The sequence below is a fragment of the Odontesthes bonariensis genome, chromosome 2 (assembly GCF_027942865.1).
Source record: "Odontesthes bonariensis isolate fOdoBon6 chromosome 2, fOdoBon6.hap1, whole genome shotgun sequence".
Lineage (NCBI taxonomy): Eukaryota > Metazoa > Chordata > Actinopteri > Atheriniformes > Atherinopsidae > Odontesthes > Odontesthes bonariensis.
The window spans coordinates 8,805,697-8,877,785 of record NC_134507.1 but is presented as its reverse complement, the minus strand read 5'-3'; the positions used below and the strand labels follow the sequence as shown (position 1 = coordinate 8,877,785).

The following is a 72,089-nucleotide window of genomic DNA, read 5'->3' as shown; positions in this document are numbered from 1 at the left end:
CCTTCGAATGGATTGAAGAGGAAACTAAAGCATAAATAAAGTCTTCTTAATAGATTGGATTTATATTGATGGTTGCTTACATTGTTGGATCAATAATAAAGCTTACTTACTTTTTTTCCCCTCCACCTCATGCACAGAACAGGAAACTTAAATAGATGTTTTTCTTTCTGCACTTCAAGATGTAGTAGGCATTATCTTTCCGCGGGAAAGCACTTAATAAAAGTGCAGTTTCAGGATGATGGAACCCTACTTGTATTTGGTACTTTGTATCAACAACAACTCAGTTAGAAAATATGTTCTATTCATCATATTCTTTCAAATGGCATTTTCAAATAGAATAAATCAATGGATAAAACAGGGACAAAAACTAAATCAGTTGGTTCATATTTCTGAAGGCTACAGTTTTTTCCAAAGCGACATGTTTACCAATCCAGTTATTTTAATTTAATCACGCTGTTGAGGTCTAATCAGGAAAAAGCTTGCAGTGAGTCACCAAAATGATGATAATAGAAATTGTTAGATTTTTTTTCATCAAACATCCACAGACCACAGAAATTACTGGACTCCACTAAGCATATTAATAGTTTCACTTAAGTACGTTTGCAGCAATGACAAGTCACAATTAATGCTGCTAACATAAGACACATCAGTATCAAGACAGTGAGCAAATAATATGTGCTAAGAGATGCTTTTTATAAAAGAACATGCTCCTGATAATATGTCAGCATTTTTACAGTGAGAGGATTCATTCTTTTGTAAAGGTGCGCTTTAAGCAACTAAAAAACGTGAAATGGTCACAAATCAGAAACGGTTCTGACTGACTTGTGTTTGGATCTCACAACTCCACCCATTTCAATAAGTTAAGGTTCGGGAGTTAAAAAACTTGGATGTGGGTGGAGTCGGATGGTCCAAAGCCACCATCCCGCAGGTTGCAGCAAGAGGCTACTCAGCCATCTAGTAAAAGGATATTTTGATGCAATACAGTATTAAAGTGTGTATTTTAATACAATGGTCATGATGTTTTCCTAATTTCAGCCAAGTAGTTAATACCTTACCTCACTGTATTGTAATACTTCTTCTTAGCCAAACACTTTGTAATGTGTAAAATAGCAATGAAGCAGCTAATGAATCCTGAAAAAAAATTTCAATATAGTTTCTTGAAAACATCAGTGGTTGGTCTGAGATTCAGAGTCTGCAGTAGTAGCTCCCTCTGTCTTCCCCATCAGCATTCTTCCTCCATGTGAGCATTTTGTTGCCTCTTAAATCTGCTGCAACAGTCAGTTCATGACTATGTCACGGAATGTGGTGACACTATGAAAATCATGTCTAATCAATAGATGAAGTTTTCATGCCTTTTTGACCTATTGCTGTCAGACTGTGGATTGGTTTTATGTGATGTGAGCCCCGTGAGCTCAAACTTTAAAAAAAAAAAAACACACAAAGAATTGCACGGCAATTCATCATTATCTAATCATTGTCTGACTACAAAAAGGTTAAGCAGGCTGCACAAGATTGAGAAGAGGGAGCCCCTGTTGCCCAAGTGCTGCAGTGTAGTCAAGGAGACACAGATAATGACTGAAGTGTCGTCATGTATAAAGTGAAGGCTTAACTTTCCCCTCGTTCTCCCCGCAGCTCCTCACCACATTAATGTCTCTCTTCTGTTTACCCCTTCGTCCCTCCCCTTCTTGTCTTTCCTCCTCTTCCTCTGGCACAGACCTGCGCATCTCTTTCTCTCTGAGGTAGTCGTACATATTCCCACTGGCATTAGAATACTAATGTGTCAGTGTGAATAGAGCAAAGCTGTCGGGTGGTGGTGGGAGTCGACCCACCTCTCAATATGTGCGCTGTCTCTTTTGGGCAATCTAAATCATCTTGCTTCTCTCCCAGCTGCTTTTTCTGCCTCTCCCTTTTTTTTTGGCTTTTTTAAACTCTACAGCAGAAGCTTGCCTCACAGTGTCACCTGTACTCTCAGTTTTTTTTTTCTACTTGATATGGGAAATATATTTTTGTAAAAGTTTACAGCAGGTAGAGGTGAGAGCCCGAACCAACACAACGCCTCCTTTTAAACTTCAATCCCTCCTTTCTTGGCCCATGAAAGCCAGCGCAGCCAATATTTGCAGAGCTCTAAATCTTCGCCTGGTGAATGCTGCTGTTGTTTCAGAGGGGAGTGCTTGGCATCGTCACGGCAACTTGCTGGGTCTGGGGTTGAGCTGGCCCCTTGGAGGAGAACAGAAAATAGTCCATGTAGTTAAGATTATAAAAACCCAGAAATAGATGGCCTATGCAAGCTACACAACACTGGAGCAGCTGGAGAAGTTTTAGCAGCAGAGTTGAATCATTTCTTCTTCTTTTTTTTTTTTTTTCACTTTGCACTCATAATAAAACTGTTGATAGTGTTACTTTTGGTAGAGGTAGACAATACATCTCACACTCAACTACTTTTGTAAAAATTTCAACGATTTGCTTAAAAGTAAGATATCTTCTGTTTGCACAAGATACACATCTCCCCAAGCCTCCACTTACATATCTTACTCTCATTTCATCTTGTGCTCTGATTGCATTTGGCCTTCAAATTTCACCTATAAAGAGAGCAATCTTTACCCCAATAGACTCTAACATCTTAATCAGTCTTTCTTCCACCATTAACGATTATTTTCATGATTAGTCCTTACAAAATACATCTTCCGTTGTCAGCCTTGCTGAACAAGGAAGTTTTCTTCCTCCATATGCCAAACAAATCATAAATATTTGGATTTAAGCACTCGCAGCATGGTTGACCTATATATACTAATGTGTTCATAAAACTTTATTTAGCAGAACAACCTAACAAATCTATCAAATATACAAATCACCACTACATTAGTAGTGGGACAAAGTGTTATATATCAATACGACATCATGTCCCCCATTTTCCTCCCCATCACTTCTGGTTGGACAATCCTCTACACATGAGCAGCCATTCCTGATTAGCCACACACTCAAGAAATGTCAGAAATGTTTCACGGGCCTTGTCTCAGCTCAGCTGGTGCAGTCAGGCTTCTGAACAGGACTGATACAGGCGTTAAGCTGGGCTACAGTTTGGTCTGCAGGAGAAAGCCTGTGCCAGCTTCTTATATGCTGGATGCATCATATGTGGAGGGGGCAGATGATGTCTTTCTTAGAGTTGAAATCAGTCCATCACTCAGAGCCAGACCACCTGAACTGCGGTTACCCGATAGCCCATGAGACTGTTGACGTTTGCAGAAACACTTAACTGAGCAAATATTTTTATTCCTGGCAAAGAGTGGGCACAGACCGTCAAACTGCCTGGCATGGTACGTGTGTTGAAGAAGGGTGCGGCTGCTGGTGGAGCTGCCATGTGGGGATGGTCGAGAGAAAAGAAATGGGAGCGCAATGATTTTCTCAAACTGGATCTGGAAAAGCCTTCAGCTGGGAAGCAGCATTTTTCATGGACTGCTGAAACAATTTGCTGATCATTCTTGTCATATATAAGGTGAGGGAGATAAAACCGGCTTTATTAAAGTCATAAATTCCTTTACCAATGTTAAAAGGCTTTTGAACACAGCCACAGCAATGATGAGCAGAGGCTCGTTGTGGCTCTGGGCTCATTAAAAGCATTTGAATGTCTCTTCCTTTTTTATTTTTAAGAAAATTAAAGTAAGTGAAGAATCTATTAATTAAGTAAAGATATTATTATATTTCCCTTAAAGCAGATGTGACTTCTCATTCCCTCTGCTCAGACCCTTTTCCATTAGATTGCAGGAGCTCCCAGTTATTTGCAATGAATGCTGAGCCTTTAGCAGAGCTCACCAACACCAACACAAGCTTTAATATTAAGGGGAAGGATTGGAATATTTCACTTTACGCAGATGATTTACTATTGTATTAAGTTGTGATTGATACCACCATCTTCAGTCTGTTTTAGAGTTTATGGGAGTTTGGGTACACACGTCTTAAAGCAAACTCATCAAACCCGCATATCTTGGAATGAAGATTGCACCTTTACTTAGAAAGTTGGTTCTGCCTAACCTTGCACCAGTTGCAATATGTATTAAGGAAGATTAGCAAAGATGGGAAACCTATCTTTCTTAGGGCAGAATGAGCATAATTAAAATGAATACATTACATAGGATGTTATTTACCTGCTACCTAACTCAATTTCAAACAGGTTCCTTTTTCTGCTTCAAATAAAATGCTCACACAAGGGGGAAAAAGGTAAGAATGAGAACAGGTAGGTTACAAACAGGTGAAAGAGAAGAAAGACTTGGTGTGCCAACTGTGAGACTGTACTCTTGGGCAGCGCTAATTCGGTATATATGAGTTGCTGAATCCTGATGAGGCTGAAACATAAACAAAATTATGGGCTGCTGAGACAAGGAGGTGGCTCTATTTTGTTTGATAAAAAGATGAAATTTGAAGTTTAAAACAACTTCTAGTCTTATGAGTACGTTGAATTTTAGAATAAGATTGCGATCTTATTATTAAGAATTCTTAAGATTTTTTTTACAGTTAACTCTGACATGGACAAGGTTTTCCTCTCTTTTGTCTGGACTTGGAGATTAGTCTTAGGTAAGCAGGTAAAGGACCCGCTTGCTAAATTCTTCAGTGGAGGAATGATGGAGTCATTTGTGGGCTTAAAAAGTTATTATCTTTTGCAACAGTCTTATTTCTTTTGCTAAATACATATATAAAATTACATACCAAGAATACGGTACATGCTCCAAATATGTCTTTTTTTCCGATCCACACAAAAGAGACCTGACTCATATGGCTGTGAAAGGGCAGGCTTTGTCTATACTCTCTCAAATGTAATAAAAAGTTAGGAATAGGATAAGATAGCTACCGTGATTGGATATGATTTGGAGCTCTCACCTCCCCAGTGCATCTTGGCAGCTAAATTTAACAGTGCAAGGACTGAGCATACTAAGATCTCCAAAAAAAACCAAACACCTATGCAGAATGAATGGTACAGAGAGGTACTGACGTGCACCTTCTGGAAAAACTGACCTACCTGGCAGCCAATGTTTAAAAAGTGGACCTTTTTGGACTGTACTTAGGTTAATCTTGTTATAAACAATGGAATGTCTACAGCCGTAGTGACTCAGTGACAATTAAGTTTTATTATGTCGGCCTGTTTAGTTAAGAACTGGTATGGAAAAGAAAAATTGGTTCTGAACATCATCTTAAATGTGAATGTTTGTAATGGTTGCTAGAATCCCAATGAAAAGACTTTGAAAGTCAAATCGAGAGAACAGCGTCAATTTATAAGTATTTGTTTAACATTTCCTGCCCTATGAGTTCAAGTGCCAGGCAGTTCATCAATGTGGACCACAATGGTGTTAAATACTTTAGTTAATGTAGTTTGCTTGGACAGCGTACCCAGAGAGGTAATTCATGTCTGGGTTTTGACTTTGTACACGGCGCCCATAAATCGAAACAAACAAGGACTGTGGCCAGAAATCAAAAAGACGGGGCTTCTGAGCCACATGGAGATAGAAGGAGAGATTCACTGATCCCAGAAATCCCCAGTGGCATGCAGCCTGGCCCCGTCTCATTCAGCCACTGTGGCCGCTGGATCAGGGCCCATCGGCGGCTAGCAGAACTGATCAACACAAACTGTTCCACGCTACTGGAGTTGTTGAATGTGCGTGAGAGCGCAGGCTTAAAGTCTTCTCTGCAGGTTTATGGCTGACTTTGCTGCTGCATGATTGGAGAATAACAGACTAGTCCCTCATACCAGCACTCATCCAAGAGAAAATACAGAAATATTTCGCCTCTACCAAGGTAAACACCCATATTCAGGTCTAGGACACCACTAAACAAAGACAGCATGGACCAAAGTCTCTTTTAAAGGTGCTTGCTCGGGTCAAAATATGAGACCACAGAGAAGAGTTATTGGAAGGGGATTTCTTAGAAAATATCCCCTCCACTGGTTAGCAAGCCACAAATCCCTGCTTTGGCCAGATGACTTTGCTGAATGTGCAAAGAAATGGGGGTAGCAGATGAGAAAAAGGGAAGAAAAAAGAGTGAGCTATTCAAATTAAATACAGATTTTGTGTATGTGATTTTTATGTCACAAATGAAAAAAAGAAAAAGATGAAAAATGGGGAGAAATAAACATCATCGGGCTGGCTGGGCCTCTTGTTTCGCTTGGCAAAATGAGACTCAGCACCATCACAGCCCAGTCATTATCCAGGAATCTAGAGTTAGGAAAAACAAAACCCACCCTCTCCTTCCTATTTGTCTTTCTCTCCTCATCATTTTCACCCCGTTTGTCTCAACTTTTGCATCCTGTATTTTGGGATTTTTCTGTCCGTCATCATCTTCTTTACCCGTCCTCATCCCTTCTCATCTGTCCTGCTCCGTGTCATCCAAAGAGACAGTCCTAACTCACTTATAATCCACTAAAAAGCCATCAAACTGCCTCATGGAAGGTGTTTTTCAGGCTGTTTGGGGTTTATATAAATTCCACTGTTGGCAAGAGCATGAATAGATTCTAAGTGCAGCACTTTGTAATGCACTAGTTAATTTTGGGTTTATGTTCATGTGGAACTCTGATGGCCAGTACTGTAATATGAGGAATGATATAACAAAAACTTGAGCTGCAAGGCTGCGGGAAAGGAAGTGTTTTGGTCTCTGGTCACGTTATTAGTATTATTCTTCATGAAATGGATTAATTTGTGGTGGGAATGTGGAGCCTCGGAGGGAGCCCACATCGGTCTGCGGCCTCTGATTTTACTGTTCAGTAAACAGAGAAGGGAAGAAGATGGTCTATGCCACACATGTTGACAACCCGAGAAAATGAAGCATTTAAATCAAAAAAGTCTGTGCAGACTGGCTCTCAGAGACTGGTGCCAGCTTCTCAACACACTGTTCAGCTGTTAGAAGTAAGGAAAGAAGTCAGGAGCATTAGCCTGGGTGTAGGGGTGGAGGGAAAAGTTGGGATATAGACGTGTCTCTTGAACACAAAAAGAGCAACAGAATCCGTAATATCTTAAAGATTTAGATTTTCTAGTTTTTTTTTTGGTTCTAAAAAAACAACAACAAACAATCGCTGTCACAGTTTTGACGAAACCAGATGGCGTGAAAAACAGAGACAAAGACACAAATAAGATTGAGACAGTTGTGCGTGACCTGCTTTATCCGCGGTCACCACACTGGAACCAGGTTGTCATAGCTGTGGAAATTACCATTGCAAACTAGGCACTGAAACTCTCCCCCTTTCACAGGGAGAGACATATTCATTATCCTTTCAAGATAATACCCCATGTGTCTCTTCCAAAATGCATTTTTCTTATCATGGTTTTTCCAGTGCATTAAAGCTGCAGTCTGCAACTCTTTTTCAAGCATAATGCCGGGAACTGTCCGGGGATTCTGAAAGTAGTACATTAAATACCCCAATACAAAAAAAAAATAGTTCTCTAGGTCCCCTATTTGTCCCGCTAGGTCCCTCCAAAGCCAGCAGGTTTGTTTACAAAATTGCAGACCGGACCGGTAAAAGGTAACCAATCAGGTTACGAGCTGGGCTCTGCTGCCTGTCAATCACCAATTGTGCACGCGCGATACAAGGTAGGCTCGTCCCCACGCTTATTTATCTGGACTATTGAACTTCATTACGGGCTAGTCTACTTACTGTGTCTTCCATGATCGCAAATGACAGGTGAGTTGATGAATGAGGAGTCGTGTAAGCGCATCTGGCGTGCACGTCTACGTGCACGAGTTCTCATGTGTTTTGATGGGGCGGGACAGGAAGTTGAATAACTTTTTATTTTTCGGTTAAAAAATAAGCATTTCTTGCATTTTGCGACTACGGAGGTCACCGTTTTCAACTTCAAGCGTTCTGATAGATCATGTAAACTCTTAAAATGCCAAAAAGTAGGACTTTACGTATGACAACAACAAATCCTGCAGACTGCAGCTTTAACCTGTGAGTGCGTTTGTGTGTCTCTGAAAGAGTAGGTTCAAATGATCTCATCTTCTGACAGAGAGACTCCTCACTCCCCCCCACGACTTTCCTCTTAATTCTACTTCGGTTCTTTGAAGCAGTTGGCTTTTCGACAGGGCGAGCTGAATTCCTGGCCCACAAAGGTGACTTTCCATTAGAGTGACGTGTGCCTCCAGACAGAACTGGCCTCCACCGGCTGGGGTAGTCACCCCTAGTCCTCAGTCCAGGGGTCAGACAGGGGGCTGTCGTTGGTGCATGGGCAGATGGAAAGGGAGAGAAAATATTTGTGGTTATTTTGGGAACAAGTTCAAATTGAAATATTAACACCTAAACAGCTCTTAACAGTAGAGAGAGCTCACTTTTCTCTCTGCCTGGAAATGAAAACAAAGCACTCTGATCATAAAGTAAGAACATAACAACACGACACACGTAGCTGGTAGATTAAAATGACAGTTTTAAATAATTTTCGACTCAACAGAAAAACTGACGTAACTTAATTTTTTCACATTTTGACAACTTTTTATCCACTCAAATCCATCGGTTTCTGAAGCTGTCATTGTTTTTCCTCCACTACATTGAATCTCACCTTCTATAAGTAATCAGATACAAGCTGCGTGACTGGATGATGTATTAGACTGGGACTAGAAGACTACTGCAAGTCATTGAAGAGCAGATACTAAATTTTAAAGGGTGGCTGACTTTTAGTTACTTGTTACTGTCTAGCTCCGAAAGTCCTAATATACCAAAATCTTAAGCACTATATTAGACACACTATTCCTGCTTAATGGCTAAGTCTCGTAATCTTTCTCCACCCTGGGTGCCTTTGTACGGGGAGCAGGCAATATCAGTTTTAAAACTGGCTCAGTGTTTGCCAGTTGTGAGGTTGTTCTGTGAGTAGGCTGAAGAGTAAAACTGTGTCCAACATGGATTTGTTGGACTTCATCTTTTGAACCAAATGTGACAGAGTTGTTGTTCAGAATTTTCACATCAGGCGCTGTATTGTCGATAGACTGTTGTGTTTTCTCTCAGTTACCTTTTAATTAATCCTTGAATGTATCCATACTAAAATTAATATATAAAATGGAAAAATGTTTCTTTGCATTTTTTCCCCCCCCCATTTCATTTGGACAATAAGAAGAAGAAATCGCCCCTTTCAGACATGAACGCTTTTCATTAATCTAGTGGCAACTGAGCGTGTTCTGTATCATGTGTGAATCATCCCTGGTGCTTCTCCATAGCTGGGCTGTTTTCTATTCAGTGTGGGAGCCAAGTGAACGAGAGAGGTGTTCGAATTATAGCTGAAGCTTCTGCTCTCTGGCTGACCATATGTGAATGTTTTCAACTGCTGCCATTTACCACCATTTTGTTTGATACAATGCTCAGTGTCTGTTTGTGTGATATGAATTCTTATGGCAAAATGAATACTGTAATTCAGAAGGACTTGCATGGGTCTTTTTGGCGCCGTTCCTTTTTCAGACAAAAGCTGTCACGGTGTGAAAGTGGTGTTCTCAGGTTAAGTAAACATCACATTCTTCTCAAGTTGATTCCAATCACGTTGTTTCAGTTGTGCAAGTAAACCCTGATGAGAATAAGACTGACTGTTCAGGGAGCTTAAACATGTAGAAAGGTGATATTTACAGCGGCTACATGTGTTTCACTCAACCAAGATGAGTTGTGAAGGCAACATGACGGGTGAGAAAAACTGTGGCTCTAAAAGTATGACTTCACACAGTCTTGCTTGAATTGAGGTTCTTTTTTTTTATCACTTTTCGTCACTTTTATGGACATGTTTGAATGTGGGGTGAGGAGCATTAGGAGAGCAATGTGTGAATGACTGAATGTCATTATTTAAACTGCTGTTACAAATCATACATGTGAAAAAGGTATTTGTGATATTGATATTTTTGTGAGCAGATCTCCCTTCATGGGAAAAGTATCAAAATTGAACAAAGTCATGCCCTCACTTTTAAAATATTACACCAAAATCAAGTAGAAGAGATGGCTATGCATGGTTTGCGTTTATAAATGTTTTATAAGACACAGTACAGTCACATAAAAAATGTGTGCCATCAAATGGCAGAGCAGGGTTAATATGACACCACATGGAATGTTTTCTCAACTAACTTATAAAAGTATTACTTATAATGGATGTTCAAAAATTGTAAGTAAAGTTCTTAGAATTACTCAGTTGAATTAGCCTGGCTGACGCGTCCACATCTCGATGAGATGGTGGTCTGGGAACTAGGTGTGCATTTTCTCGTATTTGAGGCGTGGTTTACGAATGCCTAGAGCCGTTTATTGGGCGCCACGAATGTCTATCAAATGGCGTCTGGTTCTTCCCATGCTGCTTTGCGCGCGATTCATAGCCAATTGTATCACTTATACCAGATGACGTATGTAGAGCGACGGAAATTCGATGAGGAAGAAGAAGACGCTTTACTGTGTATGAGAAGACGATGGCGTTTAACGATTATTTTTAAAAGTGAACTTGCGTTCTAAGCTACTTAAAACACTTTCTAAGGCTGCATCGAACGGTAACGTTGTGTCACCTGCCATGTTGGATTAACACTCTCTACAAGCTTCGGTGTAGCCCCCCCCGTTCTGTGATTGGTTCCCTAACTCAGGCAAAAATAAGGGCGGTGGTTTCCAGGCTGCCTTTGCAGTGTGAATGAAATCGCGCGCAAAGCAGCATGGCAATTCCCAGGCTACAGTTGAATGCCAATGTCCAGTCATTTTCAGAGTGCAATTCAGATGTTTCTTCTACCTATAGTTTCTACAGCTGATTTGTTTTGTAGTATACTTAACACTTAGACTTCTCCATTTGAGAATGGATCTTTGCCTCAGGTAGGGGATTCTAAGTATCCCTATTCTAAGTGTCCCTTCTGGACCTGTTGCTTTGTAGACCCGATCTTGGACAAGGTCCCGTAGAGCCAGAAGAGAAGTCAGAGAGAGAAGCCGTTCAGAAGTGGTTGAAATAGATTGTGGGGCATCATGCCCATACTCTCTCCCTCCCTCTTCCAGCACTGGTGGACTGACAAGGGGCGAAGATGTGTGGATGAAGCTTTTATCCATCATATTAGCGAGTGGCAGGACAGACAAAATGAGGTTCAACAAATTTGTTTTTTTTTCTTCTGGAGGGGCGTAGGATGTCATTGGAGTGGGTGTGACAGTGAAGGTGGTGGGGGGTTGTGGGGCTTGTCATTCAAAAGGGGCTGACAGACAGGCGGGCTATGGGAACGGGTGACAGAGGCCATCCGGGGCCTTCATGGACTAACGTGGGGGCCTTTTGTTGGTTTATCAAACAGCTGACCCCCCATCACTGAGTGCACAGGAAATGATGTGGCAGATGAATACAGAGATCATGTCACTGAAAGGGATGAGGCTTCAGACAAATGTCAGGGAAGGGGTGACGAAGGGGGGAGATGAGCAAGGGAGACATGGGTGAACTTGATGGCTTCGTCTGGACGTTCCGTTAGTTTTTGTTCAATGGTGACTCAGAACAGTAAATAGAGAGTTAAAGTTTACCCTGCAGACTGGAGAATGTTAATGACCAATTCTTAGCATATTTCCCACATGAGACCAATAAAATATGCAACAGTGTTGAAATATTCCTTCTTCTGAGACCATCGCATCACCTTATTGTTGCATTCAGATGATGGGCTTGAGGTTAGCTGTATAAGTTGGCTCCAATTTTTTCAATAAAATGTCCTTTCTCTCCCCCTCCCTACCTGGCAGCAAAGCACGCTATTGGTAAACAGATCATGTAGCATTGCAGCAGTGAAGAGAGCACACACAGTCAGATCAGACTTATGAGCGAAGGAAGAATAAAGTTCGCTGGAGGGAGGGGGAGGTTTGATGAGAGAAGAGGATAAAGAATAAGAATGTTGTTTTAGGTGTCAGAGAACAATGTAATGCTTTACTGTATGATTTAGGGGAAATAAATATGTTACGAATGAAGTGCGTGACTTATCTTCATCCGATGAGAATTTTTGTAATGCCAGGCAAAGATCTTAATCCCATATTTGTCTTTATATTTCATCCCTTCAAAGATGTATTACTGTAAATCCACTATTTATAAAACTCTCCGTTTTATCAGTCTTTCAAGTGGGAGCTGCAAAAAAAAAAAAAGAAAAAGCATCTCACCCTTAGACTTGTATGTGAAGGAATAACATTGGACTTCCCTGTGGAGTGAAACATCTATCCCTGTTTCAAAGTACACAGAGCTGAAAGCGCTTATATGAAGGTGACGTGTGACCTCTATACTGAGAAAGAGGGCAGGAAAAGCAAGCTGGCCCAGCTTTCTGTTTGTCTGTCTGTGGTTGGTTTGGTCTAAGCCTGGCTGTCTGAATTTAAGGCCCCTGCACTCTGTGTCTGGTTGTCTGGGATTAGGCGTCCTCCTCTATCCAAGCCGTCTTATTTATGATCTGAGTCTGGCCCGGTCCAGCAGCCAGAAACAGGGACAAGGGGAGGTATGGCGCGCCGCATAACCCTGGCGCATTCCAACGCATGTAAGCTCTCACTGACTCACACTGGCATAAACCAGCACAGACACACTTCAGATATGGAGATGGAAATATCTCTCATCATCTCATATCAGACACTGAGTGCTAGGCTGCAGAGTGAGCCACTCTTCCTCCCTTTTTTTGTTTTCAAACACATTTTACAGCCCAGTAGAAAGATGAAGTGTGCCGAGATGGATGTCTGGCCATGAAATATTTCTAGACGTCTTTAGTGGTGCATCCTTATATATTTTGACTGAAGTAGAAGGCTTTGTCAAGAATATTTCAGCAGATCTGATGCAGGGAGGCTCAGTCTTATGCATTCTTTATTTCTGTTCCTCCTGCTGTCTTCTCACTCTGTTTTTAAAGGCGCAGCACTGTGTCGCATCACTGCTCAGCCAGCTTGGTATCAATGAAAAAATAAGTTGTATATGGTTAGAAAGACTCAGGGGCACCAAAAAACATCAGCAAGAAAATTAGGTCTGTTAAAGCTAACTTTCTGTGGTGGATGTAAAAAAGAGTGGATGGGTACAGAGTTCTTCACTGCATCTATCTATCTATCTATCTATCTTTTTTTTTTTTTTTGGTTACAGCAATTCGCTCTTCCCCCTTTTTTGTGGTTAAATACCGTGGAAAATTGGACAGCCTGGCCAAGCAGAGGTGGATGTTTTCTCTGAAGCAGAGTGCGGATGGAGCACATTCCAGGGGAAAGCTGTGTAAATCCCTCCATTGATTTGGTGCGAAACCCTCCTGACCTCTGGAATACATTAGCAGATTAGCCATGGAGGCCATGTGCACACAGCTCTCTCAGCTCGGCCGCCAGCCTATTCAGACAGGACACTAGCTGCAGTCTGCCCCTGGCCCCTCAAACACAGAGCCAGGATACCGGGGGCAGATGGACCCGCACTCACTCTTAAGCCTTAAACTCTCAAATCCCAATTGCAAGAATGTGTGTGTATCTCTTGTATTTACTTCTTGCTATGTACATTTGACTTGCTACACGTACGTGCTTATCTATAGAGTGGTACAGAATGGAAAGGTGTTAAGTTTTCTTTAGAAACTTTAAATGCTTCTTAACACTCACTTTGTTGTGTTAGATTCACATTTTTCACACATATACTGTAAAGATCAAAACCTCAAAGAAAGGGAGAGTTTTGTCTGGATGAAAACAACATTGGCATCTCATCCAGGACCCTCATTGGGAAGCCCGACACCACCTTTTCCATTGTATTGTAACCTTTGGACATGTGCTTTCCATAACATTATAAGCTCATATAAAAGGTAACAGAGTGTTAATGGATTGAGCAAGTGGCCATTGACCTGGTATTGTGGATATGTGTGTTTAGATGCGTGCGTCTTGTTTGGGGTTGAGGGGTGGTGCTCTGGGTCAGAGGAACAGGCATCATGGTCACAGGCCACAAGTCCCACCAGGACCCCTTGCACCCCCCTCAGAGGGGACACATGGCCTACCAGCGACCCCCCCTTCTCCCCCGGCTCCTCACACCACAGACGGACAATTCACCCACCAGCCAAGCAGCCTGACGCCCATATGGTGACTGCTCGTTCACCGTCGGTCTTAGAATAAGGCAGAAGAAATTAAATCAACTTATTCCTCATCAGCATGCTCTCTGTCCACTCAGGCCTTTGTCCTCACACATGGATGTGAAAAAGACAACCAAAAACAGAAGAAATATGCCTGAAAACCACTGAGGCCTCTGGATGGTTGGAACTTTACTTTTTTTAATGGGCTAACACTGAAGCACCCTTTCTGCGCAGCCACGTTTTGGTTCTGAGAATCGTTATTTCCAAAACATACAATATTAACAAGTTGCAGTGTCTGAAATGTTATATGAGAGTACATTTATTGAGATAATGACAGGAAAAACTAAATTGCGTTTAACTTTACAGGATTTTCTTTTTTTTTAAAGACAGGTTTGATTGTAAGTGGTACCTAAGCGAAATCAAGCGTACAGCCACATCACATTTGATGCCAATATGGCGTTTGATATATCATCTCAATATATTTCCTTTAAGCAAAATCGTTTTTGAATGTTTGAAAGTAAAAGCTCAAATTCGTGGTATTACATTTACCGAACGTTTGAGGAATTGGGTAGATATGGGGTTAAAAAAGTAAACATGTTGGGCACTTAGTAAATTTATGGTGAGTTTCTCATAATCAGGGGGAGCTTCTTGCTTAAGCGATCTAAAGGTGAAGGACTTCTTTCTCCACTCACTGTTTGCACTTCTCAGTAGTTTGGTGGAGAAGTTACCCTTGTTTGTCATGCAGGATGAGAGCAAATTCCTTCATTTTCCCTGAAAGTGATTTTCTGCCCTGCAATTCTCTGCACCCTGGTTAATGTTTACACCGTGACTGATTTGGCTCTTCTGAGTAACGCTAGATAAACAACAATTGATCAGTACCATTAGCACATCAATCCTCAGAAGTGACTGCTTTCTGCAAGGGAAACAACAAAAAAGACCAGCTCGTGGGCTGGAGAGCGAAAAGCAGAAAGGTGCTGTGTTTTATACCTTTTTTGAGTTGGGCCATGCTCCTTTTTACTTCTTTTTCTTTTCTCCGCCAGTCTTCACTCCTCCCTCTTGTTTCAACCTCATCTCTGCTTCGCAGCTTTTCTTTTTCAGTCCTCCTGTTGGTCCAGTGTTTTTTTTCGTTTTTTCTTTTACTGCTGTCAAAGTCGCACAGAAGATCAAAAGTAAAAAAATAATTGTCTTCATGCTTGTACAAAACCTCAAACAGAGTGCTGCATTTGAGAAGGGGTGTGAAAGTTAAATTGCCCCCCTAACTTCACATTTGCTTTTTTTTCTTTGCCTTCAGGTCAGAGGTTACAAGGGTAGCATTCCAAAACGTATCAGGTACTCTGACAGGACTGTATTGATTGTCAGCCTCATTCTGTCCTTTCAGAGTAACAACAGCCATACAGCAAAAAAACATTAATTTTCCGCTGCAGTGCATCACAGCAAGACTTTCACATTGAGGAAGGAAATATTAAAATAGTTTTTGAGCAGATATGACAGATAGTAGGTCTATATACATGACAATAGCCTCCCCTCTAGACCCTATGGCCTCTTTCTCCCCTCTCTCCTCTGTTCTGTGAAGGATCATGGGTAAAGAGTAGCAGGGCCAGTTGTTTGTTGTCACTGTGAATTATGTTGACATGCTAAAGGAGTGACAGCTCGTGCTGGGCAGCACTTGCATGGAAGAGTGAGGCCAGGCTAGAGTTAGGTTGGGAGTGTGTATGTCATATTGTGTGTGTGTGTGTGTGTGTGTGTGTGTGTGTGTGTGTGTGTTGGGCGGGGGGTATCCTTTACCCAAGCCTAATCATGCAGTTGAGGGAAGAGGCATGGGAGGAGCTCTCAGTGTGAACATGAGGGTTCTCAGGGATCAGTTTACAAAGGTGTCTCCTTGAGTTGCACTGTTACAGTAATTACAAGCTAAGGCTTTCCCACACCGAGACTAGATGATTGATTATTTGTGGCTCTCCAGGTTGACAAGTCACAACAGCTTTACATTGTGACAGCAGTGTAACCTGTATTTACAGGTTATATATTCAGTTTACCTTTCAGACTGTGTGTTACAAGTGGATGGTACTGTATTAACTGGCATGCAAATGATCTTTTGCAAAATGCTATTGTTGTAGTGCTAATCAAATTTGTGTACATGTTTATACAAAGTTTCTATTCAACTAAGTATGTAAAGTACGTGTGCATGCTTTCCAATGAGTTAGTTTCATTTACATTGAGTGACTGAAAGAGTTCTTATTTAGCCAGCAGCTACTGGCTTTATTACAATTTGATTTGCTATAGGCTACTGTAACTAAACTTAACTAAACTAAACAAAACTCACTTTCTTTGCTGCTCTCTTTTCAACGTAAACATGATTTCCATCGTGTACACCTTTGTTGGAAATCTCCCCTAGTTGGCTACGTCCCATTTTTCCACAGTGATTTGACCATGATTGATGGAATATTCAGCAACTGAGTGCCCAAAGTGCTTAAAGCTTTGAAATGAATGAGACTGAATGAAGGGCACATTAGCCACCACATGTCCGGGCACACACGACTGTTTACATGAAGCAGTAATTGTAAAGACTTTTCCTGGCGAGTCAAGGTTGGAGCAAGCATGATCTAACATAAATAACTTAGTCAAAAGTTCTTTTGTCTCTTGGTGCGTTCACTTCTGCAGAGGAGTCTATCCAGGTGCCCTCATGAATGCTTTTTACTTTACATGCCCGGTAGGAGTTTTAAATCTGCCCTGCTTTGCACTGCTTGTGTTATTTCTGCCATGGCTGTGGGCAAGAGGGCAGATGAAAATGAAACTTGCAGATGCTGACAGATGGGTTTTTCATGGGATGCCATTGCTCAACAGCATGATTAGGACTTGCAAGTTGGGAACGATGTGGTAGACAACAATATAAATATGTCAGTCTGTGCTCCGGAGGTGGGCATGCTGCAACCTGAAGTATTCAGTCCATCCATCTTGCTGAGAGTCTGTTACTAAGCACAGGGAGCCATGTAAACTGAAGGAAAACAGTCTGAAGCATAAACAGAAAAATTAAGTAGAAGTTACTTTTGCCGGTATGTTGTACTTGCATCATGAGAATGGCAGTAATGTCATGTATGCACTTTGGGCTATTTATGAGGGTGTAGACTTGTTTAATGATACATATATCTCTGTCTCTTCCTCTCTGATCTGATTCTCTGGATATACAGCAGCATGAATTGGTTAAAGGTCAGGGTCCTGGTGGTGAGGAGGTCACTCCTCAGGAGATCTCTCAGCTCAAATTAGGTCTCAGATTGGCGTTCACGGTCAAAATAGTTAACCCCAGCTCACCTCATTGTCCCTAAGACAACATGAGCTTGGCCATGCCTTCGTCTTGTTTTAACAAACTCTATCACCCACAAAAAGCCCAACATGCTTCATCATGAAGGATCCCTGACACAGGTCCAAACATCTCCTGGATAAGCCGTTGTTTTCAAAAGCACACGTTAGCAGGCAGATCAGAGCCAAAAATTCCTGTGGACATATTTTCTAAATAATCAGAAAATCTAATGCTTCAGTAATTAAACATCAGAACGCAAAAAAACTTTTTGGAGCAATATGGTTTATTGCTCCCTGAACTGAGGATATCTTGTGCCCCAACCACTGGACAGAGAAGTTAGATGGGACACAGAGAAACAATAAACATGGTAAAATGTGGGGGCTGGGGATAGAAAACATCACCAAGCCAAGGTCAAGTCTATAACTGCCGCCCTACAGAGTGATTTAGGTGCCGTGGCCAGGGGGGTAGTCTAATAGCAACTCAGCAGTGTGCAAAAGGCTGGGATGGTAGAGGTGTTGAGAGCCTTGGCGGTAATGACTTGCTGATGACATCAGGACATAGTGCAGAGTCTTTTCTCAGCCTGAGGGGTTAAAGGTCAGACAGCCCATTCAATGAACTCATGATTTATTCCCCGGGCCTCCCTCAATCCATAAACACAATGAAAACTATGTCTATGCTGGGAATGCACCACTCTCTCATAGGTAGGCAGTTGAGAGAGACCCTAAATACTTTTAGTTTGTTTCTTCAGCCCACTTTAGTGTTAACCTAATCACTGTCTGTGACAACAAATGTTTACTAAAAATCAGTCATACAGGCTGCGCTCATCAGTAAAGGGTGTAAAACTCACAATGGAGAACACCTGCTCTCAAAATGCAGTGAAAGTCTTTCAGTAGCTGCACCGCCTCAAAAGAAAGTCCTTGAGGACATTTTCAAAGATAGCATCAGTTCCCTTCATAGCGGTGGATAGAGCTGCTGGTAAGAGCAGTAGATTATAGGCACTACAAAGCACACATCCTGTGAGTTGTCACTCAAAACTGCTGCTGGTTCGGGAAAACAGTTTGGCCCAGTGCACTATGTAATGTTTAACCTGACTTCCTGCTGTGCTGGGCAGAAGAACTGCAGGGATCACTGCAGCCGACGCTGATGTCAGACATCCAGAGATCCCTTGGTTGACTTGGCAGGAAGGCTGCAGACAAACAGCTTGTCCATGTCTGTCCAGTTGTAACTAAATTTACCTACAAACGTAATAATCATTAACTCAGATCTAGAAATGGCATAAAACATGGGTTAAAAACCAAACGAGAAACAGCTCAGAGCCAAGAAATAGTCTGGTACACAAGTCCTTGATGAAACTACAAATTGATGTCTTTACGTGCTGATTCACATTAATGAACTGTAGAGGTGCTGGTAGGACGGTTTGTTTCCTTCAGACAAAGCCAGTCAAGACGTCTAATCTAATTTTCTGTGCTTTTTTTATGGTTTGAAAAGCTTACCACTTGCAGACGAGGGCAATTCTCTCATCCAACGATTTCTTTTCTTTCTTTTGTTAACAAGTAAACATTAAATTTTAACTTTGCTCTCAAAAATGACTGATTACGAGTTTAAGTACCTTAGTACAACCTTCTTAAAGAGGAAGGCTTGGCTGGTGACAACATATTTGTATTTAGCATATTTGCATCGAACATTTTTATTTGGGTGAAATTTACACAGATTACAAAATAAAACAAATGTGTGATTAATTGTGACTTAAATGTGACTAGAAAGTGTCTTTTTGTTGTGAAGCCAGGCATCACCAGCACCTTGTATGTTTGATCATTTAATAATATCAAATAATAGTTTGTGACCCATTGAGCACTTTTTTCCATTAGAGGGTGGAGGATTTTGGGGAAAATCATCACTCCATTCACGGAATTTAGTTTTAAATCAGGTGTTTTCATTCCTCAAGAGATTTGATAGAAACACAGGGGCTAACTAAAGGAGCAGTGTGGAGGATTTAAGCTTAACTTGAAACAACAGATCAGTGTGGAGCTTATGTTGTAGCTGTATTATGAATGGCCTAAACAAAGTAGGCAACTTACACAGGCTTTGCTGTAGGTCAGTGTTGATCAGCTGAAAACCTCTCCCTTCACTGTTCTGTGGAAATGTGGTGGTGCAATATAGCAGACTCTGAGGAAGAGGACCAACAGTGACTGTAGGAATACACGGCAGCTGCAGTTAACTCTCAAAGGACTGTCAGCCTGAGGCAAAAAACAAGCTAAGCTTCAACAGACTGAAGTCCTCACTTAAAAAAACATAAGTAACACAAGGAATGAGAAAAGTGACCTGTTCTCTGAAGCAAAAGCACTGTGTCATGTGCTTAATGTCTGTGTGCTAATGCTGATGTTTGTGTGCGGTGTGACTATTGAGTTGTGGATAAAAAAAAGTGGAGTGAAGTAAAATAGAAACTTTTTGACAAAAAACTGAAATTCTCATCCCTATTGAAAAAATCTCATTCCTTATTTTATGGGGTATAAAGTTGTCAGTTCCACTCAGCATTTCTCTGTGTTTCTCCCTGGAAAAAGAGCTGTGTTGTTTTATTAGGAGTAATGGTGCCAGTCAGGTTGGAGGGAAAGAAGACAGTTGGATCAGAAGTAAAACATGTTTCTGCCTCTTGTGCTGCCGATTGTCATTTCTCATAGCAGTTTGAGGTAGTTGAAAACAACCAAACTTCCAGGTCCAAGCTGGAAACACCATCTCTCCTCCTCTCCTTATGTTTCCTTCTCAGCTGAGCTCTACTGCAAGCGCAATCTGCAGGCATCCTAGCTATTTCAAACACTCTGGAGCACCGAGGTGGAAACACGAGAGGAATCTGGATGATTGACCCTCCACTCCCCCTTCATCCACTCCCTCTATCCCTGCCCTCTGTTACCTGCTGAGGAGGAGGAGAGGGCAGTGGAGGTCTGAGTGTACAGACGAGGTTATTAGAGTGTATCAATGACCGTGGGGAGAAGGACATGCTGACTTATAGGGTGCTGCCTCTTGAGGTAAAAGCAGAGGGACTGTAATGGTGCGAGGTGACTAAAGTTAGGCAGAGTTTGACAGTAAGAGCTCCCCTCCAACATGGAGAAAAAGTTCGGAGTACCCACAAAGAGAAAAACAGGTTTCCCTAAGAGTACCTTGCCATTTTCAAGCACATATCTTGCACTCCCACAACTAATGTATTTTATCCAACCAAACACCTAAACTTTCCTTCCACACTTTGTGTTAGGGTCCTCTTACACTACATACGTGGTTCAAATTAGACCCCGAGGCTACAGCCTCTACTTCCCACTTACTTTCTTACTACTCTCTTTCAAACACCCCCATCCTCCATCAATCAAAGCACTACGCATATTTTCATATTTTGTACAGGATATGACTCATTCATGTTTGATGTTTTAATCATGCGGTGCCAGTGATCCATTGGGAGAAAAAGAAAGGATCTCTCCTAGATTTTGGCATGGCAAAGTTATAATAATATGTCCCTGCCATTCATGATTAACTGCAGCACCCTTGAGGAAGAACAAAAAATGACCCCCTAAAGGAGAACAAGTATGTTTTGTGCTCACTGACTCTCAACAGTGAATATCACTGTCTAACTTCTATACTGCAGCATTCACAGGGACAGAGGGAGGGGACTGATCTTCTGGCCCTGTCCACTGTGAGGGAGCAGACTGTCTTTGTGCCACTAAAATAAAAAAACACAGTATAATGGTTGATTGACTCCAATACAGGCAGACGCCACAAGTGTTGTCTATGTTATCACGAGTATAGCACTGTTTGGATTTCTGAGGATATGTTGTGATGCCTGCGGCTGCTAAAAGTAGGCTCGTTTGTGATCAGCAGCAGAAAAGACAGAACCAGCGTCTTGACGCAAGAATAAGACACAAGACACGGGCAGCTATGCTAGCAGCACCACGGCAGCCAGGTCTTCCGTGTTCAACATCTTAGTTCAGCATGTCATAGTTATAACATTTGCTCCAAGCAAAAAACTAGCCTGCTGTTTGTTAGCTCACCATAAACTGAAGTACTGGGAAAGTTTAACATTCAATCTCCTCATTTGACAGAAATTAGAAGATTATTAAACTATCGTCTGGTCATTCTTTGGGAACATTGACTTTAAAATAATTAATAAAATACTTTTTAGTCTGAGTCAATGGGTTAACTCAAGGACAGTGACTTAAAATTGTGTTCTCCAGGGCCAAAAATGTATAAATTACTGACACCAAGTAAAGTATTTTTACTATAACTTGATTAACCTCAAAGGAAAAGTCATTCTCCTTCGTGAACATACATCAAATACAGAGTTGTTCAGTTATACTTTGCATGAAGGACACTTTACATTTAAGTGATTAGCACCAGTCCATTTACACTTTCACCATAGCTAAGGCAGTTTCCCAGCAAGAATAACTGCACACTTGATTGTTGTCATACTCCTCAAGATAAATGGCCAAGACATGAATAGCATGCTCAGATACATTCCAAATTCAGTCTCCATTTTGGTTTCCCTGCACATACAGTTCTTGTTGCAGAGTGGTACTGGAACAGCCACATCAAATTGGAAAGCACATGAATTTAACCACAGAGCCTCACAAGCACCCTGGGATGTAGAAAATTACTTTACTTTTACCCTTGTTGACACTTGTGTACTCACGTATGCTGAAAGCCATATTTGTATTCCCTTGGGGAACTGCGTTCACACGGAGAACTGCAGACTGCACAAATGCTTTTTTTTTTCTTGTTCAACATTCTCTGCTTCAACTTTGAGTCTGTCTACATATTATGTTACATATGTGTCCATTGAATTCATTTTATTCATTTTTTGTTTGTTTTTTCATACGGTTGGTGGCCACAATCAAAAGGAACAAATTGGTAAATGGAAAACTGCAGAGAGTTGAATTTCATTTGATTCAGTATTTTTTACTCCTTCCCTTAAGGTCCAAAACACACTTATATAAATTACATGGTGAAGCATGATTTGCCTCCAATTGAAACGGTACTACACAAATACACTGAAATGTAAGCACAGAGAAATTAGGTGTCAAAATGCACTGACACAACGCACAATGTGAAGCGCCAACATCTGAGAGAACTAACACATTTATGAGTACATGGGGACTCTAATATAAACCTGTGGACAACTAATGGCTAGTTGTCGATTCGTTCACCTCAACTGCGTTTTGAATTTGCACGTCAGCAGGAGGTGTATCTAATGACTGGTGAGTGGCTCAGCCTTGAACAACGCTCAGAGCTTCACTTGTCACAACCTTAAGAGCTACTAACACATTAGACAAGCATTCCAATTAGCAACTGTCGTGGTGGGTTCTATCAGTACTGACAAGAAATCGATATGTTCATAGGATGTTGATTGTGTGCTACCGGCCTGTCACTTTCTTTTCCCCTCATTCTGCACCCTCAATCCAAACGTGGAGGCTGCAAACGTAGAAGGGATTAAGGAAGAAAGACTACAGAAGAATAGACTATGACGGTGACAGGTGGACGGATACCGCAGAGCAAGGGCACTGAGTCCATCCAGTACTCAGTCAAAGGCTTGTGAGACTCTGCTTGATGAGCTTTCTTTCAAATGTGGGATGCCCGAGCAGTGGAGAATAAATTGGTTGATTGTAAATAGATTTATACAGTGGGAGGACAGAGACACACAGAGAGGGAGGAACAGCAGGGGGTATTTTGTGCCCCTCTTGAAAAATGAGTCCAACTTTGCCTCCTTACCTCTAGTTCCCTCTCTATTAACTAGCCAAACTGTCAGCTCCCCCTGTTATCTGATGGCTTCACTGGTGGAAGCAGAGGTGGGAGAGGACAGAAGAACAAATGCAGAACTCTCCATTCATAGTCTGAACCTTTGCCTCTGAAAAAAAACAAAAAAACTTGTTAGTGCCTCTTTTCAGCTTGAATGGAAGCATTTTACCTCCCTTGTTTAAAAAGAGAGAGCTTCAGTGGTGAAAGGAAGACAAAAATAAAAAGGTCTGTGGATATTGGAGTCTTCCACCTTCCCTTGTGTCTCTTTCAGAGCGCCTGAACGCCTGAACCAATGCAGTAGACAGCTTGAGGGAGTGGGGGACCAGCTACGGGAGGTCTCTCTTTTAGAAGACAGAGCTGCTAATTTATTGGACAGTTATGGACTGAGGTTATTCGAAACTCTGTTATAATTCACACTATATAATAAAAATATATTTGGCTTTTGTATTCTCTTTTTTCTTTTTCTTTTTGCCTTGATTCAACTTAACATAAACAGCATTTGCATGGTGTAAGGGATCACAAGTTATAGTTTATTTTACATATTCAACTAGTATGTGAGTTAATCACGAGAAGATTGTGTATGTAGTGTGTAAAAACTTTCCCTGTAATGAAAAAGTAGCCAACAAAGTAATACTCAAGTAGTAAGTCTTCCAAATGTGTATATTATGTATAATGCAAAGACATTGTTGATCAGGGGAAAAGATAATGACTTCCATTTGACTGCATTTTACAGAAAATACTCAATAATCCTCAGTAATTCTCACTAACCCCCCCAATCTGAATACTTCCATCCATGCAAGATGAAAATAAAAATATTACTGTGCTGTGTGGCTTTGTGCGCCTGTACAGCGGCATAAGTGAGCTGCGGATGTCACGCGTTGTCCACAGAGCGGCGTTGTTTCTGATGTCTGAGAGCTGAGGAGCGCACTCGGTGTGAGCAAGTTGAGCGCAAAGCAAGCAGGCAGCTCTGCAGTTTGATGGGCGGAGGAGGGCAGGGCCCAAAGGCACTGCGGCCAGGAAGCGGCTCAAATTACAGTCGGGGTGCTTGTGTGTGGGGAGGAGGAGTGGGGGGGGGTGACACCCACTAGAGGAAAGGAGGAGGGCGGTGTGTGGAGAGGAGAAAAAACCTAGTAAACCTGACAAAGCGTCTGAGAAACAGTGCGAACGAAGAGTGTCTGCGGAAGAGGGGAAGGAGACGTGAAAGACGCTCTTCTCACCAGGGGAACGCACATTGATGGATTTTATGACATTCTGCACTGGACAACCATTTACTTTCAACAGCTTCAGCCACATTCCACCTCCGTAGTGGCTGCAAACTTTCTATTTAGTTGACAAGTGCGCTTCTCGGGAACGCTGGGCATGTTCTGCGCCCTGGAAGAAACTTGGTGACGGGGAGGAAAGTTTCGGGGGGGTGGGGGGGGGACGCCGACGACAGCAATATGGTTTTCCGAGCTGTTTTCACTGGATAAAGAGTGTAAACTCGGATTTCTCTGCATGGCACTGGACTACATTGCCATTCTGGTTTGGAATATATCCTCTGACCAGAGTCGATGCCGGCTGATTGTGGAATAGTAAACTGAAAAAAGGCTGCGCCTCAGATTTTTTTTTTCTTTTGCTGCATTGTGGTTTTGGAGACATTCCACCCTCTGGATACAGCTCATGCTCTCTCCTCCCTTATCTGTGCATGCCAAAACAGAGATCTCCACGATTTTAGTCCTCCCTGGTAAGCATAGGCTGTTTACGATAAAAACGCAGCTGGGAAAATCTTCTCCAGCATCTTATCTGTCAGTTTTTCTGCAGCCATACTAGGCTTTTGCTTACAATTTTATGGACGGCTGTTGGAAAAGCGAATTATTTTTCTGCCTCCCCTTGAATTTAAAAAGTCTTGTACCTATCTAAGTTACTTCCGAGAAGCCAAGTAACGTGAAGTTCCGTGTGAAGTTTCCTTTTTGAGATTTTCTATTATGCAGCAAAATAATAGTTTGTGCGTAACATATCTCCCACTTTTCGCATCCTTCATTACACACGTTAAAGTTAAATCCGTTAGATCTCGTTGTTTATTTTAGATGACGAGGAACCACACAACACCTTGCATCATCACTTTAGAGCCCATTAACAAGTGTCCTGGTTATTTATTACTTTGCTTAATTTTCTACATCGCATTTATGGTGCCAATTACCCCGTGACCGCAGTTGTTTTTCCACTGCTTGGTGCCGGAGCCCTAAATCACCGAGCAGCTCCAAATGAGCCCCCATTGTGGAAAAGCCAACTGATTTGAATTTCAATGGGAATCAAGCCAGTGCCAAGACATTTCATTCAAACCCCGGGTTTAAATGAAAGCTGTGCTCATGCATGGCGCAAAGTTCCAAAGGTCTGCAGAGAAGAGCGCATTTTTAGTTGTTTTTTAGTCGTCAGTATGCTTTTTCATTTAGTTTCATACCTGCAGAATAATCTGATCTAGTCGTACTTTAGGCAGTAATGTGGGAAAGAAATTCTGTTTAGGATAAATTTGGGTCTTGTTTTTGGTCCTGCAGAAGTTTTCAGACAGCGGTAAGCCCTGTGCTTGATTGGTGCACTGATTGGTTTACACCTCATTAATGATTTATTTGTCTTTGCCGCCACAGTGTAAAATCAGAAGCTTTAATTCCAACAAACAATCCGGCGCAATTCTCCAATAACGTTAAGACGTCTGGGGTAAATTCAAGGATGCAGCTCCGACATCAGGTGCGCGCCTACCTCTGGTGAATATCCCCTGTAGCCCATAGGGGTGAATTAAAGATAAATCCGCTTGTGCTTTTCATCTTCGCTTTCAAAAAGTCTAGTTATATGTGTCTTTGCGGGTGAAACCAATCGATTCGTCCAGCTGGAACAGAAAGTAGCGTGACTTCAGTAAACCTCCGGAGACACTTAACTGCGGCTGAACCGCAGATGTCTGGCTAAACACACTGATATGTGTGTGTCCCAATATTAAACTATTTCATTTAATTTAGAGCCGACTGGTCTCTTAGGCTAATCAAGTCACGAGAATTCAATAAAAGCCCCAAACGAATAGAATCAACACGAAAGCAGCGGCGCGGGCGACAGGTCTGGCGCATCTGTTGCGCGGGGGAATAAAATAAATAATCTGGTGTATGTCCTGTGGCGCGGCGGATCTTCAGTTAAAACATGTTTTTTTAATATTTAATTAAGAAGAGACAACAAGGCAGCGTGGTAAAACGGAACAGGTGATGATGCTGGAGCATTTTTCCATGTCGGATTTGTGTGAAATTAAATAAACTTGTGAAGGCTGAGCTGTGGCAGCTGTGTGACTTGGATACACCAAATTGGCTTGACTGCAGCACTAAGATGTTTCTCATTTGGCTTCTTTACAATGTATTTCAATGTAGGCTATATGATTATAGATGAGGCGTAAAGGTAGATGCGCCGCGGCTCTGTGTCTCACAGCTTTGGTATGTCTGTGGCATGGCTTGTTTGACAGCATTTTGAAACGCTCTCTCGCCCCATTTGTCTGCCTCGCTTTTTCAAAAATAAATTAAGAGGAAGGTGGTGCCAAAACAAGTTCTCTAGAATGGATTAGGAGTGTTCAATTTCAGCTGATAATTTTTTTTTCTAAGGCCCCCCCCCCCCTCTCCATTCTGCTCACACTTATGTCCTCCTCTTCTGTCATGCTCTGCCTTCATTGCTGCACCTTTCCCTGTTTCTCGTTCACCCCACAGACCAGGTGATTGGGTGAATTCCAGTGAGTGACAGGCCGACCCGGCAGCAATTGATGGTTGGGCGGACCCCCTCAGATGGGATCAGTGTCCAGGGGGAGGTGGAAAAGGGGGGTATGGGGAACGCTGTCTGCCTCTAACGGGATGGCCTCTTGGGCCTGGCTGCTGGCCACCATCCTGCTGTCCCTTCTGACCGTCAGCGTGGCCCGACCGCCCCTCACTGCGACCAAGGAGCAGGAGGCAACTTTGGAACCTGAAGGTAAGCAACAGTAGGTGCAGAAGGAAAAGAAGAGCCTGGGTGGTGAGGCAGATGGGGGAGAAAAGGAAAGACATTTGTTAGGTTTGATTTTGGAAAGTGGATGTAGATCTCTCAAGTTTTGGTGAATGTTTCTGTCCTTTCTTTAGAGAACTTCACATTTATTTACTCCTCAGTGGGAAAAACATCCCTGACAGCAAAATGAGGGTTTCATAGAGTTTCCCCTCTCTGAAAATGAGCCATTTCTTAAGTGACATTGGTTTTAATTTTCTGAAGTTGTGCTTTTCCCCTTTCTTGAGCTTTCATGCAGTGAAACCAGAGCTTTCTAACTGTTAAATTTTAGAAATATCCAGAAAGTAGAAAGAGGGAAATTTACATACAAATGTTGTGGGGGGGGGGGGGGGGGGGGGGGGGGGGGGGATTAAGATAGATAAACAGAAGAGGAATAATTAACCTCAGTATCGTGATTTGTTGTTTTTTCTCACCACAAGGTGTGTGATTCACACTTTTTTGTTTTCCTTTGCTGATGCCTGAGCTGGTCCAGGGTTTGCTTGAGTATCAAAGCCAGGCTTGTGACCCTGTGTGGGAGAACCGAAGGAAAAGCTGTGAACGAGGGTGGGACAGTGTTTATGCTGGCATCTCTCCCTTGCCCTTCTTTCCTGGAAAGAACAGAGAGCGAGGAGGAAAAGAGAAAGTCAGATTCAGGGCTTTTCTTTTTCTGCATGTGCAACGTTCTTCTGTAAAGTTTGTGCAGTAAAGTTGTTTTAAAAGACTTTCTTTTTCAAGTAGCAAATCTATTTAAAAAAAAAATAACCTTTTGTGAAAGGCCTGTGAACGGTTAGAGATGAGCTAATTAGTTGTTTTGGTGAATGGTAACTCGCATTCCACAGCCCTTTGTTCCCGGGCTTTAATCAGCATGCTAATTTTAAGTTAGGCCAACAACAGGGCATCACTTTTTAAGCCACATCCCCCATCTCTTTCACACGCACACACACACTGTGTAACTTGTCTTGCCCTTTGCCCTGGAGGTCAGGTATCATTCTTGCCTATCTTGATGAGAAGCTGCCTGAGCTCTTCTCTCTTGTTGTTTTTGTTGTTCTTTCTCAGACTGTTTGGCTCCACGCTGGTGAGCTCTGAGCCCCACATGGTGCAAGCGCTACACTACATGGCTACAGAGATTACAGGAAAAAGTTTTCCACAGTTACACAGTCCTAAGGGAAATTTCTAAGAGGATTTGTGCATATTTGAGTTCTCCTTTAGATGGAGAGATTACAGAGAGCTGGTCAGCGGTGAAATCATGTGACTGGAGATTAAGTGGGTAAATCTGGGGGTCACATGATGAGGGGTAGAAAAAGGCACAAGAACCTACCTTTATCTGATTCTGAATCAAGTTTTCTTTTGGTAAATTTGAGTGAAAACAGATGTTTCTACTGCATTTGAGTGTGATTGAATCTGCGTGGCCACAGCTTTTGTTTGTCACAGTTTGCTTCTGTTTCCTAGTCCTACCAGGCCCCGCTGGTGTCACCTGTAGGACACAGATGTTAGGCAGACACGTTGGCAGGTCCTGTCCTCTCTGTCCTAATAACAACCCCTACAGATATGTTTAGAATTTCTACCAGCCCCACTCCGGCAGCCTTGGTCACACTCCTGACTGTGTCTGTGGGAGCAGAAATTGCTGTAGATGCCTCAGATTGCATATCAGTGGTGTCTCCGTAGAGCCCACGCCTGTACCCTCGGTGGCCCTCCTAGTTTGTTTACCTGTTGCAGCTGTAACAGAAGAAGTGGAGCGAGCGCGTTGGTTGAGGCCTCCACAACAGGCCCATTGTTTTTGCTGCAGCCACCTCAGTATCTATTGGGAGTGTTTACTTTGTCCAGGCGCTCTCCATTTGCACAGTGATTAAAATACACTGACAGAGCTGAATTACAATGGCGCCGAATGCAGGAGGTGTGTGCATGCATGTGTGTCTTTGACAAAGGCATTTTCTGCTCTGTGGTGTGCTCCAGGCATACTGGAACGAGTGCAGCTGACAAAAGTCAGTTCATGGTTTGGCTGTGCTTTCTTGAGGTCCCTGCCAAACTCGACTCTTGAAAAATGTTCTGATTAGCACGGGGGCAGAACTTCAAAATGCTTCAGTTTTTAAACAGATATAAGCTTCAGCATTACTCTTTGATGCACCGTGTTTAGACAGACACAGGAATAAGATGGAGATTATTCCTTGGAAGAGTTTCTGAATATAAAAGATGGTTAATAACCCTCATGGCACATTTCTGTGTTTATCCGCTGCCTGATTTTTGCTTCCGCTCGCATGCTGTATTTTTAAAATCATATTCACAATCCTTATGTCAAACAGAACAGAGAGGCAACATTTTTTTAGTAGACTGCGAGTCGTTGTGTGTTTTGGGTTTTTTGTATGGAAGGTGTGAAAGTGAAGGACTTGCAGGCTTACCTATCTGGAACACTGTCCTATCTACACAGTAGGAGTACAGTTGTAAAAGTATAAAAGTGCCAGCTGGCCGATTAATGACACATAGCTTTGGCAGTGAAACTGAACTCTACCCAAACACTGTTGTGACCAACAGGTCACTGCAGGGGGAGAGCTGGACTGAATATACAGCTTTCACACAATGACTTTTATTTGCTTGCCGTTAGCTGTTGTTAATGCTGAGGCTCTGAGTCTGTTTGTTTACCTTGGCTTGTCACTCCACCGCTCAATCTCACACTTGTCTGATAAGAGGCTGGGAAGAGCTGCTACCTGTGCCAGTTTGTGCCTCAAGTCTCGGTGGACTCGCCCGTGCAGGGCTGGACACAGACAGGAATTTCAGCTGGCAATGATATGGTTTAGGATGATGGAGGAAAAAGGAAAATGTTGAAGAAACCTACTAGACAAAATGTAAAGTACACAAAGACACTAGTTTTCAAAATAAACTACAGAAAGTGGTCCAGTTTTCTGATAGGACTGAACAAAATTTTTGCATCCACTACACATGAACTGTATATAGTGCTAAAGATAATAGACTTAAAAGGGCCACAGTTTCCCAGATGTTTTAATCATGCAAGCTAACTATGATTTGATAGGCTTTGTTAGAGCTTGAGTAATTAAACATGTTCAAGTCATGGACAATATGCTGTTTTAAAATTATAATTGAGAAACAGGATGATAACTTTACAATAAAATAATGTCGCAGCTGTATTGCATATTTTTATCAGTGTCACATTCTCCAGATTAACTTTTACTAGCCAGAGCCAAGCAGTTCTTCTGAGTGTCTCTCGAGCTTCCACGTCGGAGGATTATTTGAGCCAAGGGGTATCCAGTGTTTTAAAAGGGTCAAGTGGGGTTCTGGAAAGGTCATGATGAGAGTTTAAAAGAAAGCAGAATTATAATGTGGGATTATAATGTGTAGAGACGTCAGAGAAGGCAGAGCGGCAAAATTGTGACCATGCGAGGAGGTTACAGAGGACAGAGAATCCATTTCCCTGTGTGCGAGGAGATGGATGGGTGAAAGTAAATTTTCTATGATCAAAATGAGAAAAATGAGAAAAAACTGACATCAGGCACACGGGCAAACTGACATCAAGGGGCTGCTCCAGCGAGAATTGCTTGCTACGTTTTTGCCACACTCGGGTTGCGAGACAGATTATTGTCAGCTGAGGTGGTGCGAATAAGGACGAAGGGATGGCGAGGAGAAGGCAGTCTAAATCCATCACACCTGATAGACACTTGTAATAGCTGTTGGAGGAAGACACAGAGAGATGGGCTTTTGAAATGGAGATGTGTTTCAGGAGAGGAGGCATAAAATGACAGTGATGAAAGAGGGAGGGAAGAGAAGAGCTGTTTGAATAGAAACTGAGAAAAAAGTCTGTGTGTAGGTGCACATTTGTGTGTAAGATGGACCCTACTCCTTTGAAACCTTGCAGAGATGAAAAGGCTGTCGCTAAATATTTAAATATTTAAAAACTCTTCATCTCAGCATGCATCCCTGAACTTCTCCCCATTCACGTGGTCCATGGTGTGTGCGTGTGCATGTTTGTGTTCCATGTCTTGTGACAGTACAACTCTGTGTTTTCTCAGCTTGGGTCTTGGTTCTGCATTGACAACGTTTGTGTGTGTGCATCTGCCTGCTTGACACAGGTTCCCATGAAGAATCAGGTATGCTGGAGAGGTGTCAACAGGTTAGCAGAGGGTCAGGGTTAGGTCAGTGGGGTCACGGATGGGAGCGGGGGTTGAGGATGTGTGGGAAGCAGGAAGAAGAGGGCAAAGCGGAAGGATAGAATGGAGAAGAAGGAGGAGTAGGAGGAGTTGATGGAGAGGGACAGATGGACGCCGCAGAGATAAGAAGATGACGACAGAGCTAACACCTGCATGCTTTCTTTAATCAGATAAACCATTCGGAGAAATTGTTTTCCCTTCAATACCTTTTGTACTTGTTTTCTCTCTTTCTATCTTTCTTTGTTCGTAGAGCTCACACACACACACACAAACGCACACGTATCACCTTTCTATGAATCATGCCAGTGCCCTCCCTTTCACTTCAGTGTGCTGATTCAGTGTATAGTGTGTGCTTTTCGGTATGTATGTTCCAGGTGTTGGATTGCTACACTAGCATCATTGCAGGGCTCAAGTTGTCCACGCCTGCTCTTTTTCCCCTGCAGGTACCTAAAGTACTGTGTTTCCGTGCAGCTACAACGTGTCTAAATCTTTAAAAAGAAAAACCCAAACCAAAGAACAGAAGGTAGAACTTGCAGTTGTAATAATACCAAAGCAAAGGCCTCCGGTGCGGAAATCCACGTTGTAAAAAGTTAGCAGAGAGAGCTCCCATCAATCAACATAGATGCTCCGCCTCTTATCAGACCACACACTCAGTCCTTGGCGGTAAGAGAGGGGTTAATTATTTCCACTTCGAGGCAGAAAAATGGAGGGAAAAAAAGACAATGCGGGAACTGTACCTGTCTACTTGCCCAAGGGGAATGTATAGAGGTTTGCACACATGCCTCAACTACTGGCTTGCGGCTCAATGACTTTCCTTTCCTCTAGAGGCTGGAGTCTGTGTGTGTGTGTGTGTGTGTGTGTGTGTGTGTGTGTGTGTGTGTGTGTGTGTGTGCGTGTGTGTGTGTATGTCTGTATACAGGTATACTTTGCATTCAACGCACACATAGTGAAAACAAATAATGGGGGTGGGATGTTGCTGACAAAGTGTGCAGTGGTGGGGAGTTCCACTGCCGTAATTACACCTATCAGACTTCAGCCAAACACTCTACATATACCATCATCACTGGCTTCTTTTGTATGCTTTTCCATTGCTGCTACTTTCCTCTCTCAAATCCTTTTAATCCCCTTTTACTTTTGCCTCTCTCCCACCAAAGAAAATAGACAGTTGTGCACTGTTGTGGACATTGTTGCACTGCAGTCAACAGGAAAATTTGACTTTGCTCCAGTTTTTTCTCAGAGAGTCGTTGTGAAGAGTTTTAAGTGAATGTGTAGATGGATGGATGAATGTGTGTGCGAATATCGATAAAGTCCCTTTTGAAGAAGAAGCAAAATCTCAGCTACGTACATTCCCAATTCCTTCCCATGTATCAAAATCTCCTTGTTCTGTCCATGCAGTTTTCAGAGGACATGGTGTACACACATGCACTCACAAGCAGACTTGGTGTTTCTCCCAGAAATTTAGGTTTTATGCACTTTGGAGTCAAGCGCTGAGTTTTTTGCTCTCTGGCTTGGCTTGCCTGCTGATCCTCCATGGCAATGTTATGAAACAGTGAAGAAGCATGAGATGGAAGACAGAAAAGTCAGGGCCGGAGCAAGTTCTAGGTTTCGTAGCTTAGGTGCGCATTCAAAACCAGAAGAATGCCAAGAAAAGAGTGCAACTCCCACCCCTTCACATCCCCACTCCTCCTCACATCCCCTGCCTGACAACTGCTTCCGCCCTGGACCTTTCTGGCTGCTTTCCTTTCTGACAGGCAGACGTGCTGGAGTTGTATTACCTTTTTTTTTTTAAAGCTGCAGAGATCATTTTGCACTGCTAGTGCTCACTCACACACACTGGCTGCTTGGTATCTACACTGAAAGGGTCGGGAGGTTGGGGTGGGATGCCTCAACACACTGATGGCCAATTCTTACTTGCTCGCAGATTATCGATTGATTTTATTTTATTTTTTCATCAACACATGCTGCTATGACCGTAACTGCATGCACAGACTATATGCCAATCATACTGCAGACTAGAAAACAGAGCAGGGTTTCTATGGTTTCCATTTCAAATAACGGGGATTTTGTGGTAATATGTTGGTGTGATGGTTTTTAAAAATGGGCCTCTTCTTCTCTGAATTGCTCCTCCAGCATAAGTTAATTTAAATGCATCCACTGGGGTTATGTGGTGTTTTGTTTCTTACACTGGCTTTTTTCTTCCTCTCCCACTACTCTTTTCTCTTTTCTCCTTGTGCACCATCTTCTTTCCATTCGTCCGTTCCCTCCTTTCCCCCTACTTCACCCTCCCCCTGCTCCTACCTTCATTTGCTCTGCAGAAACATCGAACAAATACCAAATTTCTAAGCCCACGGTGTGCTCAGTGCACCCGGGGGAGGTGCTGAAGCTGAGTTGCCCTCTGCCGGCGACGGGGACCATCACATGGACCAAAGATGGCAGCTCTCTGGGCACGAACAACCGCACGTTGATAGAGCAAGAGGTGCTGCAGATCCGTGATGCCACGCCCAAGGATTCGGGCCTGTACGCCTGCACCAGCGTGGGCAAAGACACGGTCTGCTTCATAGTTAATGTCACAGGTGAGTCAGGGAGCAGGCAGGACAGAGCAGGACAGGAAAGGTCAGGACGGTACAGGAAGTTTGGAGATTAATGGTTGAACTGTGCTTGGTTGAGTTCAGAAGTGGCCGTGGAAAAGAGCCTAATGAGTGTGTGTGTGTACAGCAGCAGCAAAAGCATGCAAAATAAAAATTAAAAAAGAAAAACGAAAAAGACCCCACTGTGCTTTTGAATTTGTCATAACGTGGCATGGAAATTTATGGATGCTTTACATTATGTCTGTGTATGGGTTGTGAAGGGGTGGCAGTAACCGTGGTTACTTTGTGCAGATGCCATCTCGTCGGGGGATGATGAGGACGATGGAGAGCGATCGGAGGATACTGGGGCGGATGAAGTGCAATTAAGTGAGTATAGGAGGAACAAACAGGGGTATGAAAGAGTCAGAGAGCCCCTCCCTGAACAGCTTCCATAGATTGGATGCTCTGAAGCAGACAGTAGTGACCTGTGGATGCACTGACCTGACTGTGTCAACTCTCTTTCCACAATCTCTATTCTGCCCGTGAAATGCCTCTCATGATTTGTATCACGAGGAGGTACAAGGAGATGCAGCCCTGCCCTACTTTCAGAAACCCATTTTGGACACAGCAAAAAGATAAAATAAAAAACTTTTTACGATTGTTTAACCCCTCATAAAAAGCTTAAAAATCTTACGTAGCTTGGCTTGCATCTGGTAGAAACAAAACGGCTCCGAACACTGTGTCTGAGCTTGATCCTTAAGCAAAATAATCTACCTAGCTTGGCAGTGTGTCTTAGCCATGTTCAGGTTATGCAGTTAGCATTGAGGTATTAAAAAGCGGACAGTCTGTGGGCTTTCACCATCCAGAGGAGACAGCTGTTAGCAACACCCAAACTTGCCAAATCTGGTCTTCACCCACGTCTCTACTGTTTTATATTGCTGTCTAGATCTATGCTGTGAGATTTTGGAGTGTGTGTACATCTGTGTCTTCCTTGTTAGACGCTCAAGGGAATACAGGGATTCCTGAGATTCCTTCAGCTTGTGTCTCGCAGGTAGTCAGGCCTCATGGAGCCAGCCAGTCCGTCAGCTGTGCTCATCCATTATGAAAGACGCCCATCTGGACCCAGTTACCCACCTGGACCCAGTGTGTGTGTGTGTGTGTGCGTGTGCGTGTGAGTGTGAGAAAGAGAAAGTTTTACCCAAGTTTGTCGGTGAGGCAGCAATAGTGAGGTAGTAATGTGTTTATGCAGCCGCACACATGCCTGCTTTCACAAACACACTCCCAGAGAGGGGCTGAAGTAACGACGAGGGCTTCCACATCTTGTTAAAATTCTCCACACGCACTTCGTCTCACCGTGAGTTCTCCTCCTCCACTTTTGGGCTGACTGTAATTGCCTGAAATCCATTAAATAAGGGGGAGAAAGGGGAGCTCAGCAAGAGGAGAAAAAAATGGGGGAGAGGGAAAAGATCCAGGAATTCTGGTGGTAATAAGCTGTTTGAAAACAAAGGGAAAGCTGTTCTGGCCGTACAGTTGCATTTTCTCGCCGTGCGTGTTTCTTAAAATTCAAAACTGAGATTATTATTAAAAGAGTTGGGGAAGTAGAGATGAGGGGGAGTTGGATCCGCACCAAATGTTCTCGGAGCACGGCGCTGAGACTTGGCTTTGGGCTGAGGACTGGAGCGAGGAGGAGTGCGCATGTATGCGTGGGAGGGAGACGAGAGAGCGAGATGTAGCTTTATATTTGTGGCTTTTAAATTTTTACATTTTTTTGCATTGGTCCGCCGCAAAACATTGCATATTGATTTAACTTTGCACAGAGAAAAAAAAAAAAGATAAAAGTTGTCCAGAGTAATGTTGTTAGCAGTGGGTGGTGTTATTGTAGGACACATGGAAGAATCTCTGCAGGGATCTGTGAGGGGGAACTGGGTGTAGGACGGTGGGTGGTGGGGTGGGGTAGCACTGATGTCATGATGAAGTCAAAGAGCCACGTGGAGTTTTGCTTTTATAGATCCTCCTGTCCTTTATTTACATTTACATATATCCATACTCATTTTGCCTTTTTCTTGGAGTTGAAGGGCACATTTGAAGATTTTCCCAGACCGATCACAGACAATTAAATATTTGGCCCCAAAGTTAAGACTGAAAACATCCAACTCACAGAAAACAACAACCACAAAAACAGAAACTTTATTAAATAAATGAGTAAAAACTACATTGTGTTTCTTCGATAAATGTATTTTATCTGATAAGCAGCTCACCACTTGGAAGGCGGGGTGAACAGGATGATTTCATATCTTCAGCAAACCAATGGTTTATTTTTTTACCATTCAAAACAAATCTTGATTATGCAGTTATTATATTTTTAAAAAGTTAACTTTTTGCAATACAAATACTGTTACTGTTATTTTAACTTCTTGCAACTCCAGTTGCTGATAATGTGCATCAAGACATTTGCGGGCTTCCAAAAGAATCACCTAAAAGTGCACCTAAAAATCTGAAACAGATATTTCTAATTTGTGAATCTACTCTGCATCTTAGAAAATGAGAATCTTGGATCTCACTTGAATCGATTATTTTTTTCAACACCCCTCGTTGGAGCATTAAAGGATAAACAGCCACGATGGTTAAAGTTGCTGCAACACTGTCGATTAATTCTGATGAAACCTGTCATACAAAATCTCGAATTGTTTTTAACGCAATAGTACAGACAAATAACTATCTACCTATGTTTGGTGAACAAGATTATTTAATTTTTGCCATTAAGAAACGCTGCCACACTAAATGCTGAGAGAACTCTGAGCCGCTTTCAGACAGAGAGACATGCAGGGTCTGATGAGGTTTCATCACTTATTATCCTGTGAAAATTCAGAGATATATGATTTTTACAGCATTAAACATTCTTAAAAGTCCCTAAATCGCGAGTTCAGCTTCCATAGATGAGCAGTGAACAGGAGGACACCACAGCTTAACAAGAAATCATTTCAGCAGAGAAATACAATTCAGGGACACTGGATTTAGCTCTCTGGAGAAGAGAAAAAATCTTGACTCAGCGCCGGAGTTAGATAACCTCAGCTCACCCCAGGCCAGCTAAGGATAAACAGCCGTCCGAGAGTGGGGATCCGGATGTTCAGGGCTTTGGGGGGTGGCGGGGGCTTCCTAGAGGCTACAGCAGTTTTGCCAGCGAGAGTTTGGCTTCATCTGGAGGGAGGTCTGAGGGTGACCTCGTCTGAAGTGCTGCCCCTCCGGACAGAGAGCATGAGAAACGGCACCGCTCACCTTTCAGGGGCAGCTTCATGATTGGCCACCTTCCACCTAATCTGTCTCCGTCTGAACGGACGGAGTGATGAAAGGCAGAGTGAGCGGAAAAAAAAGGGGAGCGGCCTGAGAGGTGAAGATGGAGGGAGAATCGGGCCGATAGTGAGAGTGAGGGAAAAGAGAAGGGGGGGGGGGTTGTTGGCTAATTATAGTTTGGGCACTTACTGTATGCATCGAGTCAGGAAGGAAGAGCAATGTTTACTGACTTTACCATCCAAGTATGCTCGACATGTCCGGTTGTTCGTGCCAGAGAAAATGATGAGAGGTGTCTGATAGTATGCCGATTGGACGGGCAGGAAGGAGAGTGGGGAGTGGGAGACTTGAAGCAGATATTCTCTTGGGGAGTGAAATTATGTTTGGGGGTTATACTTCAGTAGTTGAGTCAGTAGTGGTGTTATCTGTGGATATTCCCTCTGTTCCTTGTAGCCCTGCCATACGAAGAGGAAGTAATGATGTGGAGGACGGTTTGGGTTGTTGTTTGACTTTGAGTTTCTCTTCCCCTCTGAGTCCCATCTGCTTAGGCAATCATGCTCCCAGGTGCAGGGAGAAAGGGAGGGTTGAGGTTGTTCAGAGGGAAATCCAGCTGACTGAGGGACAGAAGTTGGGAGAAAACAAGGAGTCGGGGAATGCACAAAACATTAGGAAGGCAACGTTTTTTTTAGTTCTTGGGAGAGTGTGTGGCTGTTTGCATTTGATAAAAATCCAGACAAACGTGTGTATTGAAAACTCTGAAATTCTTCACTTAAATCTGACATTCATCTTCTCCCCTGACGGCACATAATGATTTTCCAGGGTTGATAAGCATCCCTGTCCATGTCATCCATATCTAGCCGAATGACAGGCAGATTAACAGGGTAGCTGTGGTAATTGGAGGAAGTGGAGGGAGGGAAAAAAGCTGCTAAGTGGAATGAGATGAAATTGAATGTGATGGTCTGGTTACCCTCTTGGCAACGCCCAGGCACATTCTCCCTTTAGAGCTGATGTTCTTTCCCCCTCTGCAGCACCCTGTAGAGCTCACAGGAAAAGCGTGTGTTTGTGTTCAGCTGTGAGCTCTATGCGGTCAGGTTTAGCAGACGGTTGGTCAGACAGGGTTGGGGGGCGGGGGGTCTCTGGGAGTGTTAAGAACAGTTCAAGTTTGGTTCTTCTTCTGTGTATATCAGAATTAGCCTGTCCAGGACCCTGCAGCCAAACTGGAATTGACTGAACACCACCTGTTATCTGGTTGTAGGTGCTCCGTATTGGACCTCATCAGCAAAGATGGAGAAGAAGCTGCATGCGGTGCCAGCTGCCAACACAGTGAAGTTCCGCTGTGCTGCAGGAGGCTACCCAAAGCCCAGTCTGCACTGGCTGAAAAATGGCAGGCCTTTCCGCCAAGAGGACCGCATGGGAGGATATAAGGTAGGATAAACAGTGATATATCAAACTTTTTTATTACAAATGTCAACTCAACTCAATGCCTCCTTTTGCTTTTTACTACTTTCTGTGCAACACTTTTTTATTTACAAGGGGGGGGGGGTCCTGCCTCCTCCCACTTTTATTCTCTTGCTGTCCTTTCACCCCTTTTCCACCCTTCACTGGAGGGACGTAAGCAGAGAGGAGAGAGGGTTTCTGGTGTGAAATTGGAATTGCTCATCCGTGCACCTCTTCTCGCTGGGATACTTTGCAGAACTTCTCACTGTAACCTGAAATGGTTCTTTGCCCCCATCAATTAGAAATGTAAGCCCAAGACTTAAGGGTTAAATGCCCTCAGACAGTAACGTTTAGAGAAAGTAGTCAGTGTCAGGGTTACAATGAGTTCAGAATGTTAGGATAACTCAATCAGGGAGAACAGGTCCCACCAGCTTTGCTTGGAGACTAGTTGTTGAGCTTTTTTAGAGCTGTTTAATTGTTAATCTTAATGCATTGTTTGGGGTGCTAACTCTTAGTTTGCAGTACCCGAAAAGTCAACCTGTAAATCAACACCCTAACATTTGTAATTTGGACTAGATTAATGATGAGTTTGTTATAAAAAACACACTTTTTCATGCCATAGAAAGGTGAAACAATTGCCGTGTTTAAATGCTCTTTTTGAATGAAAATGGATACAACTGTTGCAGATCCACTTGACTGTATATCCAAGACATGTACTGACAGACTGGAATAACAGTTTCAACTGACAGTTACGAAATTAATTTATGAAAAGAGCCAGTGATGCTGAACGAGTCTGACTCCCATGGTTAATAACTGATGGTTTATGAGGAAAAGCGTCTCCCTGCCAGGAAAGTTTAGCAGCAGAATCTGTTGATATAGCTGCTAATGTTGCTTCCCTTTAGCTTCCAGCGAGCTCATTACACCTAAGACAGAAAACAGCCACGGAAATGACACAGTCAGCCTGTCAGACACTCCGCGGGCAGCTCATTTCTCTCTTTTTGACAACAAATGGACAAAAGCTGTACCCGAGCCCAGCCCTGTGAACTAACCTCCCCATTGTGTGAAATGTAGGCCTGAACAAGCAACAGCTATAGTGTCCCTTCAGCCTGCAGATGGAAACTCTATTGTAGGTTCACACCTGTAGATTCACAGGTGAAACTGCCTCTTCAAATAATTATGAATTACTGCGTGTTTGAGCTTAGAGTACAAGGGTGGGGTTTTCCACATACAATGGTAGTGACTGACAGCAGTATAAAGAGTTCTCAAGTATGAGGAACTTTGTGAGCGATATTTTCTTGTTTTTTTCTGAACAACTGGAAACTAATGTATGTAATCATCATAAAAAAAGAGCAGCAAAAGCAAAATTTCGCAGACCCATTCCAGTGAATCAGCATGTCAACAGCTTCCATATTGTTTTCCAACATTATCTTTTACACCTACCACCAAATCCCCTCTGTAACTCTTATTCTTTCATCCCTCTTTTTGGAGCACTAGCTCTTTTATGTCTTCTAATGTCAAACTAATAGCTCTCTGTCTCGGACCCAGCTGCGTACCCAGCACTGGACCTTGATCATGGAGAGCGTGGTGCCGTCGGATAAGGGCAACTACACCTGTTTGGTGGATAATGAGTTTGGATCCATCAACCACACCTACACCCTGGATGTAGTCGGTCAGTACTGTCAACGAAACACACACTCATACTCAGAGTACACCTGTGGAGGGAGGAAAAGGTTCTCACAGTGAGGATGCTGTGTGTGTGTGTGTGTGTGTGTGTGCTGTTTGATTGCCCAGGTGTACTCTGGATGCAGCTGCCAAGCGCAAAGAAGCTAAAGATGAAAATGTCAGCAGTTTCCATGTAGTTTTAATTAGTTTATTTTATAATATGTCATTCACTCGATACATTCTAATTTACTCGAAGGACCATTTGATCAGGTTATATAGCTGTAGGATGTGACAGTTTCAGCCAACGCAGTTTTATGCTTTACGCATTGCTTGGTAGCTTTACATTTTCTTTTTTCTTCTTTTTTTTGAGCAGGCTCAAGCAAATGTATATTTAAAGCATAATCAAAGGATCATCAAATGACAAATTATACTACAATATTGGTAGCCTGACTCACGTCATCTGGCTGCGTTCACCAACTACACGCGGGGGCGTTCCCTTTCCTCACACAACCATCTGAGGAGCCTGGGAGTCATTGGTGTTTCGTCCGATTAGAAAATAATCAGAGCCAATCATTAATCGCTGGGTGGGACTTTGGATGAATGGGCGCGTTATGGCCGCCCATTCATGCTCCAGAGGGCGGGAGGCAGGTAAGCTCTGAGCTACGTCACGGGTTGAGTCATTGGGAGTGGCTGCAGTGGCGTGTCAGTCAAGATGACGGACAGATTCTTCATCCAATCACATGCACGAGTTTTAGAAAAAATAGCCCCATTTGAAATCATGTCGGTTGTGGGCTCGTCCCAGATGGTATGCGAATACCAGAGGGCGGGAGTCAGGTAACAATATTGGTGCTATTGTTATCAAATGCAGACGAGGACTAGGTAAGACATTGAGCGGTGGTCTCTTGATTCCGGCTAATTTAGCTTTCAGAACAGCCCAAAAGCATTTATTACACATGGTTCTCGTTCAGGTCTCAGTTTACTTTGGGTATGCCATAGATAAACATTCAAAGTGAATTAACCTGGAATGGTTAAGGGGGTGTACACTTACCAAAATGCAATCACAACCTCATTGAATAGCATGTTACCAACCTGTATGGTTTGGTACTACAAAGAGTAGTAGGTTCAGTTTAGCTGGCATGTTAAGGTTGGCTCAGGTATGACGAGGTCTTAACTGGGCTGAGGACGATCATTCTCCGTCACTCACTGAGCACACAAGTGCTGGCCTCAGCGCTATCACAATGAGTTCAGACCCAACTCAGTCAACCCCTCTTTCTGACCTTTGGAGCGCAGAAAGCAAAGAGTGTTTTTCTGCTCAGTTTGCAAAATCGATAGACAGCGGGGACAACAAGGGTAGTTGGATAAAGATAGTAGATCAGTGTGTATGTGTGAGTGTGTGTGTGTGTGCATGTGAGCATACACCATCTTTCCTCTTAATTGAATGCGGACCCGCTCTCTTTTGGCCTCACTTGACCCACTTTATAAGCCATCAGCACACATCAAAGTTTATCTGATGCCGTCATTCGTTTAAAGCCTGGTCAATAAACCACAGATAACCGGAGCAGACTTGAAGCTGCGGCAGTCTGACTCATCAATCCCAGCGTCTGCAGTCTGTGCCATTTTGTTAAGTTATTCCTGTTACCATTGTGCTTTAGCAGTCCTGATGTAATTACACACCTTCACTGCTTTGATCAATGTCTCCATAGTCATTGAGTATTATATCCATTATATTAGATCTGGATTGGTTAATATACCTATATATATATATATATATATATATATGTGTGTGTGTGAGTGCGAAAACACATGAAGGCCACCACATGCGCGCACACACTCCCCAACCAAGGCCCCCTGCTCTGCCTTACTGTGGAGTTAGCTAAAGCTCTCCTTCAGACTGCATATTTCTGTTTTTGTTCTGTTTTATTGCAGAGCAGTAAACCCCCTCTATGTCTGGCTCTGTAGCCACTGCCCCCTGCAACCTCTTGCTTCATTTTGCTCCATTATAGTGGGGTGGACAAGGAGGGAAGAGAAACGGAAAAGGAGGGGAAACATAGACCAAAAAGGCTTTTCTTATCAGTTTTTTTTTTGCACAAATGACCTGCAGGATCAGCTATTAAAAAACAAAAGGAGCCAGGCTTTACTGCTTCAAACTGGCGTCTGGAGAAAGGGGCCGCGGTCAGACATCTACTAGCTGACACACATGGCGAGGGGGACAAATGAGGAGCTAGAATAGATCCCAGCTTTTTCTGTGACTATGTGGCTGTGCAGCATTCTGTGGGAAGACACAAACCATCCTGTGCTACTTCTTTCCCTTACCAACTCTGGACTCCAGGTTGCTCAGGGTACACCACTCTTGCATGGCTCACCATAAAATTCCTCTGGTCTGTCTCCTCACACCTCTTTCAGCCACTCAGTGGGGTTACATGGCACTGAAAGGATCAGATGTCTGTCACTGATTTATTTCTTTATTGGATTCAACAGTTTTGAAACCAAACTCCACATATTGGTCACAGCTAAATATAACCTAATGCTCTAATGAGTCTATACTTATGGAAGCCATAGTAGGGATTTCTTTTTTCCCCCTCAATTAGTATTCCTTTTGCTATCATCCTTCCCATGTTTCTATCATTAAGTTTCTGCTATGTTTGATTATCTTGGTCTGCTGGGGTTTTTAGGTGCTTTTGAGTAGCATTTTGCCTTCTTTAACCCCTAAACTGTTATCCTGACCCGAAGTGTGTCCCCCACAAACATAGCAAAACAAGCACACGATTGAGTCACTTCAAAAGGCATTACATTAACATCTGATTATACAAGCTGGCACACTATCTTAAACCACAGATGAGTAATGGCCACTTAAAGGGATGTATTTTCTGCCATGAGAAATACAAATAATTGCATATTTCTTTTTTTCTCATTTAAGGCTGCTCTTGCGTATTTTGTCTCTGCTCCACAAACTGTTTCCTCATGTGGCCAGCTCTCTCACACCACACACCCAGTTGTCAGCAACGCAGCTAGAAATGCTCCAGGTAACATCAGCTGTTTTGTAGGTTCTAGAGTTAGAGAACACTACATGGCTGTTAGATTTAAGTCTGTTACCCGTTTCTGTTTGGGAAAGTTTGAGAGGGTGAGAGAGCTTGTGAAAAAAAGGGGGCCAATAAAGACAGTCAAAAAAACAAGGCAAACCCTCGGAATGTGCTGGAAGGAGGAGGGTGACTAGGAGAGAGGAATGATGGGCTGTGCTCATATCATCTGATAGATTTCAGAAAGATGGAAGAGGAAGACAGACAGACTGACATGGCCCTTTTTTCTCTCCTCATTCATTTAGCTAATTATTTCTCCTGCTCCCAGCCTGTACCCTTTATCACAAAGCCTCAACCTCCCACCATCCCTCATGACCAACCCCCTACCGTTTTTGGAAAGGCACCCGCACTTCCCCTGATGGCCGCCATTTTGTGTGTGTGTTTGTGGGTTTTTGGTGGCAGCGGGTGGTTGGAGTGTGGGGACTGGCGGGCTCCTCAGTGTGGTTGTAAATGCTGTGCTGTCTTTGAAAGAGGGAATTGTTCCACAGATCGTCCCCTGTGTGGATACATAAGCAAAATGTTTTCTTTAGAAATAATTCAGATAGCCAGACGCCAGGGTGCTATGAAGGTGTTTCACTTTTTGAGATTAGCATAGTTCAACCAAAGCAAGTTTGACCATATAATTCCTAAATGTGTATTACATGTTTTTTTTTCAGATTAGCATTGAATTAACATCGTTCTCTTAACAGAACGATCCCCTCACCGGCCCATTCTCCAGGCCGGTCTCCCAGCCAACACCTCTGTACACGTTGGAGAGGACGCCAGCTTCGTCTGTAAGGTCTACAGTGATGCCCAACCCCATATCCAGTGGCTGAAACACATCACTCAGAATGGCAGTCGGTTAGGCCCAGACGGACACCCCTACGTCAAAGTGTTAAAGGTATGTAACTCTCCTGATTAAAGACACACCCTTTCATCTTTTTTTTTTATCCTTGGTGTTTTGATAGTGATTGCAAGTTTTTCCATTAAAATTTTAAAGTTACATAACAAATCAATAATAGTCCCTCCCAAATGAAATGACAGGTCTTTGCCTTGCTGGCTCTTGGCGATGATTCCTGCTCTGTCATTTCTCCCGCAGACCCACATACAGTTTCTTTAAGTCATGATGTTGTCATGATGCACATCTGCCTGGTTATTTCTTCTCATTTGTGTGATGTTCCTAAGTATATGTGTGTGTGGATTGCAGCGTTCAGGAATTAACAGCTCAGATGTGGAGACGCTTACCCTCACCAACGTGACAGAGGACGATGCTGGAGAGTATATCTGTAATGTCTCCAATTATATAGGCCACGCCAGCCAGTCAGGCTGGCTGACTGTCATCCCAGGTAACCCTTGAGACCTGACCCACCTTCCCTCCCTTCCTGTGGTTTCCCTGCTGTTCTGTGGTGGTCCTGCTGGTGGTCTCGGTGTTCCTGGGGCTAATGGATATTTTCTCTCCCTGAATGTTACACCCTTGTCTTTCAGCTGCTCCCACCCGAATGCCGGGATTGGTGCCGCCATGGAAGCACTGTTTGGATGATGACTCACAGCTTATCTTACATTTGTACACCTCTTTCTGACTTGCAAGCTGCGTCAAGAAAGTGTGTGGTGTCGCAGTGCTCTCCATGCTTTCTGTGCATGTATTCAGTTCAATTTGTGGATTAGACTGGTTTCTGTTAGCAGGGTCTCTGGGTGATGGGCACCTTTTAGGATTTTTATTTTGGTGTATTTGTTTTATTTTCTCATGTTTTGGTGGCATATTGGGCTCTGTCATTGTCTCCCCCCTCTCCCAATTCCCAACATCATTTGAAGGTGGGACCTCAACGATGGACACTTTCCAGATCTTCTAATTTCTCTTTACTGGTGTTTTGGGTCTCATTTTCTTTCTCTTTTTCTCTCCCATCTTTGCTCTACTCCTTTTCTGCTGTTATCTTCAAACCTCAATTTCCTTTTTTTGCGCTTTCTTCCCTCTTCCTCTTCTCCTTCTTCCTCTCCCAGACCGCAGGTGTTAACACCACAGATAAGGAGATAGAAGTTCTCTACTTGCCCAATGTAACATTTGAGGATGCTGGGGAGTATACGTGCTTGGCGGGTAATTCTATTGGGATCTCCTATCAAACTGCTACTTTGACGGTGCTTCCAGGTATATAAACTCAAATACTGTCCTCACTTTTCCCTTTTCCCCCTCTGATCTTTGTCCAAAATGGTTGGATTATGTGATTTCAGTGACCTCTTTTAGAAGGCAAGTCCTCACCTTGGAGTCCCAGTCCCTTGGAGCTCAGATATAAGATTACCACAATGAGCCAACGTGCTCAACATCCAAGATCATGTAATGCAAGAGCAGGGAGCATATATTCTATAATATTATGTGGAATGGCAAGCTGTTGAAAGCTCAGAGAAGATAATGCGATAGTTTACAGACAACTTATTATAACTCCAGATGGAAATGGAGCTCCAAGAGCAGCTCGAATGTCGTCAGACTCCAAAGAAAAGATGAGGATTTGTCTTCTGCTTTCTCTTATCTGCCTTTTTCCTCTCTCCTTCTCCTTTGGGAAACTCTTTCAGTGCCACATTTTGGCTCTGAGTCTGCATGTCAATGAAAATACATGTTTTTTCCATCCCCTTTTCTGGCTCTGATAATTGGCCTCTTTTAGAACCCTTATTTCTTCTTATTGAAATAAAGGTCGAAAGGTAAAGCTCAATACTTGCTTCAAGTTGGCTTGACTTTCTCAATTATCAGGGCCAAACCTCTCCCCTTCTACACAGCAAATGACTCATGCACATGAATGTGAAATTTGTGAACTTAGTTAATCCCTTTTTTGTCTGTTGCTGTATGTCTAGCCTGTAATTACGCGTAACAAAGGATCAAATACATAAAACTTAGTGTCAGCGTCTACACAAGTTTATTCCAGGTTAAACAAGCAATTCTCCTGAGTTTTAAGTCCAAACTAGGGTGTTAAACTTGGCATTTAATGAGACTGAAGAGAGTAGTTGACAGTTTGCAGACCTCAAAAGACAACTGGTATCAAACCACCTTTAATGTTTTAGCAGTAATTTTGTTTTGTAAATAATGAAGAATAATGCTCAGAAAGCCATTTTCTCAGAGAAATAGTCAATATTCATTATCCTTGATCTGCTCTATCTGCACTGTTGGCGCCTTTAAGGCTGTGACTTCTGTGTGTGCGCTGTGATTTTTGGACCAGCAGATTCGAGGCAGACTGGAGAAAGGTTTTGACATGCAGCTTCACCTCCTGCTGGCTGGTGGGCTGTATGGTTGGCTGTGCTGCACAAGACCTTTTTTTTTGTGGTCTGGAGGGCTATGCATTATGGAACTATAACAAGCACAAACTTAGGTCATTCCTAGACAGGAAGTTCAGGTTTTATACAACCACAAAGGACTCAGCTCTCCCTTGGCAGCTATCTGAAGTGAAGCTCGTATTGTTCCACAGTTTGTGAGTGTGCGCTTGTACTTCTACTCACATGTAATTAGCTCAAAGTAGCAGACATACGTAGGCCAGGCTGTACTGGCTGAATCACGATTTAATATCTGTTTTGATTGTTAAGCCCAGTACATGCCTGAAAAAGCAGGTGTGTCTGTTTTTTCTGAGGAATAAGAGAGATACAAAATGACTTCTGTTTAGTTTGCCTTCCGATTGTGATTACATGTATGCATGACTCATCTCTGCGTTTGCCTGTCTGATAACCACGCGTGTCTGTTCAAATAGAAACCATGTGAGTTAGAGTCTTCTTCTTCTCCTGACCTCCATCTCACTGCTGTCCCCTCATTTTCCCCAGACCATGAGAAATCCCCAGGGCCCCTCTCCCCAGACTATGTAGAGATCGCAATATACTGTGCAGGCGTCTTCCTCATTGCCTGCATGGTTGGCATCGTGGTGGTGTGCCGTATGAAGAACACTGCAAAGAAGCCCGACTTTGGTGGCCAGCCGGCGGTCCACAAACTGACCAAACAGATTCCTCTGCGCCGCCAGGTAACAGAAAGTAGATAAAGAGTTCTAATGGCATCTAACACCCCTGGAGGAGCAAACATTCTATTCACACATGCTAAAGAAATACAATAACTGACAATAGGGGCTTTAAAATAAGAAATAAATCTTGTTTTATAAAAGCATCTAAAATGCTCAATTCTTGGGTACCAATGGGACCGTGGCTGATAGTTGATCCCAGAGATACTCCATAATTGACTCAAGTTACCAAATATGTGTTTGACATAAATTCAGACAACTTCAAATACATAAAACAAGACACTGATGTGTCTCATCTTGAGTGATGAAGAAAGATATAATAACACAGTTGATATATCTGTAAAAACAATAATTACTTGGATTCTATATACAAGATAATTCCACACACCTCAGTGCATGCTGCTGTGGTGTTTTAAAGGATGTACCTCTAGCCCCATTTAGAGGGTGGGCATTTTTGTGTAAGTTAGCACTGCTGCCTAAAACTGCAGCTCGAGGTTTTTTTCTCCTGTATGTGAGACATGCTTTTCCCTCAAGGGAAACCAAAAAAGGTACAGAAAGTGTTGGATTACATTCTGTGGAGAGACTGATTCCTGTGTCAAGGTAAGGTGAGGGCAGGGCGGGTAGAGATGAGCCCTGGGGGCAGCACCGAAGCCCAGCGATTAACACGGATTCATCAAAATTACTGTTGTTGCTCACTTTTTAATAATAGATGAAATATAATCTCTGGCCCTCGAGATACAGTATGCGCTAATGTTAAAACACAAACTGGTATTAAGCATATTCTTCTCAGATTTATGTGCAAGACAAAGCAGTATTTTTTAATTTCAAAGAGTATCCCAGTTAATCCCACATACACACGCTGACTCCTCTAGTGATGCCTTGGAGCTTTAACTGGTCGATGAACCCAGACTCCGGTGATCAGCCAATCTTCTTTTTCCTTTAGGTGTCGGCAGATTCAAGCTCTTCCATGAACTCTAATACCCCTCTGGTACGAATCACAACACGGCGGAGCTCTGCACACGATGAGCCAATCCCTGAGTACGACCTTCCCGAAGACCCACGGTGGGAGTTTGCCCGGGACAGGTGAGGGCCGAGTGTTTTCTTGTGCTCAGTTGCTACCATGTCCTGTGGCATCCAACGCCCTTTCTTCCATTGTCAGCTGTTCACCGGTGTTATGTTGCCATACTAATGCATCCTAATGTTGTGTTCTTAATTACAAGTTTTACCATTTTTCAAAATGCAAAATACCTCTTTATGTAAATCTGAGTCAGCTCCTGCATAAATTGACTAAAACACACTGATCTGCTATCTGCCTTTATCTAAAAGGGGGTACTCATAATAACACACTCAGGACTCAGAGCCTGCATATGGTACCTGTTTGATGGTATGCATGACAGCTTTTAGCACCCTCAATCCCAGTCCAACTATCTTTGGCTAACAGGGTGCATTTCAATAGCTGCTAATACCAGCACTACTATACAAATAATATCCCTCTGATTGTATCTCCGCTGCTAAATGGTTTGATAACTATTGTTCTATTTGAAGAGTGCAGTCAGTAATGACTAACAAGCGAGTAATGGTTGTGGTGGCTGAGATAAAAGGTACTGATTCATGTGTTGGTGAACTTGGCTCCCTCCCCTCCTTACCTCATTCTTACAACTGCCACTGTAACCCTTCACACTCTCACTCACTCGCAGTCCCTCACACATGCTTCTGTTGGTAGGGAGAAAAGCTGTGCTAATTAGCGGCTAGCACTCATGGCTTTCATCTGCGTGTTTGGGCGAGGAGTGTTTGCTCGGCATCATACCAAAAGAATTAGCACAGCCAAGGTTTCGGTTAGTCACGGTTACAGTGGCCAGTGATAAGCTTTAGGGTGGATTTAACAGGACGGCAAAGGTTAGAGTAGTTTAATATGCAACCGAGGCCTCGAGTTTTGAAAGAAAAAGGGGAAAATCTCAAACTGTAAACACGAAAAGCCTGTCTTTTGTTAGAATGGCTGTAAAAAGAGTTGGGATCATAAATCTTACCATCGTTCATTAGTAATAAAGCATTTCTGATGTAATGCTCGGCTGTGTTTGCATGCTGGATGGTACTTTGGTGAAATTTATGATTTTAATTGATGAACTAACAAAGGGAAATGTTTTGTCTAGGCTGAATAAATCTTTGTGTGCCTCCCTGTTTGGGTCTTTATTCTCCGCCTGTCATCCCAGAGCCTGAGGGATCATGTTGGGATTGCAGAACGTTGAGGAATGCTAACGTTTGCGGTTTGCATGGAGAAAAAATAACAATGATTATGTGTGGCTGGATGGACAGAATGGTTGCCATTGAGTGTGTGTGGACAGATAGGGGATTGTGTTACTACGGCAGGGCGCCGGCCTCAGGCCCTCGGCTTTGCGTTGGGTAGTGTGAATGTTTACATAGCCCAGACACTTACCCTTAGGGGTGGGACCAACACAAGTCAATCAAATGAAAAAGTGCCAGGGTACATTGCTTGTTCAGGGGTACCAGATGAGTGTTGCAGCTCTGAATAGTTGTGAAAGAATACAAGTAAGAGTTGTGAGATGTTGAACACCAGTTATTTTGACAAGCCTTACAATTAGATTATACATTTCCAACTGGTATTACAGTCAGGGTCCACTTTTATGGCCAGGATGGGATTTTAAGCCAGGATCCCATCTGTCACAGGGTAATGTGTCAGGCTAAGCTAAGCTCTGAGTAATGACTTGTAAAGAGTGTATATTGGAACATGCCAAGACAGGGTAAACAATTTAGAAATGAGTGGCTCTCCCTGGCTTTATCAAGTGATTATTGTTGCCATGTCTGCCTTCTTACCTACTGCCCTGGCACAGGTTGCAGTCACCGAGCCAATAAAGCACTCAAACAGATGCAATCTGTTTGAAAGAGTAAGAGGGATGCTGTCAGAAAAAAATTAGGGTGAGGCTGAGAAATTGGCTCTGTGCCTGGTTCCATGAAGTCTCTTGCTCTCACACTCCATCTGACCTGCTTTTTTTTGTTGTTGTTTTTTTGCACGGCGGGATTATGGATGCAACAGTCTGATCAGGTGGACAGGTTTCAGTTTGTGTTTCAGCCTCTATTCAGCTTCCTGCTGTTTTTTCTTTTTTTTTTTTTTTCAATTTCTTCCTTTGTGTTTGCTGTCTGGTGTCTGCAGGTTGACCCTGGGCAAACCTCTAGGTGAAGGTTGTTTCGGCCAAGTGGTAATGGCAGAGGCCCTGGGCATTGATAAGGACAAACCCAAGGAGGCCGTTACTGTTGCAGTCAAAATGCTGAAAGGTAAGTGGCTCCCTTGTTGCTGCACACTCACATTGGGGTTGTGTTGTTAAATGTTTGACTTGTGTTTAAAATCCAACCACTGGGGTAAGATGTACACTGTTTCATTGTGTCTTATGGGGAAGCTGAGAATGTGTTGTAGGAGATTTATGCTGCTGTGAGGGTTCAGCAGAGGTGCGAGGTGGAGCCCGGGGCTGTCGTTATTATTCGTTATTGGTGGTTGCTGAGTGACGGCTTGAGGAAGACAGGTTGGGTAGGTAAGGGTTAGGGGCGGTCACATACCTGACCCCAGAGCAGCAGCTGGCTAAAGCTCAGTCAGCACCCACACAAAGAGGCAAGTCACCTTAGCTGTGCTGCTGTGATTAATGAAAGACGTAGGAGGGGGAGGTGGTGGATTGGTTTGGGATTGCAGTGCACAGTCAGATCAGGTACAGCAGCAGGTCTGCAGACCTCATGACAACAACAGCCGTATGCTCCTTATGATGACTCCAGATACGGTAATGACTCAGAGGAATGCAAGCAATGCCATTTTGATCATCTCAGTATATTACTTAACTTCTACTAGCTCGAGCAGGTCCAGGACAAAAAGAGACTGTGCAGAAGATAATGAATCCAGATGGAACATTTTCAATTCCGTCTCCCTCTCCCTGGCACTGAAAGGTTTCCTCTGTAGTCAGTGTGAGAAGCTTCCCTCATTGATGTAACTTTAGCCTAATTTTCTCTCAGCCTCACTTAATCAGAAGCACCTACAAAACAAGGTGTTGTTTAACTGGGCGACCCTGTAGTCTGGAGTCAAAAGGTTAAGGTGGGACATGGATCAGGGATCTGTTTGTTTTCATGACCTTTTTCCAGACAACCTTCATTGTAACTTCTTTTTGTTGTCAGATGATGCCACCGAGAAAGACCTGTCTGACCTGGTGTCAGAGATGGAAATGATGAAGATGATTGGCAAACATAAGAACATCATTAACCTTTTGGGAGCCTGCACACAGGATGGTGAGTTGTACGGGAGAGAATTCAGAATTCTTTTTAAAGTGATAAACACTTTTTCTTTATATACAGTCATGTGAAATGGAAAGTACACCATCCATTCTAAACTATTACATTCCAGGAAATTATTTAAAAAAAATCTTTCCTTAGCAGTTCTTAATTTTAGTTGAATAAAACATTAGATGAGCAGCAACACGTGTTATTTATTGAAGAAAAACTAAATCAAAATGCCGAAGCAGTGTGTGAAAAATCTGAGGTCACATTTACTGCTTCAATAGGAATTAAGAAGTTAAGTACAAGCCGGGTGCTGTTAATCAAATTAATTGATTAATTGATCATTAACAAATGCGAATGCCTCTATAAAAGCAGAAGTTTTGTCAGTTTGCTGTTCTGGAGCATTTAGGTCTGTGTTTACACTGCAGCAGTGATTTTAGAGAAGCAATTGTTGCTGATAGACCATTAGACCAGTGTCCGCCAACTTGAACAAAATTGAGTCATGCAACAGTACAATTATCTGAAGCACAGCAGTAAATAATAATAGAATGGCTGAAAAAGAAAAGAATTGAGGTGTTGCAATGGTCCAGTCCAAGTCCAGACCTCAACCTGACTGAAATGCTGTGGTGGCAAATGAATAGAGCTCTGCATAAACACAAGCCTGCAAACCTCAATGAACTAAAGCTGTGGGATGGACCAAATTTCCTCCACAATGATATGGGAGGCTGATAATGTCATACAGATGATAATTTTGCTGATGAGGTTGTTCTACAAGCTGTTGAATTATGTGGTGAACTTTTTTGTAATTTATGTGGTGTACTTAGTTTTTGACTCACCGATTCTGCATTTTGGCTTAGTTGTTAAATTATGAGGACACACTGTAATATTCTGTCTGTTGTTCACCTCATATTTGTTTAAATTAAGAACGTTAAGAACCACATGACTAAAGGAGGGTGTACTTTCTTCTTCACATGACTGTATGGTGCTTTTTAGAGAGGCAGCTTGATCAGTCTTGGGAACTTTTATATTTGATGGTGTGCTGCATGTTTCAACAAATTCAAAACATGAGTGATCAGACCACATCAGACAGGCAGGATGAGACAAGATGTTCTTTCTTTTTGGAAGTAACTAGAAGCCATTTTTATGTTACATGGAAAATTTAATCTGGAATTTAATATGATGTGAGCTGAGTCTGTTTTTTCTCAAAGCCACTCAGCCACCATGATGGTGGGAAAAATTCAAAGAAAGTTTGTTCATTTTCTATCAAAGGGAATCTTTCATGAATAAGTTCAACCATTAATTCAAGTCTTATCACCTGTGCAGGGCCTCTCTATGTAATAGTAGAGTATGCCTCGAAAGGTAACCTAAGGGAGTACCTCAGAGCCCGCCGGCCGCCCGGCATGGAATACTCCTACGACATCGCCCGTGTCTCAGACGAACAGCTCACTTTCAAAGACCTGGTCTCCTGCACTTATCAGGTGGCACGGGGCATGGAGTATCTGGCGTCACAGAAGGTAAGAAGAGGACACATGCAAACACAAAAAAATGTCACTCTCACACCAATCTCCCACCTGCTGTCTACACAGTTCTGTGCCAGTACTCAGAGGGTTTAACGAATGTATTCAGGAAGGTTTTACGTAGGAAGCTTGTTTGTGCGTCACTGTGGGAACATTGTCTCCTGAAAACACTACTCGGACCCCCTGCCCTGTCCCTGCATTGTCTCTCATTTTACCACAAAAGCCCCTCTGTGTGGAAGAATTGTGAAGTTTTCACAATGGTGGGGTACAATCATGTTAGCCAAACGCAGCCTCACGGTCCCTCTCACTGTTGGAATGTGACAAATCATACTGTCCCACAAGCACACACATGCTGGAGAGCATACATATGTTTTTGCCAGCACATGCTCTCTGATGCACAACCAACCAGCCATATATATGGCTAAACTATGTGAGGAATCCTTACTTATCCAGACACGCTCATACTGGTGTAGCCAGTGTGGCGTCATGTTATTCAGTCAAATGCTACCCCTATGGCGGAGATTACCGAGATTACACACGCAGCAAATATTTTAACACCTTTCCAAATTAGGAGTACACCTGTCTCGGAGTTCATTTAAAGAACTGTCTTATCCTGCTCCTCCCTTTGCTTTTTCCACTCTGTGTGTGACATTCCCATTCTTCCCCGACTTCTCTCATTGTGTTTTTTTTCCCACTCTCTCCATCCCAGTGTATACACAGAGACCTGGCGGCCAGGAACGTTCTGGTTACTGAGAGCAACGTCATGAAGATCGCTGACTTTGGGCTGGCCAGGGACGTCCACAACATCGACTACTATAAAAAGACGACCAATGTAAGTCTTCAACATGAATAACTCGCCAATATTAGAAAGTTGAGTATTTTAGCAAGTTTCAGAGAGAGATTAGCCCCTGTCTCATTCTTTTGGCTTCGCTCTTTCCCTCTGCTGGTATCTTGGCAGAAGCTGCAGGTTCCCATGTATCCTGTGAATGTAGTGCTTCTGGAGCCTCTGCCTTGTTTACCCCCTCAGTCTCTTGTTCTTTTAGTTGCATCAACACTTATTCAATTAGCTCGAAAGACAGGCAGGGAGAGAGAGGAAGACGAGGGGGAGAGGGGAGCGGCCTAAACATAATTGACATCTCCATCGGGGCCCAGTGGTGTTCTTATTTCCCACCACAGAGCAGCAGTGCCTGCGCATCCTCATTTAATATGCATGATTGCCTTTTCATCTCTTGCACGATCATGCTGAGAACTAGCCGAGGACAACAACAACAATATTCACAGTTGATGATGGTAGTGAGGATTAGGACCGGGACAGCAGCTACTGTTATGATCACTGTCAATCATTTTTGTTTATTTTATTGTGACTAACAGAACAATTTACAGTGACCTCTGTTTGTATTGATGAATAAACATCTTACTATCATGATCGAAAGTCTGTCATCTAAATCTATTTATGAAGCATTAGTCTTTTAGTATTTACAACAGCGCCACTATGCCCTTAGGTATTCCTTCTCTTAATAACTCAGTGTCTCATGAGGTTGCTCTGGCTATTAAACTACCACACACACATTGACCTTGTCAAATGTGCTTAGCTTCTCAGCCTGCTCTGTAATGGTTCCTACAGATAAACTCTCTCATCTATCTATGACCCTGTTTATCTGCTCCGTTGCTTTGATAATGTAAATGGTCCTCTGGGAAATCCTCCTCCCAGATAACACTTCTCTAGCACCTTATTCCCAAGGTGAAGCTCATTTCACATTTTTTGTTTTTTTGGGAGTATTGAAGTGATGTTGTGGTGAATGAATTTGAATTTGCTGATGTGGCTGGAAATGATGAGTTTATTGGTGTTTTTTGGGTAAATTTGAGTTAACCCCTCATCTGTGTGTGTCCTCAGGGTCGTCTCCCGGTAAAATGGATGGCTCCAGAGGCCCTCTTCGACCGGGTCTACACACACCAGAGTGATGTGTAAGTACTTTACAGAGTGTTTCTGTATCCCACTACTAAAAGAGATTGATTTACATACATCAGTGAAACGAGTAAGAGGCACTATCACTGCCTGTTCATGTTTGTGCAGTCAGACTGGTGAGGTTGTTTTTCAGTGAGGGGAAGTTTTTTGGTGCCGCTTTGGATGAGGGTGGGGTTGGGGATAACTGGCTATAGGGGGATAGCGCTGGCCAGTCTGTGGCAAAAGTGAGGATTTCACGCTAGACTTGGAGCCAATGCCGTGTTACTAATCTGACCGGCTTCAAAGGGCCTGGAAGGAGCCCATAGCCCACCATCACCCCCTCCTCTGATTCACCCCTTCGCTTCTCCGGCTCGGCTCGGAAGTCTCCCCACCTTTTTGGGCCTCCACACATGTCTGTATGCAACAATGCTATGGCGCTCCAGTGCAGGCCTTCATCCACCCTCTCTTTAACCCCCTCTTCACTCTCCTCTGCTCATTCAGCAACACTTTGAACATGCTGCTCATCATTTTGGAGCAGTTCCATGATCAAAATAACCCCCCTTTCATCCCTGCATTCTTATTTTCATTCATCTGGTATGTGAATTGTTGACCTGTCTCTGTGCCCCCCCCCCCCGCTTTTTTTTTTTTTTTTAAGATCAAGAGTAGTCATTCTAAAAACAGAACAAAGGGAGAGCGTCCCACTGTTTTCGGTGTTTGAGTCTTATGCATTCTGACAGCGCCGTTTGAAGTTTCTGCTCCAGACATTGGCGGCTGAAAGTGTATGTGGCAATTAGATAAATGCTTTGAATGCTGACCCTCAAGAAAGAAGGTTTTGTATGTTTATTTGAGTCGTACACCAGTAGCACACAAAATGATCTCACTAAACTAAAAAGAAAAAAAAAAAAAAAATCTCTTTTCTGTCCATGTCTCTGTCCAATTGTTTGTGCACATAAATAATATTCGTAATGTACTGTACACATGATGTCCTTCATGTTTCACAGCACAGCATCAATCAATAATGTTGGAGAGCACATGGGGGGGGGCAGTTTGGGGGTGCAAGCTTGAAGTGGCTGCTGTGTTCCTGTATCAGCTCACTGCTAATTGCAATTCATCACTCACTTTTAGTAATTGGCTTTATTGTGTTGCGTATGAACTTGGGGGAGGTGGACTGGGGCTTATGCTCAAACATCACCAGGCAATCTATACATGACATCAGATTAAATGAATACATGAATTCCAATGAATGTCTCCTATTGCTGTTTTGACAAATGGGCCCAGAGGGCTCAGCTCTGGTTGGTGTAGGTGTAAGTAAAGTGTTGTAGCGCAGGTTCAGAGAGACCATATTATGGCCAGACTTGGGCTTTAGATGTGTTTGATGTCTTCATAATTTTATCAGGGTCATTCATTTATGCACAAACCTAATTTCCAAAAAAGTTCACTGATCAACCTCATTGTATTTAGAAAACAAACTGATTTTAGGGTTTGATACCAGTAACATGCTTAAAAACAGTTTGGAGAGAGGCAGGCAAGGGTGTCAGGATTTGGTATAAAAGGAGGATCCACCACAAAAGCTGAGTCTTTCCAAGCATCATAGGTTGTAGCTCACCATTTTGTGACAAACCTGATCAGAGAATGATTGACCAGCTCAAAAGAAAACATTTCTTAAGTTCAAAATCACAATTTGGTGTTTGAAGATCTACAATGTATGATAGTGTTAAACAATTCAAGGAGTCTGGATCTCAGTACATAAAAGCCAAGGATGTGTGTGACCTTCAAGCCCTCAGCCCTGCAGGAGAATCCATCGTGCCATTGTGATCTTTATAGCCACATGGGGTTGGGAGTACGTTGGAAGACCATTGGTACTCAACAGAGTCCGTTGGTGTATCCAAAAATGTAACCTGAAACTATATTACGAGAAGGAGTCTTAATTTAACCCTGCACAGATACATCCAACGTGACGTTTTTTTCTAGGAAGTAAATGGTTATTGCAGTAGGACAATACCTGATCTCCTTCTGCATATCTTAAAATAGCTTGGCTTGATAGACACATAGTGTGTGTGCTGGACTGGCCTACCATCAATCTAGATCTGTCTCCTACTGAAAATGTATGGAACATTGTTAGGAGGAGAATCAGATAACCATAGACTGTTGAGCAGCTGAAATCCTGAATTTATCAAGAAAGGACATAGATTTCTCTGAAACACAGCAACATATCTTCAGTTCCCAAGTGTTTAAAAAATGTAAGGAAAAAGTATGGTAACGCAATGCTAAGTATGGCTCTATCCAAACTATTATTGCGTGTTGATGGCATTTAGTTTTGATTTTGTTGATGGTTTCTAGATACAATGAAGATGGTTAGCGAAGACACTAAAAACATTTTTTGGAATTCATATCCATGTTGTATTCAGTTGGGCGTCATAAACCTAACCAAAAAAAGAACGCACGTCATAACTGCGAGAGTTGAATAAAATTAGATCTATTTATTGATTTGTTTAAATATGGTCCCAGTAAGTATGAAGTTGGCTGATGTACGTACGGGCTCTTTGTGAAAGCAGACTGCCAAGTCAGTTCAAGAGACCCATGAGCATGGCAGTTTGGGTGTTTATTTTGTAAGTCACGGCTGGCTGCAGGTGGACACGAAGTTGTACAGCCCGACAGATTGACAAGTGCTGAGAGATGGTTACAAAGTGACACAGAAAGGAGAGATGAGTGTGTCAAACAAGTGCAGAGATACAACACAGTGATAGAGGAGAGGACAAACCTGGCTGGCTGGTTGTGTAAACAGATGGAAGAACTGATAAATGCCCAACCCTCATGGGTTTGCATACTTGTCTAGTTGGACCACTAATGTGGCTTGTGGCTGCCTGAAAGAGTGCGCGTGCTTTGTGTTTGTAAATGTGTCCGCCCGAAATGCTACAGCTTTTTTGTGTGCATGGACCAAGAATGATCATTTGAGACAATCTTTATTGCTTATATAAACGTGTTGTTGCTTTAAATCTCTGCAGTTAAGAATTAATAGTGACCATCTTCATCTCTACGTGTTTTGTTGTTTGTGTCTCATTTGTCTGCTGTGGGTGGTCCAGTGTTTGCTTTGGTGTGGTGTGTTCGGACAACGCCAGTCTGTGTAAAACAGCCAGGGAGGCACAAAGGCCTTTATTGAGAGCAGGGCCAGAGAGGCACTGGCAGCGGCTGTGCACGACAAGTCACTGGATGGCAGAAAGTGGGCATTGACACCACTGATGTTACACTGCTGGAATTTTTCAAACCCATCGTCAATTGACAAAAATGGACAGATGAATCTCACTTTTTTGCCACTCTTGTAACTACATAATTAATGTAAATATGCCCCCCCACAGCTGGTCATTTGGGGTGCTGATGTGGGAGATCTTCACCCTAGGGGGTTCACCCTACCCTGGCATTCCAGTTGAAGAGCTCTTCAAGTTGCTAAAAGAGGGCCATCGCATGGACAAGCCTGGCAACTGCACCAACGAGCTGTAAGTTTAGCCTTCTTATCCTGCAAAAATTGACATTTTTTTTCCCAACACAGCTGACAAGTGCATGTTTTCTCTCACGCAAAGACTCCTTCACAGCCCAGTCTCAATCAGATCCATGTCTTCGGGGCTCTGTGCCCACTCTGTTAGGCCTCTGCACAGCTGTGACTGTCTGCTGTCAGTGGACAATGGTGCAGCTCTGCCATGCTGCCAAGAAAAAGTCCAGAAAATTCTCTCCACTCTCCACCCTGTCTGAGTAAACTCTCATTTTCTCTCACTCAGGTACATGATGATGAAAGACTGCTGGCATGCCATCTCATCACAGAGACCCACCTTCAAGCAGCTAGTAGAGGATCTGGATCGAATCCTCACCCTGAACACCAACGAAGTGAGTGCAGCTCTGTTATTCATTTTTCACACCACTCTGCACCCACCACTCTGGATCATTAGCATAAGTTCCTTCCTTTTGGGTGGGCAGAATTCATGCCTCATATGATATCCTATTTTATTACAAAAAAACAGAAAAATTTGCTACATACAAACAAAATAGCACTTTTGCAAGAGCATGCAGGGTCCAGATGAATGTCGCAAAAAGTTTATGGAGCTTTATTGTTGATATAAGGTGTAAACGGTGACTGACAAATGACTGGATGATCTGATCCAGGCTCAGCACAGCCACTGCGGCTCAGTGAAGTTGCCCAAGCATCACATCCATGCCTCACTCCCCAAAAGGGCCAGCGTTTTTTTCCCCCTCTCTGTCTCGTGTGATATCCGCGCGCTGACCTGAAAAGAGGCCGTCGATGGAAAGCTGTCAAAACTCATCTGCTCCTCAGCTGAAATTTCATGAATTTATGCCAAAACAGCCCAATTTTGAGTTTGAACTTTTGAAATGTAATAAAGCAGCTTCTTCTTGCCTCTCTCTCCCCCCTCCTTTCCCCGTACCCCAAACCGCTGGCAGATGTGGAGATCTTTAGTAATACGAGCCTTTTCGTGTTCAGCTGGGAAAATGGAAACCAGTGCTCATTTTCTACAAAACCCCAAGAACTCTTCCTCCTCACAACTAGCCTCAGTACCAGCCATGAAAGTCGAGGAAAGGGGAGAAAAAAAGGGTGCAGACACAAACAACTTCACAACACTGGTCTGAGTCAAAAATTCATAACAGGATTTCTTGAGGTTTTCATCTTCCTTATGGCGGTTTGTTGTGGTCTGCCAGCTCCTTAATTTTTTTTCCAAACCATCTTTTAGTGTTTATTTCAGGCTTTTTGGTGTCAGATATCGGATCTGTTTTGACTGAATTTATGTGAAAATATGCTGTAAAGGCTGGCATATCTGCCCTGGTTCCCTAAAAGGATCTTCTATTGCTCAAAATCCCAACCATTCTGCGGTGCAAGTAGGTCAGCTCTGCTGGATCAGCCGGCAGTCCAAAATTCAATTTATTACCTATTATTCCTGCAAATATTTTCATACAGTATCCAGTTTAAGATTTTTTTTTTTTGTTCCATTTCCTAAATCCTCCCAGGGTGATTTGGTATGGTTTAGATAAATATCATAATAAAGGTGATACTCTCCCCTCCACCCCTCTCACTCTTCTCTAGAAAGTCCCTTTTCTTGTTGACTGGGTTTCAGCTCTGAATTTTCATCAGTTTGCTCCGTCTTTTCAGCTCTCACTTCTTTCCCAACATGCTCCCATTTTGTCCGAGTTGAAATGTTCTAACCCAACCCTCTTTTTCCTCTATTTGCGTCTACAGGAGTATCTGGACCTGTGTGCTCCGACAGAGCAGTATTCCCCCAGCTTCCCTGACACTCGTAGCTCCTGCTCCTCTGGTGACGACTCTGTGTTTTCTCACGACCCCTTACCTGACGAGCCCTGCCTCCCCAAGTACCAGCACATTAACGGGAATGTCAAAAGATGAGACCGTTGCCCACCCCCTCGCTGCCCAACCTCAACTTTCCCAAATGCACGTAGCACAGACACCTTTTCTGGAATCACCCCAGCCCCCCCTCTGTCTGGATCCCAGTGGACTAACGGACCCAGACGGGACTGATCTAATGGCAGCGCTGCTGTCACACACTCATTCTGCCGTGCACCCACAGAACACACACAACATGCTCACGTGAGGTCTTAAAAGAGAGGACAGGGACCCTACAGAATCTATTTTCTACTGACTGAATGAAATGACATTCCCAGGGGATGTTCTTCGTCCTCCGCCTCCTCTTCCTCTCTTTCATAAACACATAGATTTTTCATTTTGGTTCTCATCTTTGTGCCCAGAGGTTCAACGATATTACTTGTTTGGCGATCCAGTTGCAGAGGCTGGCATTCCAAGACTGTTGTTTGGCTCCTGGAAGAATGTATGGACTGACGTGAACTTTAAACAAAAAAAAAAGGACAACGAAAAAAAAGGGGGACTACAAAAGGAAGAGAAATAGGAAACGGACTGACAGAGCGTCGACTAACAAAAACAGTAATAGGAGGAGAGCAAATATAAGAAGTTCTCTCTTGTTCATTTTGTAATATTGGTGCATTTCTTTTTCAGTTCTATTGATAAACCTCCCCAATTATTCTGGAGAAAGAATACACAGTATAATGTATAGTGCTGGGTATATTTGTAAATATATTCAAATATGTATAAAAATATATTATATATATTTACAATGAATTATTTTTTGTATGGACTTGGAAATAATCCCCCACCCCCACCCTGCTTTCAGTTGGAGGCAGGTATGCTAACGGATTTTGTGTCCTATATTTCCTATTACACAGATTCACACATGCAGACATGGATGCACACTCTGATACACACAAACACTTTCCTTACTCTCTTTCAGTAACACAGTTGAGTATTGGCTTTCAGGGACTGACGTAACATGTTAATTTATTGACTTACGTATTTTGAAATGAGTCGAAAAGAATAAAAACAATATGGTGAAAACGATGACATTAATGATGCGCATAATACAAAAATAATCCATTAAATGTACGGTAATTTAAAATGATCTTTCAGCAGTAAGAGGGGAAAAAAAACAACATTTTTAGCGGGTTTGAGAGATCAAGATTTTGTAAGTTTTATATATGAATGTGAATATTAAGTTAAAGTAAAAAAAAACAACAACTGTACATTTTATAGTCATCTAATCCCTTTCATATGTAGATGTTAATGCCATTTTTATCCAGTCTTTCTTAGCTATGCCTTAGGAAATGATTCTTTCTGGATATTTATGTATAACTGAAAGACATAAGAATTTGGAAATTCCTAACTAGCAATCCGCATCTTCATTTAGACTAAACATAGACTCAAAATATAGACTCAACATGACAGAGTTGAAATCTGAAAAACAAAGTATTAAATCATTCAAGTGTTTTTGTTTTTTTTTTCTACTGGACCAACATGACGATGTTGTTTTGCAGGTGATAATGCCATATGTGAAAAATAAAAGTTGATGAAATACATTCCTACACAAATCTCTTGCCTTTATTGGTTGTACAGTTCGCAAAGTCAACGCAATATGTTTTGTTTTCCTACGATAGAAGAATGTGTTATCAATTAACTGCTTATTTCTCTGGGTTGTTTTTTCTTTTGCTTTTCTATCTGATGTGGGGATAGAAGGTTTGGTTTTTGCCACTGGTGTGCTCGGGGGATTTTCCACAATATCGGATGTCAGTTTAGACAAACTCCGCAGGAGCGCTCTAAGTGACCAAATGACGTTTTTCTGTGGTTTAGACAGACGTGGGGTAATCTTATATAAAAACCTTCACATGCTCAGATGCAAAACTGTCGAGCTCAGCACAAATACAGAGGAAACCTGATCAGATTAGACTATTTGCTCGTAGTCAAAGCAATTTTGTTAATGAAAAGGGAGCTCGTAATTGTCATGATAGCACAGCTCTGTGTCTCATTCTGTCCAACTTTGATCAGCCAAAGAGGCTTTGTTAGCCATCTAATAGATGCTCTGATTAGCTGATTGATTTCCCTTTTTCCTCTTATCAGAACAGACTTAATTCAACAGAGCGAATAGCTGATTTACCTGATTTGATGTAAGTTAATCATAGCAGATCTTTTAGCGCGAGTGATTGATTGCTGCGGCCATGAATGTGGTTGTACTTTGTAGTTGCTTATCGACCTCGCGCCACATTACACCGGTGGCAGACCCCAAAAAGCCATGGCATTAGGCAGAGCACATAATTCACATAAGTATGTCATATATTGTAAACATTTCCCGATTGAGGGTTTTTGTAATAAAAGCCTGTCCAGAGTGTACTCTGCTTCTAAACTGGTGAAAGCTGCAAGGTTCCAAGCCCCCACAAACCCGAACAGGATAAAATGGGTACAGCTAATAGATATAAAGTACTGAGCTTGAAGTCTTGAGCCACAACTGATTTTTTTGTATATTTTGCTTCCAAGCAGCTAGACTTTCTTGTAATCTTTTGACATTTTTGGTCTTAAGCAATAGTTCTTCAGGCTTTCTGCAGCTGTTTCAAAGTTTTTCTTTGGACTTTGGCTGCAATTGTGCTCATTTTCAGTCGAGGCTTTTCAGATTAATGTACTTGTCAAGTCACTTAACACTGACCAATGAATCATTCAAGCATAAAAATGGCACCGAATTCAAGGGATGAACCAGCATTGTATCTACACAAAACAGACAACTTATCAAAGAACCAATTTAAAATTGTATCTTAAAGCACTTTGCTACAAGAAACCTGTCACAAAGACACTTAAGTTGTTTGGATTTTTTTTTGTAGAAAAATGCTAAAGATAACACAGTTTGACAGACATACAATAGTGTTTTTGCATCAATAAGGTTTCCCAAGGAGCTTTTAGTGAAAAACCTGGTTTATCTTTGCATGGTGTGCAGTGTGTGCTCAAACAATTTGAGGAAACTGAATAAGTGGAGACCAAAAGAAGGAGTAGCAAAGAAAAAAACTACAGCAGATGAACAATATCTCAAATTGATATTCTTAAGAAAGAAGAAGGAATTCAGGAAAGATCTGACACAGGACCTGAGAGATGGATCTGGTCCTTCAGTTGATCCATCTACTGTTCACTGAAGCTAGAAACGGTCTCCATGGAAAGGTAGCTGTCAAGAAGTTTATTTTGTTGAAGGGAAACAGGGAGAAAAGACTGAGCTATGCCAAATGACACAAGATCTGGACTGACAATCGGTGGCAACAGGTCTGATGGAGGGATGGATCCTCCCCAGAGCCCAGACCTCAACAACATTGAAGCAGTGTGGGATCATCTTGACAGAGAACGGAACAAAATGCAGCCAACATCCAAAGAAGAGCTTTGGGATGTCCTTCAAGAAGCCTGGAGAACTATTCCTGAAGACTACATTTTGAAAATATAAGCAATCTTGGCGAAGAGGGGTTCAGACTGTGTTAAACCAAAGATGTGGTTTCAAGTTTTATAAGCATTGCACAGACTTTTTGCCTTAAATACTATATATTCGTTTATGCTTACTCATTTTTCAAAAATCGACGCACCTCTTTCCAGTTTTTCTTGAAAGACTTGCACAGTATTGTGTGTAATAACAGAATCGATAAGGTTTAATAACCATGCTGCTTCTCGTGTGACCATATCACAGGCAGCAATGCTTCAAGGTTAATGTTGAGCATGTTAACATTTTCTAATTAGTTCTTAACACAAAGTGTCTGCTGGATGTATGAATTCTGATTCTTATAGGGTATAGTGTTTATTCAAAAATAGAGATAAAAATGTTAGTATTGTAGCTACATGAAACATTTTGACGTTACAAAAGTTACTGAAAATCCTTTTGTTGGGAACATTAATGTCCGCATCCAATTTCATTGACAGCTTTGTCCAAACAACAAATTCATAGAGTAAATGTCAGATGTTCCATTTCTAATGTTTTTGGGAATTGTGAACGTTTATTCTAAATGTTTTTTGGTAACCCATATGATAAATGTTATAATCACCTGATAAGTGAGTTTGACCTGCAGGTGGCTCTTTATGAAGAGTTAATCAAAGTAAGCAGGGTTCATGCTCTGGGCATTAAAGGAAAAGAAAAATTGTAACAAGCACTAATTTAAAGGATGTATTATGTACAAAAGATGTTCTTGAACACAAACCACGACACCCCTCTATTATCAGGCTTCAACTTGCATTGAATAAACATACACACAGCAGTTCCAAGTCCTCCTCCAGAAGACGTGTCCCCTCATGTCTCCGGAACCTGAAAAAGGGCTTGGAGGGAAAAGTCAGTCAGACACATTCCTCTGTTTCTATAGAATAAGAGGGAAGAAAACAGCTATGGAGGACTGGAGGGGGATTGGAAAGAAAGAGTCGCAGGATAAACCACAGAAATACACCCTCATTAAAGGGGTAGAGCGAAGAGAAAGGGAGCCGGATATCCACACTGGCTTTTGCAGACTTTTATCAGAATGACTGTCTATTGTGCTGTAGGCTGATGGCACACACAGGGAGGGGTGAACTCCATGGAGACCAAATAGAGGATTAGATTGTTCCTTCTTGACAATATACCCTCTGAGATGTCCCTGCATTTACATGACACAAATGGACCTTATCTGATTACTTATAGTGTACTCTCTATCATAGGATACATTACCAGCGCTGCTTACTTTATGATAACATTACAATAAACCAGGAACGAATTCAAAACAAAAAGCTCTCAGTTAAGACATTTATTTGATAATCTATTTAATCAAATAAATAGTTTTTTCAAATCAAGATAGATTGTATTTTGCACATATCAAAAGGGGAACTTGTTTATATCTCCATCGTTAAATTGGCTTCGTGTGCTGAATTTATCTGTCATCTTGTAAAAATGCTGCTGGTAGAGCTCTGATACTTTCCTGCCCTCCGCTGATAAACATGGCCCACCACGCTCAGTCAGAGCCCTAAATGAGTTTTTCATTTGGAGGGCTTTGGGTTGCCTAATGCCCTGAAGATTAACCCACTGACCCTCAAATATTAGCTTTGAATGACTTTGGGTTGACAGAAAAAAAAACTAGAGGCCACATGAGACGACTTTTACAGCAGTGCCTGAAAGTCTTTTTTTTAACTCCTAAAAGGTTCCTGAAATTCTGCACAGAAATGACCCCAAACATCATCCTTCAGGTAAGTCCTTCAAGTAAATAAAGGTAAGTGAGCAATGCGAATAAGACCAAAATATTTCAAAATAATCAAGTAATACATATTTTATCATTACTTTGTGTTACAGAAATTCAAAAGGGTTCAAACGGGGTTCAAAAATGTTCAAGCGCTCCTTCCTGTATGTTCAGCAGTGGAAATGGTGAATTTCAAGTGAGGAAGAAATGCAACTTTTGATTCAGGAAATGTTGAGCAGGACACTTCATTTATCATAGGCTTGGAAATGAGGCCATCTAGCAGTGCGACAGGCTGATGAATTGTGCTGCCTGACATTTTGGCTGTGAATGTGCTTTTCACCCTCATGCTGATTTTTCTTTCTGTACTTCCTGGTCTTCCTTTGCGTCCTTCGTCCCACCCTTGCTCACCCTTGCCCAGCCATCTGGTGGGGCCTGGTGTGTTTGTACAAGGCTCGGTCCTCTGGAATGTCAACATGAGGCTTTGTGTGAAGCCAGAGGAGCCCATATCCACCAGAGATAAGACCCCACCAACTCCAAAAGAAGAGGAGGGGTTGATGACTGGGAGGTTGTGTAGTTAGAGGGTGACTTAAAGTTTAACAAAGCTGCCGTGTGACCGCTACATCCACGGCTTAATCATCGGCAGAGCACTTTCACCCCTCACCAACGTCCAGCTTGTCCTGATAAGGAAGACAAGAAGAAGGGGGCCAACATGCTTTGTGGTTTCCAAGTACAAGACATATGCGCTCCATTTTATTTTATCTTCTTTATTTTCTTATTTACCTCTTTTGTAGCACTACATATTTCACTAAACTCCTCCCTATTGACCAATAGCATCTGAGTACGCATCTTACAAGGCTCTGCGCTTCAACCAACCATTTGCACCGAGTAGCAGATAATGAATGGTTCATCGCTAGGTCAGTGCTCATGAGCGGGAGGGGTCTACTTGTGTTTGATTAAGGGCTTGCAAGGCACCGTGTCTTGTTCTGCATGGAAGGATAAACAAGTTGAGTGTGTGTGTGCTTGTGTGTGTGTGTGTGGAGATGTAGGTTGTGTGTGGCTTGTTGCCCCATGGGATCTTCTAAACATTCTCTAATTGTGTCTGAGCAATTGTAAATCACATATTCCACTCGCAGTTAGTTTAAATGCTGACTTTGCTTTGTCTAAAGGTCTGAGGCAACCGCTCCTGGAGCGTAATCAGTGGAAAAAGAAGAGCTGAAACAGGATTGTTTAGAGGAGGATAATAGGACAGAACTGCCAGAATTCAAGAACTTTTAGCAGACTTTACCCCTTATTGTGTTTGTCGACTAAGAAGAAGTTAAGGAAATGATGTGCCCCATTTAAGAGCTTTTTGGTCAGATGACAGACGGTCAGTTACTGCAACATCAGAAAATGATGTTTGCGAAACACACAAAACACACCAGCACTGAATGATGGAAATAATGATGGAAAGTGCAACAACCAAATAGAAAACACATTTCAGAAAACACACACAAAAGTGCACAATAGCATTTCAGAAGACACAACAACAAAACCAAAGTTTTTTTGAAACGTGTGTTTTCTGATATATCGTGTTCTGTGTTTCCCTGCTGTGTTTTCTAAGACAATACTGAGCTTTTGGTTGTGTTGTTTTTGTTCTTTTCCAGTGTCGTTGAGGTTGCTGCTCAGAACCAGTGTAAATAAAAAGAAAAAAAAAGTCAGAGTCTGAAGTCGGTTACACTGGGCTAACATGGCACATATTTACTGCTGTGGGTGTGTTTTATAAATGAGCTTAGTTATAAAGTTCCCTGCCAAGAGACGCCAATCACAGCACTCACAACACCCCATCGGTCAGACATATTCCCCTGTGTCTCGTCTTGCTGTAATGATGTCAGTGGTGACATTAAAAACTATAAACCCTGAGGCATGCCGATGGTGTCCTGCCAAGGTGTCAAACGTGTTTTCCAGTGGCAAGACTTTTGGGCACAACAAACAGCTTGTTCTTAGAGAGAATCAAAAATGAAAGCAAGCGTTTTGAAAATATCCTGAGGAGTAGTCTCAAACGTGTGTTAAGCTAAGTTTTATTTATCTTGTGCTTTGTCGACTGCTGTATTTAAGGACACCTGGTTTAGATAGTCGCAATAGAGATGTATATTTTGGAGCTATTGTAATGTGGAGGCACATATTTAATCAATCTGGGAAAAGCCGTTCCTTAACAAAAGCCCAGCTGAAAAGAAAGTGCAGTATATTACTGACAGGAGGACAGAAAGACGGCTGTTAGGACGTGGTAGACAGTGAAGAGTCTGTCGTCTCCTCTGGCCTCGGTGACAGGAGACAGGCTGGATGGAGATATATGGCAGTGTACATGCAGCATTGTTACTGTTATGAGTAAACACAGGCACTGGCCAATAAAAAAGAAGCAGTGCCCATAAATGATGTTTAATTGAAACTGTGCGGGAGGGCAGTTCGTCAGAGTTATGGCTCCCAGGAGCCCAAATACGTACACACATATTGATGCTGAGAGAGGGGGAGCGCAAGGAGGAAGAAGAGGAAGGGGAGGAAGAGCAGGAAGTAGAAGAAAGATTGATTGAACAGGGAGGTTAGGATTGTTTTTGGTCTCCAAAAGGAAGAATGGAGGAGAGAATATTGTCCAAAACATAGCTTAGAGCCAAAGCTACTTCCTCTGGAGGCGTTAGAATTTCAGCGTTTAACCTCTAGTCACTCTGTATAAGCTGGATATTTTCCTGGTTGCATACCGTATGCAATAAGTCCAAGCAATTTGGATTATTGAATAAGATTTCCCACCAGAGTTCAGAAATCACGATTTTGCACATACTCAGCTGCAAAATTTGGGATCTACCTTTGTCAGGTGGGCTGTTTTCACACTCTAAATGACAAATGATCACCATGACAATGCCATGGTGACAGGTTTATAAATCACAGCTATAAATCACCATGAGATCTCCCTCCCTTTTTCACCTGCATCACTCTGTCCAGCTTTAACAAAAAGTACACATTTTCTCTATGCCAATATGACTCATTTCATTCACCCCCCTCTGCCATCTAGTCAATTTACTACTCATTTCTCTATTTTAGATATTCTTCAGATCTATAGATTGTTCATTTTCTGCCTGTGTTTTTGTCATCTTAACTATTTCCCCCGTTCTCTCCTATTGAACACCCAGCACAGCACTCCAATCCTTCCCCTGCTGACTTTCTGACTTCTTCGGCTTGGGTGATTGCATGTTGCTGAAAGTTTGGCGGTGGGCACAGGAAAAATCCCCCTTTTCCCCTTCATTCTTTACAGTTAGAAGGTCATTAAATAAAAGTGTGCAGTGAGTGATGTGTCTTTCTACCTGCCCGTCTGCTCAGAAACAACAAGAGCTCACTCAGACCTGTCCAGGCAAGTCAAGATAATTACAGCTACTGACTTAATCACCCATCTCAAAGCCCTTTGGTTGTACTTCTTCTTTTTCTTTCTGACTTTGCTGCCACCTGCCAATTGTAAAGTGTTGCAACTATGAGGATTGCTGCTTTTTTCATACATATACAATGAAGGGTGTAGGCAGAGTGTTGCTGTTGTAATTGGAAAAATGTGCTCTGAAGGGCTCACATTTCAAGGCATGCTTGTGGCAAAAACTCAGACACACTGTGAGTTGTGGGTCTCTTATCGATCTCCATCCTGTCCATCTCTGACAAATGACTAATTTTGATCAAATAAATGTTTCTGAAGTAATAATCCCCTTGAATTTGGTTTATTTAGTTTGCGATGAATGGGGAGTATTAATAAAAAAATTATAATTACAGAGGGCAGGCTATGGTATTTCAGGGGGAGATCTATTTAAAATTACTACAATCTGACAAGTTCCACTTGAATCACATGCTCGAATGGTTTTCAAAGGAAGTTTTAACTGGAGAATTGCTCCAAATGACTGAATGCTATCTAGCTAGCCTGCAACTTTAGTCAGTTACATTGGGGTGGATACTGTTGTCAATTTATTAGCCGTGTTGTATTTAACATTAATTCTAATGAGAAGCTGTAGGTAATTTCCAAAGACGACCAACATTAGAGCTGAATTTGGTACACAAAATCAAGGCTTTTCAAGAGCATTTTTCCCATCTAAAGCATGGTATTCTTGGAGGCTAATGTTTATGTTTATGTTTATGCATTTGGCAGACGCTTTTATCCAAAGCGACTTACAAATAAGGATATAACATTACATCTAACATCAAAGCTGACAATAAGCTACATAGAAGAAAAGAACACTAGTCAGGCTCTGTCAGAGGTGGCAGGGGTGACAGTGCAGAGATAGAGTGCAGGCATAGAGGGAAGTACAGAAAGAGAAAGTTCAGTAGAGGAGGTAGGGAAGTGCAGGGTGAGTGCTAGGATAGGAGATGCTGTTTGAAGCTGGGTCTCCAAGAGTTTCTTGAAGCTAGACGGGGACACCCCTGTTCTGGTGGCGCTCGGTAGGTCATTCCACCATCGTGGAACGACACATGAAAAGAGTCTGGATTGTCCTGTGTGTGTGGCGTAGGCACTGCTAGACGACAATCCTTTGACGACCGGAGTGACCGAGTCGTGACGTAAGCCTTTGCTTACGGTTCATCAGCCGCTTATTCCTTGTGTAGCTTGTGTTAAAGTGTAATTGGGAGAACAGTTGTTATGCCTAATCAGTGATAAATTTACCAAGTTTCAGGGTCAGCATGCACATTTACCTTAAAACTACATAATGTTTCAAGGTAAATGTAGGCTGTAGATAATTTTCCAAACAAGATGTGTCGTGCATTTAATAGATGTTCCAATCGAATATCAGTTATCTCATTATCTATCATTATCTGATTGTGGACACTACTGGTTGCTAGTCACTGGTTCTTGGGCGTGAATGTAATTGGTTCAAGCATTTGGTTTTAGGTGCTTTGTGATTGCCATTTACAGCCCTGTCTGTGGACAGGATTCGGCATCTGAGTGCACTGTCAAACAGACTATTAATTGGTAGTTTTTTGTTATTGGACAAGTGCATGAAAGAACAGTAGAGACTTATTTTTTTCTCTCTGATGAGTGAATAAGGGTCAGAGAACCACGGTTTGGGACTTGCACGACATATTGATTGGAGTTTATTATCTGTGTTTATTTATCTGTTCCAGTTGTGAACCTATGAAACCGATGGTTGAATCTCAGCTCATTTATGCCATGAAAACATCCCCTCCCAGGCTCCATGAGGTGGCTGGCCCCTGACTGAGCGCTGAGAGGAGGGGGAGAACGAAGAGAGGGCCCCTGAAAAGGTGCTTTGTGCTGGTTTAGGAGGGCTTGAGGTTGTGGTTGTAGGCCAGCAGCCAGGCCGAAGCTGAGGCTGAACAACCATCTGGAGTGACGGGCCCTTCCTGAATTCCAGCATGAGCTGCACAGAGCCAGGCCAGGCTGAGCTGGTTAGGCCTGGTTGAGACACACCGAAGAGGGCTGCAAAAACAAACCTTTGGTGCTTTGCTAAAATTCCTTCGCTCCAGAGCCTTAACGCTGAGGACGATTCCCTCTGGAGAGTAGAAGGGTGGCCTCACAGTGAGCTGCAGAGTACAAGACAAAACTACCTCAGAGAACTTATGGCACAGACTTCAACAAATTCACAAATGTGATCTGGCTTGTTGAAGGCTGCTCTGGATAATTATGATGAGGATAATGATGTTTGAAATACATTGAGAAGTATGCTCGGGTTGCATTTAGCCCACAAATGCCTTGACAAAAGAGACTGCTGATGAAAGAAAGAAAAAAATTGTGAGATATGAGTCACTCTCATCAAATGTGATTAATTATGTTTATGGAAGTCTCTATCCTGGCTGTCATCAGCAAAAGCAAGTGGGAATGATCAGCACACAAAGTGTTGCTGCAAACACATTAAAGTAAAGCCTCAGAGACAGAAGGACTCCTGACTCAGACATTCAGGGGGTTTGTTTACTTTTTGGATCCAGATGTATATAGTGTAGGAAAAGTGGGACTAGCAAGGCAGCGAGTGCGCCTCTTAGTCAAGTCTCATATAGACATATATTTAGTCTGTGAAGAACATTTACTGCAGATCTAACTGCTTTATTTCAGGCACACTGCTTCACATGAGATGATATCAAAGTTTTCCCCTTCAACTGAAAAAGCAAGATGATTCATGGTACATTTAGCACGAAGAAGAAAAAATTCAAACCATATTGGTTTGGATGTTTTAGTGGGGCAGCTTTCTGTTCTCCCCCATCCCCCAAGTCCTACAATTGAATAAAATTCTGCAGGCCCCTCTGGAGCTGGCCCAAGCCAAGCAAATTATGGCCTAAGATCTTTTCATATGAGCCTCTGTCACGCACAAACATCACTAAGCAGCATCTCTTGCGCTCCTTAGAATAGGTCCAGTTTGATCCCAGTCCTCTGAGCAAAGCCATCATGTTTAAATCTTGAGGCATTCCTAACCAAAATAGAGAGAGAAAGAGAGAAAACAAACAAAAGAGAAAAGGTCCAGAAAGTTGGTAAGAATTGAATACAAGACGTAGAAACAAGTAACAGATAGGCTTGGTCTATGTAATCTAAAGATTGATTACTA

The 72,089-nt window shown here is 42.6% G+C and overlaps 1 protein-coding gene across 6 annotated transcripts; it reads left to right on the top strand.

The window, feature by feature from the left end:
• The first annotated feature begins 24,173 nt into the window (after positions 1 to 24,173).
• Positions 24,174 to 61,902, top strand: fgfr2 (fibroblast growth factor receptor 2). Of its 6 annotated transcripts, none has more exons than XM_075475733.1 (18): positions 24,174 to 24,779; positions 26,773 to 27,028; positions 33,549 to 33,806; positions 34,113 to 34,187; positions 38,344 to 38,513; positions 40,071 to 40,194; positions 43,954 to 44,144; positions 45,242 to 45,386; positions 47,039 to 47,232; positions 48,170 to 48,309; positions 50,396 to 50,517; positions 51,400 to 51,510; positions 52,822 to 53,012; positions 53,725 to 53,847; positions 54,910 to 54,980; positions 58,317 to 58,454; positions 58,734 to 58,839; positions 60,200 to 61,902. In XM_075475733.1, the coding sequence occupies exons 2-18, from the start codon at positions 26,848 to 26,850 to the stop codon at positions 60,362 to 60,364; spliced, it is 2,505 nt and encodes an 834-aa protein (XP_075331848.1). In that variant the 5' UTR covers positions 24,174 to 24,779; positions 26,773 to 26,847; the 3' UTR covers positions 60,365 to 61,902. The 6 variants fall into 6 exon arrangements, with proteins under 6 accessions (XP_075331848.1, XP_075331842.1, XP_075331862.1 ...); XM_075475727.1 differs by having other exon boundaries at positions 47,039 to 47,239; positions 48,171 to 48,309; XM_075475747.1 differs by lacking the exon at positions 45,242 to 45,386 and adding an exon at positions 44,451 to 44,589.
• Positions 61,903 to 72,089: the final 10,187 nt, after the last annotated feature.

Excerpts from the sequence above, each read along its gene's own strand:
- fgfr2 (XM_075475727.1), top strand. The coding sequence starts at position 26,848 with ATGGGATCAGTGTCCAGGGGGAGGTGGAAAAGGGGGGTATGGGGAACG. Across the intron at positions 27,029-33,548 it reads GGCAACTTTGGAACCTGAAG|AAACATCGAACAAATACCAA; the intron begins GTAAGCAACAGT and ends TTTGCTCTGCAG. Across the intron at positions 45,387-47,038 it reads TACTTTGACGGTGCTTCCAG|ACCATGAGAAATCCCCAGGG; the intron begins GTATATAAACTC and ends CATTTTCCCCAG.